The 67809-nt window shown below is 36.2% G+C and overlaps 2 protein-coding genes and 2 non-coding genes across 4 annotated transcripts; 3 read left to right on the top strand and 1 right to left on the bottom strand.

Moving 5' to 3' along the window:
• The first annotated feature begins 31546 nt into the window (after positions 1 to 31546).
• Positions 31547 to 36589, top strand: LOC143602540 (MACPF domain-containing protein At4g24290-like). The gene is made up of 7 exons (XM_077079608.1): positions 31547 to 31998; positions 32879 to 33117; positions 33185 to 33386; positions 34423 to 34491; positions 34785 to 34971; positions 35104 to 35270; positions 35833 to 36589. The coding sequence occupies exons 1-7, from the start codon at positions 31747 to 31749 to the stop codon at positions 36526 to 36528; spliced, it is 1812 nt and encodes a 603-aa protein (XP_076935723.1). The 5' UTR covers positions 31547 to 31746; the 3' UTR covers positions 36529 to 36589.
• Positions 36590 to 37157: 568 nt separating this feature from the next.
• TRNAW-CCA (transfer RNA tryptophan (anticodon CCA)) lies at positions 37158 to 37229 on the top strand. Its single transcript has one exon. It is a non-coding gene; the product is annotated as a tRNA-Trp (tRNA).
• A 22297-nt stretch (positions 37230 to 59526) lies between these two features.
• Positions 59527 to 60084, bottom strand: LOC143602541 (uncharacterized). The gene has a single exon (XM_077079609.1). It carries the CDS (start codon positions 60082 to 60084, stop codon positions 59527 to 59529), a length of 558 nt encoding a protein of 185 aa, XP_076935724.1.
• Positions 60085 to 66121: 6037 nt separating this feature from the next.
• LOC143602542 (small nucleolar RNA R71) lies at positions 66122 to 66228 on the top strand. The gene has a single exon (XR_013147864.1). It is a non-coding gene; the product is annotated as a small nucleolar RNA R71 (small nucleolar RNA).
• The last annotated feature ends 1581 nt before the right edge of the window (positions 66229 to 67809 follow it).

A 67809-nucleotide genomic window follows, 5' to 3' on the forward strand; every position in this document is an offset into this window, starting at 1 on the left:
AGCACATAACTACTTGTCCATCTTTTTACAAGCTTAGAAATAGTTATATGCTTTAGGATGATATAAAAAAAAGAGAGAAAAAAAAAGAAAAAAAAAGTATGTTTTGAAAGTGTATTATGAAAAGTTTGTCCAAAAAGCAAATGACAATGAGAAAGTTATGTATTGAAAAAAGCCAAAGAAGCATTCTCAAAGTTAGTTTAAGAGGCCAAAGTTGCACATATTAGACGGGACTTAGAGTTTACATGTTACCAAGGGGATAGTGACTCTGAGGATACACTATTAAGGTTTCTAGTCAATAAATATTTTTTAGGGAATATATAGGACAAAGTCCAATAATATTTAGGGTATGTTCGTACGGCCTCCACATGACCATTCATCCATCAAATTTCAACGAGTGCATCTACTTAGTACCATCAACGAGTCCTTGGCTTATAGTGATTTGTCAAACCAGTCTGCTTTGACTCTAGTTTTTCTTGCTCTCTTTGTCTGAGATGGGGTAGGTGTAGCCGTGGTTTTTGAACGTAAAGCGCTTAATGCAATAGGGGGCTTGATAGGCTGGTGACTGGGTTTAAGTGGACAACAATATCAGCAATCGCGGTTTTTGCGTTTATCTGTGCTTAAAAGATAACCTAGATGTTTTAAATATCAGTTTCGAATTCTGATTCCATTGCAAATAGTTTTTTCAGGGACGAAAAAGGTTTGAGTGTGGTGATATTTGATATGAGCTAAATTATATATAAATATTATAATTATTTCTCACACTTTTGAGTGGCTTTAAAGTTGTTTCTTATGAAAAGTTCGTTAATTGGTTCATATTTGGTGTTTAAAGAGTTGAAGTGACAACAAACTAAAACTATAAATTTTAAAGGTTATGGAGAAAAAAACACCGTCGCTTTATTGATACAATTAAGTTGGATAATAAAAGATAATATTATATAATGGTGTAGGCAATTCCAACATGAAAGACTTGAAATGATGCTAATCAGCTCAGTATGTAGTTGACATTTGTTTGAAATTTCTAATGATATTAATGAAACTTATTGTTGACTTTCAGTAATGAAAACAAAAATGGAGCCATCAAATTGATTATTGTTATTCGGAAGAGTTATTGGGCTAGCTGGCTCCAAGATTTAAAGGGCCTCCAATCCTGATCATTAGGAAAATAATAATAATAATAAAAATGGTTTTTGGCTACAGTGGAAAAAAAAAGAGACGTGAGAGGGGTGCCACCCACCATAGGTCGGTTTCCAATTAAATTGGAAAACAAGTTTTCAATTCATACCATATATTTTATTATTTTCGGCATATTGGTTGGGGGACGTCAATCAAAAGGGGGCGCCCCTGTTGGGGTTTGATATTAATCGGAAGCCAGGAACAAATAAAGCAATTGAGAAGCAAGCTTGCTGGCTGATCAAAAAGTCACGGCTAACAAAAAGAAGCAAGCTAGTAGGCACGTCAATTAATTAAAGCAACCAGGCTAGTAGCTCAATCATATTTATTTCTTTTTATGATGAACCGCACTATATATTTTATCTTTGTTTCATCGATTATAATTATGATTGGCTAAACTATTAGACTGCCTGGGTTTGGATGAATACTTTTTAGACTCGTTTTATTTTTAGTTTTGGATTATGTATTAATTGGTTCATGTTTTGGTAAAGTTTTATTTTATTTGGTTGTGATGCATATGCGTATTTGGTATTAATTTATTATCATTTTTTGTTCCATATGCGTCTTTGTGAATGTCTTTCATGTATGGATGCATATTAGGTTGTTTACTATGTGTTTACAACTAGTTTATGGTTTATTGTTAACGTATTCCATAGGAACGGTAATTGAGAGTTTAGAGATACCTTATATTCTGTCTCGTGAGAGACTGAGAGGTAATTAAGTGTCGCCTGTTTTGGTCTTTTGCGGGTTTGGGTAGTGATTGCACGGGAGTGAGTTACCCTAGATTCCTTTTAGATTCTTACAGATCCGAATTATAACCAAATTTAATAAGAATACCCCTCTACGCCTTCGGGTGTTTTGTGATTAGAGAGACCGGGAGGTCATTTAGTCCTTGAGTACCTTAGTATAGTTAGGTAAGGTGAGACCGGGAGGTGATCCGAACTAATAAACCGTTGAGCTTTACATGATATTTAGGGTTCTTAGGTATTGTTGGTGAAACCGGGAAGTGATCTAGCTTACTTTAGTTATTCCTTAAATTTCATATTTTTAGAATACGGTACCAATTAATCCAATTTCGAGAGTTTACGAGTTGACTAGTAGGATTCCTTGCCTAGGTAGTTGTTTTCCCTATTTGAGTTTTAAACCGATTTGTCTGTGTCTAGTTTAGTTTAAGTATCTTTTTTTTTATAGTTAATAATTAAAAAAATACAAAAATCAATTAAATCTATTTATTTAAGTTATTAGTCAGAGTCTAGTTTAGGTGTCGCTAGTGTCCTGTGGGTTCGACATCCGGACTTCATTATGCTTTACTACAGTCGATAGGTACACTTGCCTGCCTAGTGGTCTAGCATTAGGATAGTCTAGATTTATAAATTTAAAACTAGTGTGTCTAGGTTAGGTTATATTTTTAATAGACCGTTTTGCACATCATATGTAATGCAAAATCGACCTGTTTCATGTTTTTAACGTGTTCTACTGTAACGTGCGGGTACACATACATGTAATGCAAAAGTGACATGCATCATGTTTTTAACGTGTCCCGACGCAACACGCGGGTACACATACTAGTTTATAGTTAAATGAGCTAAGATCATTGTATACTTAATGGTGGTAGACATTAAAATTAACTGTATCAAACATACATTTATTTATAATCAAATTAGCAAAGATCATTATACACTTACGATGGTTGATACTCAAATCTAATTCACAAATTCATCATAATACTAAATACTAAGTACAAAAAAATGAAACACACGTGAGAACACATTGTGAGATCTTTTGTAGAGAAAACCTATTTGGTATTAGAGATTACCTACAATTTCAATATAAAATTATCTTTAACAATCTCACACAACGAGTACCCAATGTATGCAAGCTATATGAGGATCGTGCCTTTATTGTTTAAATAGTCTAATACAATGGAGAGTATAATCGTGCGATGCGAGTATGGAATATGAACTATTAAAAATTATTCACATCTACGATTGATAACTAATGTGATTCAAATATAATTTCCTGAAATGACTGCATCGTAGAAGATCACATGAACACACTAAACATGTGTTCTCGAGGCGGGAATAAAAGATTTTTAAAGTACGTCTTCAGATTTTAAGCATGGACAAGCTTCAACAATTGCAATACATACTTCAAGTAAGATTGCGGATAGATCTTCAATTTTAAACCACATTCCGACATATGTCTTTAATCTTAGTAGATTTGCATATGCATTTATATGTCACATCTCGGGTTTTTCGTATTTTAATTTGTTTATGTTTACCCGACTTGGAATGTAATTAAGATGTTTCGAATTATTTAAATTTTGTATGTATTAGTATTTAACTTGGTTAAACTTAATTTATATTTTCTTAACTTTCGAGCTCGCCAAACAAGCTAAAAATCGCGTTTACAGAAGTACAAAGACTAATTTTGCCAAATATTTCCTATTTTTGACTAAATTAATGAAACTTAAGCTCCAAGATATGTCAATTAATGTTTCAAAACATCCTAATTCGTTTTCTTGTTGTCCAAGCGGAATTTTGTTAGTTATTATACCCGATTTTCTCATTAATAGCTTATTTCGTTTCCTAATCTAGTGGATTACTTCATAAATGCATTATAACTCTCAATATTTAATCAAAACACATTTCTAAACTCTAAAAACTACTGACTTCCAGCCGTCCTCCCTATATCCCACGAAATTTCCGTTCCCCATCATCAAATTCTTCTAGATTTAATCAATTTCATTCAAGACTAGTTGACTTTAGTGTTCAAGACCTCGTTGACCACAAATTTCTCTTAGTTCCAATCCTCGTTTGGATAAGTTGTCTTCTTCAATATTGTTATATCCTTTACAAAAGCCCTAAATCAATTAATGAGATTAATTGGATTTACCATGTCAATTGGACTCCGACCCGTTTAAGGGCAAAATAGTCAACAAGATTGACTAATCGATTTCTAACACTTCTGGTCGGAAATAGCTTTCGGACCAGAAGACTTTTATGTTTATTTTAAGAATTTGAGTATATTGACCAAAACCTGACTCCCGAATCACTGTTCGGATTCTGGTCAGTAACAACTCGCTTATTTATTAAAAATCTCGTAACCGGAGTTCTATACATCCGTTTGGATTGATTTCAGCGGCTATGTTCTCGGTTTTGACTCCTTTTACTTTGTATAAGTCTCAGGTCTATTTTGATAAAATCACTTGGAAAACTAGTTTCACTCATTTAATCGTAATCTTCGGTTTACTCGCACAACCAATAAGATGAGTAGTAATTGTGACACCAGGCTAAAAATTAGCCTAAACTGCGACTAATATAATCTCGATTAGCAATAAAATTTCGTCATTATGAGAAAAGTATTATTATTAGTGATCTAGACGTTTCAAAGTCAACAAAAAGTGCAAAAATCGCCACGTAATGAGCCTGACGAGGAATAACCTCGGGTAACGAGTCAAAAAGTAAATAAATTCTTAAAGAGGCTAAATAATCTCGAAAAATTAAAATACATATTAAAGTAGTCAAGACAATGTATAAACTTAATTTTAGAAGGCTCGAATCACAAAAATTGCAAAATAAGTAACCAAGTGTCGGTGAACGACCTGGTAAAGACCCAACGTCAACAATTACCAAAAATTAGTTTCTTAGGCTTGTATTATCTAGAATCCAATTTCGTTCAAAGTTTAACAAAAATTATTAGAAACGAGATTCGTTTGATTAGCTAAAATTCGTTAGACGTTAAAACGAAAACTTAATATTATTGTTTAAACACCTACTTACTAAACCAAACCCATGTTCCATCACCCATGGTTTTCTCAAAACCACCACCCCATGACACCACACCCTCTCCACCTCTCTTTCTCCCAATCACAAACCACCACCTCACATTCCCAATGATTACTCCTAATTATGAGGTTGATGTGTTGGATCAATCATCATCACACACTTGTTTAACAACTCACCACACAATCTCATTCTTTCTCTCTTTAAAACCCACGGACAAACACACACACTCAAATTCGAAATCCCTAATCATAAACACACACTTACAATCAAATCTAGATCAAGAACTTTGAAGATTAACAACTAGGAAGAAGATTAGGAGGAAGGATCATCATACTCACACCCATCTCATTCTCATTTTCATTCTTAGATCCTCAAGAACACAAGTAAGTTATGTTTATAAGTTAATTTCTATGGTTAATTTGGTTAGAATATGTGTTCTTGGGTTGAGATTGATCTTAGAGATTAAAAATTTTGGATGCTTATGTGTGTGTGTATGAGCCGTGAGTATGTGTGTATGTGTAAGAGGAGGAATTAAACCCACTTATACATGCATACACTCATCTTGAAGTCTATGCATTGATTGTTAAGATTGATTAGAAGTCTTGTTGGATTACTTGATAGTTTGGTATAATCATAGATAAAATTGTTGTTAGGGTTTGTTGTTAGAATGAAATTGGATTGATTATTGATCAATAGTTTGATAATATGGACATGGATTATTGTGAAATTGTTGTTAGAGATAATCAAAACAAGAGTATGTTCATAAGTGGAAAATTTGGGGATTTTTGGGTTTTGGATTTATTATGGATTTTGGATGGATTGATGAATCAAAAGTAATACGGAATAACTTAATTAAAAGTAAGAGAGGTTATATGCTAGAATTAATAGTTGCAACTTGAAGATTAACAAATATTGTAAAAAATACTAAATAAGGAAACTTTAATTTAAGAAAAGTTGAAATTTGGATTTTGATGTGAATACTTGTGATGAATGTGATCAATATGTGATTAATAACAACTTTAAACTAATATAGGGTGCATGATTAGAAGCATGGATTAGTTAACACCTTGGTTAAAATGGACAACAACTTACTAAAACTAGAAACTTTGTTGTTTAACTAATTGAAAGATCAAAACTTGAATAGAGCATTAGGGTGCATGAAACTATATCAAACAAGTTGGATGATATAAACCTAGATCCATACTTGATCAAATTTGAATGATTGAATTAGATAGAATTATCAAAAAAATAAAAGTTACTATAATAGGAAACGTTATTAGTTAAACACTTAGAAAATTCATAATTTGATTGGTTAATGAACTACTTGAACTTATACATAAATGATATGATTTGAACCTGGACATTTAGGTAGTAATATGATATTGTTCATAAATAAATAACAAGTTAAACTAGTAACATTGTTAAGGTAAACTAAAAGACGAACTAGGAACTGAAAAACTCGATTAACGTGTCTTATGAACATACATGGTCAAAACTGCTATTTATGGTGAATTATATGTTATTATATGTGTGTTTAGTTCATAGGATGATTAGTATAGACTTGTGTAATTTATTTGACTCGTCGGTAACTTAAACAGTCGAAAAATCGGCTTTTTAAGCAAAACCGACACAACTATTAGGGACTGTTTTAGATAGCCCCTAAAGTGTTAAAATACCCATGTATAACATAAGTTAATACATGAGAAAAGGACAAGATGATAAAACCTAGTCCTAAACGGTTCGTGTCGTGCAAACCGACACGAAAACGTTAAAAAGTTGCTATTTTAAGAAAATATTAACAAAAAAATGAAAATAATATATTTTCACGAGTTAACCTATAAAACTTGATTAATATATATGTAACAAGTATTTTTCATAATTTATAAGTTACATTTAAACGCAAAACCGAATTAACGCATTTTAAGCATAAACCGACAAAACCGACGAAACCGTCAAGTTTTGTGAAAAATAAAAGATTAATATTTTCTTGAAAAATTCCAGCAACTGAATCTTAAGTTATTTTCTTATATTTTTTTTAATTGTTTATTAATTGACTCAGTTATTTAATAGTTAACGGGAAACCGAACTATGTGTACTCGTTAACATTATAAGAACTTAATTGCTTATGTGCTTGTGTGGATACTAGATTAAGATTAATAAACTAAAAGGATGTTATAAAAACTAAAACCAAGTTTTTATTAACAAAACGTGTACTAGTATTGGACACGAGATGTTGGAACGAAAAGCTACAAGACAATGAGTTTCTCTATCGAATCCCCTCGATTTTTAACTGGAAATGTTTTTAAAACGATATTTAATTGTGTTTTGGGGCAAAAGCATATTTTTTATTACATATTATTTTCGTTAACATTTTTCTTTAAAAGGTTTTTTGTTTTACAAATTGGTGTATAATGCAGGATGAGTCTAGTTGGCTAAATAACAGTTAACCCTAGAAAGGGGCACAAAAATATTATTAGATCTATTGGGGTGATGCCCCCCACTTCCAATCGCGTTGAGTTAAAAGCGGGAATATTTTGAGTATGGTATGTATCGGGTTATCAACTATGATAGTCATACGTAATGTTGTATTCTTAGCTAGTCTACAACATCTCAATTTGTTTAAGAAATAAAATGCCTATTATTTTGTGATGTAATGGCAGTGGATCATTACACACAGATTTGTGATTATACACGGGTTATTTTGATATAATTCGGGGTGTAGTGACGATTACACACGAATTGATATCGGATTTAAATATTAAATGGATTGTGTTTTCGACTCATATATATTTATATATGGACTATTTTGTTATAAAAGGGAAACTCACCAACACATTGTGTTGATCGATATTTTAATATGCTTTTTCAGGTAGTTAAATGAAGTATGGAAGCTTCGCGAAGAGCGCGGGAAAATAGTGGCATGTGTTTGAATGAAAAATGTTGACTTTATGTTAAACTTGTAATTTGAATAAAAATCGTGTAATAACTCTGATGGTTAAATAAAGTTCAACTTTCGTTGGAAATCTATTGTTAAATGTGATTGGCGGAGACGACGTCTGTCACCACCCGAAAGACTTGGTCAAAGTCTTCCGTTGTTTAAATTATGATTTTCGAGGTGTGACAGTAATCACTCCCCTATTTTACTGCTTTCAAATACTTTTAGGGACTTTTTGCGTTTCTATTCTCATTTTCCATACTACATATTGTTCATACTAGCAAATCATGATTATTGTGTTGTTGATCAATTAAATGTTTATTTGCTAATTGTTTATTTTCTTATATGTTTAATTATAGCATTCGGAGAGGTCCATTATTGATTCTACCATGTATTGATTCTAGCATGTCGTCTTAGTAGCCCGAGACCGATTCGCTAGACAATGGCCAACCGATACCAATTACTTGCTTTCATTTAATCGTTAATACTCACAATATTGGTTTGCAATTTTTATCTTATATTGTATTTAGTGTCGAAAACTGGAAATTTTCTCACTCTAACATATTGTTGACAATATATATATATATATATATATATATTTACGCATATTACAGATTATACTTTCGTTTGAAGCTAAGGCGAATAAACATTCAGAGATACCTAAATTACTTTAATAAAAAGACTATTGTGTTTGATTTTAGTATTTGAGATGTTTGTTTTATTTGGAATTGCTTTGTAATTTGTTTAAAGATGGTGTACTTGATTGAATTTTTGAATTAAATAAATAATAGATATTGTCATATTTATATTGTATGATAGTACATTGTGAGCTGTGAGCAATCAGTTCACCCCCCCCCCCCCCGAAATTTTCGCCATAGGTTGGGGTGTAAAAAATTGGTATCAAAGCCGAAAGTTATAAGATAGGTCATTAGAATTGTCCCAGTAACATGTTTAGAACCATATACATGCCTACTTGATTGCCTTATGTGTTCAAATTTTAATTGTTTACATCTTATTTATTTATTTACTTTATTATTTAATCTTGTACACACACAAGCTCTAAGGATGTGCCTCATTCTCAAAAGATTTTCTTTAATTAGTATATTGCTTTTATTATGGGAAATTCCTTAAGGTAGCGTTTGGTATGCAGGAATGAAGGACGAAATGGAATGACCTATTGTGAGGGAATGGAAAATACTGTGTTTGGTTGACCAAAGGAATGGAATGACCCATTACCTAGTTTATTCCATTCCCTCTAAAATACCTCAATTTCATTCCATCCATACCCCATGTTTTTTTTTCATTCCATTCTTTCCTTCACCCTACATAACCTCCACCACCCTCCCAACAACACCACCACCCAACATCAACACCCACCACCCTCACCAACCACTGCCGCCACTGCCACCAGCCACCACCATCGCCGTCCACTGCCGCCACCAACCATCGCCATCGGTGGCAGCCACTCAGCACCGCCAGCCGCCCGCCGCATATATCAACCATCACCCCACCATCACACATGCCGCCCACCGTCACCGCTGCCCACCACCACCGCCAATCACCACCATCGGCGTCCTCCGCCACCACCACCCACCTCCACAAACCATCGCCATCAGTGCCAGCCACCCACCACCTCCAGCCACCCGCCACATCCATCAATCATCGCCCCACCATCACACACGCCGCCCACCGTCATCACTGCCCACCACCACCTCCACTGTTCCCGCCACCACCACCTCTACCGTTACCGCCACCACTCCTACCACCACCACTCACTACCATTTTAATTTTATTTTTTTTTATTTTTTCTTACCTACCAACAATACAAAGTAATGATTCATTTCATTCCCACGTGGTAACCAAACATTTCATTGGAATGGTAATAACCCATTCCATTCTTTTGAGTCAAGAAATTGACCTAAGGGGGAAATTGTTAAGTCAAAGACTTGTTCTATGGAACATATGGAAGATTGGAATCTTCTCAACCTCCTCAGAATTTGCTAAGTATGGATCCGGGCACACCTTAGACTTCCGAGCAAGCTTTTATTTAGCCGGGTATGATATTTTGTCCATCGGGCAGGGTTATCTTCTTGAAGTCTTCTTTAGTGGAAATCCGGGCAGGGTTTGCAAATTAGTGTATTACCGGGCAAGGTTCACTAGTTTATTGTAACAATTCCGGCAAATTCAGGTATACCCTAGCCGGAATATACTATTTACATGTTATTTAATATTGAATATATGAATTATAATGTGATTATACGAGTATATAAGATTCTCAGTACGAATTATACTCAAATGTATAACTAGTCGTATCGGAATTACGATTAATCGATGAACGGTTATTGAAACCCGAACGAATCGGGAATTACATTGTAGACGAAATATATAATGTTTAGTGATGTTTACGAAGTATTAAAGCTTCGGGATAAGTGAATTATAGCACAGAAAAAGGATTTCGATTTATTTGTACGTCGGTACGATAAACGAAACCTTAAACATCAAACCAAGCAAGAGACGATCGATCAAGCCGAAAAAGATGCACAATTACCGACAATACGATGTGTTAAGTCATTAAATGTCATGGTTTAAGTTTTTAAAGTTTTTAAATCAGTTTTATATAAATTTCATTTTTAAGCCGAAAAACGACCGTTTTGGCCTCGTTTTAAACCGAATTAAGTGTTTAACCGAAAAACGAACTGAACCAGATTATCCACAACATTATCCGGATTACACAATCCAAGTTTGTGGCCAAGAATGAAGATGTGGGTCCCACCCCACACCCTAACTTGGACCGATCGGTCCTATGCACACACTTACACATTTCATTTTTCTTTTTTCTAACTCTCCAACTCCAAAACCCTCTCAACACACTTCAACCTTCATCCAAATCATTGATTTTTAACAAGAATCATAAGGTAAAAACATGGTTTTAATGGTTGATTCTTAGTTTTGATTCTATAATCTTGAGAAAATGAGGTTTCAAATGAAAAATGGGTGAAAACCCGAGATGAAACCGATTCTAGCATGATCAAGTGATGTATACAAGTTATACAAGGGATCTTGGTCCAAGAAAGGAGTTAAAAGAGTCAAAAACGAATTTTTACGGTCAAAATCTTTGTTTTGATGTTTTAATCGAAACCATGAAAGAAATGGCTTGATTGTGGGTATAACTTGCTTGGTGTGGTGTTGTTGTGCTTGTAGGTGTTGTATCTAGTGGCTAGCAAAGGCTAGAAACCAAGATCTTTGCGATCTAACGCTAGAAAACACAAGGTAGTTCGGTTTTCGTATGATTTAGATAATTTGGACAGATTGTGATAGACCTAGAGTTGGGTTACGAAATTTCACAGAGATAATCTACACATGAAAATATGAGATCTGTGAATTTTTGGATAAAGGATGAATATTTGGTGAATTTAATGCTCGGTTTTGGCCAAAAATGGTGAAAATTAGCTAAACATCATGAAAAATTCTGGAAAATTTAAGATAAGCTTTTTATAACATATAAAAGTCACACACAAAATTTCAGGTTCATTGGAGAAGTCTAAGTAGGATTTTCGGTAAAACGAGTTCTAGGGATTTCTAGCTCGGTTTTGGTAAAAATGGCATGAAAAATGAGTTTTTGGTTCTGGAATAATTACAGGGAACTATGTGGGTGACAGGGGTCATCCCAGAAAAATTTGGGATTTTTCGAAGGTCGTTTGGTATTTTCGACATATTTGGTGTTTAAATGACGTTTAAAAATGGTTAAATAAATTTTAGATATAAAAATTAATTCTGGAAAAATTTTATAAAATTCCTTACTGTCAAAATATGGTTTGTACAAAATTTCGAGGTCCGAGGCTAAACGGATATTTATTTGTGCTAAATGGAACTTAAAAACAAACTTTTAAAGCTTAAAACGAGTAAACCGGCAAGGTTCGCCTAAGCGAGCTGACTGGTGTTTGAAAATCTTAAAAATGGATGATTTTTATGAAACTAAGTTAAGCAAGTAAAAATAAATCATCCGAAAATAATTCGGATGATTTGGGTAATTTTACCCGACTTAACCGTTTCAGGTGTATTAAAGGCGGAAACCGGCCCCGCGGCCAAACGGGGTGTCTAACCGAGCTCTAATTTCACCACTTTAATGAAAATATCAAAAACAACTATTTTCGGGTCGTGTGTGGTCAAACTTATTTTTGTAAACATAAAGACGGATACCGTGCTAGGCACGCAAAACGAGAAAACAAACTAACGGTAGTTTTGACTAAAGAACTCTAGGTGATATCACAATCTAAGTCCTGAAAAGTATTTCGGGGTTAACATTGTCCCCGGATCGTGTACGGTATTGGGTTAACAGTGTCCCCAGACGTACCGGTTAACACGAATTTTAGTTATATTGATAGAAATTGTGTAGTAACGATTTGGGGGATCGTGTTACAGATCTGTACCAGTAGCCGTGCACCGTAGTACATCTTGCTCACAAGAAGGTGAGTTTTCACGAGCCCCTTTTTAATGAACTGTTTTATATATTTTCCCGGGGCGGAAAGCATGTTTTTATCAAAGTGTTTAAGTACATGCTGATCGCATGGAAATGAACGTATTTATATAATGTTTATTGTACGGGAATCGTACGGTAATGAATTAAGATGGTAATTGTCTGAGTTGCTAACAGTGTAAGGCCCGAAACAGTGTTCTGGGGTAACCGAGTTCCCAGAGGTTATTAAATGTGTTCTGGGGTAACCGAGTTCCCAGAGGTTATTAAATGTGTTTCTGGGGTAACAGAGTTCCCAGAGGTTATTAAATGTGTTTCTGGGGTAACAGAGTTCCCAGAGGTTATTGGAAGTATTCTGGGGTAACAGAGTTCCAGGAGGTTAATCGATATGTTTCGGGATTAACAGAGTTCTCACTTGTGGGCTCAGCATAATTACATCGCTTATTTATGATTATTATAATGATTTGTTATGGTTTATTTAAATTAGTGAAACTCACCAACTATTCGTAGTTGACCCGTTTTCTTTACATGCTTTCTAGGTGCACTCAAATTGGAATAAGTGATCTGTGTTCGATGCTGTGTGCTATTTTGTGGAAGCTTAGAGAACTATATTTTGCATTAAAAATGTTAATGTACTATCGGTAACACTTATGTGATAACGCTTAGATGGTTATGAAACTCAGAACAATGTAATACGTTTAAATTAATGTAGTGGTGTTTTCTTTATAAACAATGCTGTTGATATCAGATGTGTCTGTTGCATCCCGTGTACGTTTCCGCTGCGGTTACGGGGTGTTACATTTATGCAAGTCCGGGCATGGTGCACTTTATCAAGCAGGTTTGTTCTTCATAGCCAAGTAAAGTTCACTTCCGAGTAAGCTTTAGGCTAACCAAGCTCATGAAGCCAAGTAATTGGAAGACCGGGCAAGGTATTGATTAATAAGTTGGTCCAAGTATGCTTGATATGTTAATGATATATCTCTAAGTATCATCGGGCAAGGTTCAACTCAAGCAAGGAACAGTGCTACCGAGCACACTTTGCTAATAAGTTATTTCTAACAAAGGGTTGAAGGGACCATTGAAGAACAAGGTTGCTCGTAAGGGTTTATCGGGGAAAGTCTGACAAAGTCAAGAAGATTGAAGTCTACCCGGTGATTATTTTACTTGGTAAAATACTCTTCAAGTAAAGTCTACCCGGAAACTGATCCCGAGCACACTTCTATATTACCAAGTCCTAAAGGATGGTAGAGCATACTCGGAAAGACAAGATTGATGCAAAGCCTACCCGGAAGACTTGTTTTACACTTAGGATTATTTCTGAATATGTAACTTGAATATGTCTTATCATTTAGGGTTTCTAGAAGGAATGACAGCTGTCCAAGGGTGTAAGGCCTATAAAAGAAATAATTATGGCACACATGAGGACAGAGACACAACACGGAAAAATAGGCGGCTGAATACGATAATCTTTATTGAGCTACTGCCGTTTTCCTAAAAGAAACCCTAAATCGATTACCTTTTGTATGATGAATATTATATAAATGGAAATCTTTTGAGTGAATCTTGTTTGTGTTTTCTAACTCTGATTATTAATTGCAACTACCCTGTTTGTTATTGATTCCGCCTTTAACAAACAGTAATCTTTCTAAATATAGCAACCCATCATTAACTCTCTTGTTGGCACATTTATTTGTGTGAGTTATGACATGATTTGAGTAAGATCCAGCTGAAATCGGGGACCTGACAAGTGGTATCAGAGCTGATTACTGCTATTTTGGAAAGATTCTTGTTGCTGATTGAAGATTTGAAGAAAGATGATGTAAGCAGACCACTGTTCCATTGATTCGTGATGTCAGCAGCTCTGTTCTTCATTTTTCTTCCAGATCTACATTCTACCGGTGTTTTCTCTTCCTTATTTCAATCAAAGCTTTAATCTTTATATATAAATCTTGCTCTAATCGTATCAGACACATCAGATCTGGACAACCTGTTTTCAGATCTGATTATTTTAAAACTTTGCTTTCTACAAATAAATTGATTTTAAGTCTTTGAACATGTCTGGATATGAGGAACAAGAAGTGTCTACTAACAAGATACCAAGATTTTATGGACAGGAAAACTTTACCAAGTGGAAAGTGCTTTTTGAAACAGCCGTATGCTACAATGATGTTGATATGTGGAACTCCATCAAGAATGGTCCACAAGCTGCAGTTGAGGAAGGTGCAAACACAGCTGGAACTGCTGCTGTAAGAAAAAGAATGAGAAAGGTGGATGACAGGGCCTTAGCTATGATTAAGCTAGGACTGTCTTGGGAGATTTTAACCAAGGTGGCACATCATACAACTGCCAAACAAATGTATGATGCCATACTTGATATGTATGAGGGGAATACTGAGCTGAAGAATATAAAGAAGAAAAGATTGAAGCAACAGTTGGAAAGGTTCAAGTATAAGGAGGGAGAAAGATTGAAATCAATACTAGAACGTTTTCTAGCTATTGTGAATGAGTTGAGGACAACTGATTATGTCATGACTGATTTTTACCTAAATACCAAGTTGCTCAATTCAATGCCCAAAGAATGGTACACTGCCTGCAAATTCATCATTCAAAAGCCCAATTTCAACGAGTTGAAGGTGGATGATGTAGTATGTTTCCTTCAAGCTGCAGAAATAGAAATGATTGAGAATGAAATGATTAAAGAAGAGAAGCCATGTTTTCAAGTAACCAATGCTCTCATTGCACCTATGGGGAACTTGTCAACCAAAAACCAATAACAGATTCCCATCATTGAAGAACCAAATGAGCATGGTGTTGATACACCTAAGGCTTTTGTTGGTGGTAGTTCAAGCAACACACAAAATCAGCAAAGGTTTAATGTCCAACTCCTAGAAGAACATGATTCAGCCTCAATGGTTAATGGACATACACCTTTTGTTGGTGGCAATGGAAGTCATGGATCAGACTATCATGGTTTATTCTCAATGTTCACTGAATCTTATAATGCTTTTGTTGCAAAGAACATGGTTCATACAAGAATTGTTCAAGATGATTTGGAGCAAATTGATGCAGATGATTTGGAGGACATGGATTTGAAATGGCAAGTTGCCATGTTGGCACTCAGAAGCAAGAGACTGTATAACAGAACTGGTAGATCACTTCTATCAGGGCCAAATGAAAGGATTGGGTTTGACAAGTCAAGGGCCATCTGTTACAACTGCCAACAGCCAGGTCATTTTGCTAGAGAATGCAACATGCCAAGGAACTATCAAGTGAACCAATTTCAAAACCAACCAAGAAACCAACAGCATCAGTTTCAACAACAGACTCTGCCAAGGAACAACTTCAATAACAATAACTTCAACAACTATAACCCCAACTTCAACAACTTCCAACAGCCTCCAATGAACAATAATCAACAAGTTGTGCCACCAGAATCAAGGATTTCAAGGAACAACTATCAGAATAATCAAACTGTTCCAAACAATTCAGTTCCATCCAACCAAAGTCAACCAAGAAATCAAGGGAATGTGGTTGTAACATCACAGCATGAGGGTAACTTTGATTGGAGTAATCATGAAGAAGACATTGCAGATGACATCAAGAGGGCAAATGTGGCTTTCATGGCCTTGATTGAAAAAGAAGTTGGTTCATCATCTCAGGTACACTCTGCTCCTACTGTTGATTTAAATGAAATTATCAATGAATTGAAAACAAAAGTAGGCAAGCTGGAAAGTGAGTGTTTTAGGAAACAGAGTATCATCAATGGGTATGAAGACAGTGAGATGATCAATGAAGAAAAGATTAAAAGTCTGGAAGATGACTGCATGATCAGTTACAGAACCCAAACCAGATATATCATTGAGATAGATGGACTAAAGAAGATGTTAGTTGAAGAAAAGGTGAAGAACACAAAACTGCAAGTTGAAGTTGAATTTCTGAAGAACTTGATCTCTACAGGAAACATATGTGGTATACTAAATCAAGTAAAGGACCAAGACAAATACAAAGCAGTTCCACCTCCATTCAACAACAATTTTATGCCCAAAGTTGACAAAGAGAAAAGAGATGCATACCTGCAACAGTTCAGAGATGTCTTTCAAGATAAAGAAGATCTTGTTGATCTATACAAAAATGTTGAAGTAAATGAAGAAGGTGAATTTGTTGTGAAAGAAAAAATGAAAGAAGATAAGTCAATTGGAGTTCTAGTCTCTGAGGATGACTATGATTCTAATGATCTCAATCAAGATGATTTGAGTGATTTGAGTGATCAGATCACAGATGAACAGATCAAAGAAGCTGAAAGAGGAAGAAGATACAAGAAACCAGAATCCATTGACAAACTTCCTAAGTATCCACTTGTAACACCTAGAATGAAGAAGCAGAATGTGAAAATCAGAAGAGAGCATGTGTATTATGACAGTTATGAAAAGAGAAAGGTAAGCTACAATGCAGTCAAGCCACCAAGCAAGGCTGTGTTGGAAAGGATAAAACAAAATAAAAAGAAGAGAGTAACTGAAGAAGTTGATTCAGAAAATTTTAACCCTGTTTATCCAATCTTTTCCAGTAATGAAGTACTTGATGTTGGAGAAGTGGAAACCATGGAAGAATATGAGAAAAGACAGTCAAGACACAGAGAAAGCAGTGATGAGGAACCTATGAAAATGGAGAAAGTTGTCTTTGTTAAAAGCAAAGTTAAAAGACAAAACATCAAAATTGAAGAATTTGTGCCTTTCTCTATTGATTTTGATGGTCTGAAGACTCAGAAGACTCTTGGAGTCAAGACACCTAAACCAAGTGAAATGTTCAAGAAACCAAAAGAACATGAAATTTTCAAAGGAAAGGTTTGGTGCAGAAAGTGTGATGAGTATGGTCATCACACAGACTCCTGTAATGAAAGACTCAAATTCAAGCGTTTTCATGTCCCTGATGAAACAAAGTATGGACAAGACTTTGTTTTGTACAAGCAAAAGTATGACGAATACCTGGGAAAGGGAAAAGTTTGTGAAAAGGGAGTACTGAAGAAAGAAACCAAAAAGGATCAAATGAAATCAAAGAAACCTGTGGATAAGCATGCTCAAAGGAGTAAATCTCCTGTGAAGAATGAAAGGAAGGATAAACAGAACACTCAATCCTTAAGAATCATTCCTGATAAGCATACTCAATCTGTTAAATCTGATGATTCTCAGGAATCATCAAGCAGTGAGAAGATAAGAAATAGAGGAGCATTTCCTAGAAAGAAACCAACCAAACTCACTGGTGATGAAAAGTTTCTGATGAAACATGGATTTGAACCTAAAGGATTCCTTTGGAAACCTAAGGTTGAAACCAAGGTTGAGACAGTCCTTGATATGAGAGACTACTCTGAAAAGAAAGACTATGTAGTAAAAGAGAGTGAAATAGCATCAGAAGATTGTCTAGGTTCAACCTCATTTGTTAAATCTCCAAGAGAATGTGGGTATGAAACAGACAACTCAGACAATATAGAAGTTACACATGAAGATCCTGAACCAACAACACTCACTTCCCAAGCTGCCTCTGAAACTGAATCTGATGAGTTGCAAGTTGATACAGCTTGCACTTCATCACTCAACTAATCAAATTTTCTTTTGTGCAGGAACAGTCCACTCCACTGAATGACATATGGTATATGGATAGTGGTTGTTCTAGGCACATTACTTGTGACAAAAGATCACTTGTCAATTATGAAGAAAAGTATGAAGGTCCTGTAGCATTTGGAAGTGATGAGAATGGTGGAAAGATTGTGGGGAAATGAATTTTAACAAATGGAAAAGTCTCATTTGATAATGTATTTCATGTTGAAGGTCTTCAATATAATCTACTAAGCATATCACAAATGTGTGATAAGGGTTACAAAGTCAGTTTTGATGATTCTCACTGTTTCATCTTAAAACCTGAGTTTGTGATTCCACCTGAAATGATTATGATGATGGCGCCAAGAAATGGTAATTTGTATGAACTGAATATGAAAGAAGCTGTTTCAAGGGGAGGTACATGTTTTGTCTCTAAAGCCACTGAAAATGAGTCAAAATTGTGGCATAAGAAACTGTGTCATGTGAACTTGAAGAACATGAACAGACTTGTGAAAGGTGAGCATGTGATTGGATTACCTACAAGAGAATTCAAATTGGAAGATCATTGTAATTCATGTCAGAAAGGAAAACAACACAAATCTTCTCATTAGTCAAAGCTCATCAATTCAATTGATCACATACTTGAATTACTTCACATGGATCTTTTTGGTCTTGTGAGTGTGCCAAGTATAGGAAAGAAAAGATACTGTCTTGTGATCATTGATGACTATTCAAGATATACTTGGGTTTATTTCCTAAGTACCAAAGATGAGACTGCAGAATTGATTAAGGGTTGTGTAACAATGATTGAGAACAAGTTGAATAAGAAGGTTAAAATGATGAGAAGTGACAATGGTACTGAGTTCAAGAATGGAGTTATGCAAGAATTTTGTGCAGAAAAGGGAATACTTCAACAATTCTCAGCTCCTAGAACTCCTGAACAAAATGGTGTTGCAGAAAGAAGAAATAGAACTTTAATTGAAGCTGCAAGAACCATGTTAGCAGATGCTAACTTGCCTGTAACTTTTTGGGCTGAAGCCATAAATACAGCCTGCTATGTTCAGAACAGGGTACTTGTCAACAAAAGGCATAACAGAACTCCATATGAAATATTCCACAACAGAAAGCCTTATATCAAGTTCTTCAAGCCCTTTAGATGCAAATGTTCTCTTCTAAACACAAGGGATTATTTGAATAAGTTTCAAACAAAATCTCTAGATTGTTTCTTTGTTGGATATTCTACACACTCAACGGCATACAAGGTATATGTGAAAGACCATCTGAGTGTCATAGAATCATCTGACATCATCTTTAATGAGAATCAATTCAACACAGTTGATGGTGCAACATGGCTGTTTGATCATGAAAAGTTAATAAGGTCTTTCAATATTTACCCTGAAGACTTTGATGACTCATTCTACAAGACCAGTGTAATTGAAGAGAAAAGGAAGGAACCACTGGACTTAGAAAAATTGTGGAAAAAGGTTGCTAGAAAAGAAAAAGAATATACTTTTGTGAAGAATTCCTCAAGTGATATTATTGATCAAGATCAAGAACATGATCAAGAAAACAATTACAGGTCTGAGATTGATCATGCAGAGGTTAATCAAGACAATAAAGAAGTAGAGAATGACCAGGTTCAGACTGAAGAGAATCCAAGCAACCAAACAACTGAAGAAGATGTAACTACTGCAAGATTTCAGCATTTGTTTGAAAGCTTGAATATTGGAAACAATGGTGCTTCTACTTCAGGACAACATAATGAAGAAGCACCAGAATTTCATGATGCAGAGACTGATTTGATCATTGAAGAACCAGAATTGAATGAGTCAAATCTTGACACAATTGTGTCTACAGATATGATTGTTCAAACACCTTATGTGGAAAAGAATCATCCTTCTGAAAACATCATTGGAGATTTACATGAAAGAGTCACAAGTAGTCATTCAGAAATTGCTAACATCTGTCTTTATTCCTGCTTTCTATCCCAAATAGAGCCTAAGAACATTGCTTAAGCACTAAAAGACAATAGTTGGGTAGAAGCAATGCAGGAAGTACTGGCACAATTCAGAGATCTACATGTGTGGGATCTTGTTGATAGACCAATTGACAGATATGCAATAGGAACCAAATGGGTTTTCAGAAACAAAAGGGATGAGAGGGGTTTGGTGATTAAGAATAAAGCTAGGCTTGTGGCACTGGGATGCCTTCAAGAGGAAGGAATAGACTTTGAGGAAGTTTTTGCTCATGTGGCAAGACTTGAAGCTATCATGATTTTTCTTGCATATGCTGCCTCAAAGAACATTAGAGTATTCCAGCTTGATGTCAAGTCTGCATTTCTAAATGGAAAGATTGATGAAGAGGTGTATGTTGCTCAACCTCCAAGTTTTGAGGATCCTATGTATCCAAACAGGGTATATAAGCTAAACAAAGCCCTTTATGGATTGCATCAGGCTCCTAGAGCATGGTATGATGAGCTGTCAAATCATCTTATTGAAAATGGTTTCAGAGGGGAGCCATTGACAAGACACTCTTCTACAAAAGAAAGGGATCAGACTTGCTGCTGTTACAAGTCTATGTTGATGATATCATCTTTGGTTCAACAAATGAACAAATGTGTTTGGAGTTTGAAGGGGTGATGAAATCCAAATATAGCATGAGCTCTATGGGAGAAATGAATTTCTTTCTGGGACTGCAACTTCAGCAAAAAGATGAGGGGATCTTCATTCACCAAACTAAATATGTGCAGGACATCTTGAACAAGTTCAACTGTCATGAATACAAAACTGCTTAATGGACATCAAGGAAAAGATGATTGCAGATGAAAAGGGGGAGCCTGTAGATGAACATGAATATAGAGCCAAAATTGGATCTCTGATGTACCTGACTGCTACAAGACCTGACATTATGTTTGTTGTGTGTGTCTGTGCAAGATTCCAAGCAAGTCCAAAAGTCTCCCACATGAATGCTATCAAAAGAATTTTTAGATATTTGAAGGGAAGACCATATTTGGGGATTTGGTATCCAAAGAATCAATCATTTGATCTAATTGCCTACACAGACAGTGACTATGATGGCTGCAACATGAGCAGGAAGTCAACCTCAGGAGGATGTCAATTCCTGGGAGAAAGGCTAGTGTCATGGCAATGCAAGAAGCAAACAACTGTCTCAATCTCAACTGCAGAAGCTGAATATGTTGCTGCATCTGCCTGCTGTGCACAAGTTATATGGATTCAGAACCAGATGCTGGATTATGGTTTGAATTTTCTGAATACCCCTATTTTCATTGATAATACTGCTGCATACTTTACTGTAAAGAATCCAGTCCAACACTCAAAGACTAAGCATATTGAAATCAGACATCACTTCATTAGAGACTGTAATGAAAAAGGTTTGATTGAAATGTAGAGAGTTGACACAAGTGACAACTTGGCTGACCTATTCACCAAGCCACTTGACAGAACCAGATTTAACTTTCTTCTGAAAGCTCTGTGTATGATCAACTCAGATGAGGTCTGATTGAGGATGTGTGCTTAGTGTGTGTCTCAATATGCTAATTGACTATTCTTACTTGAGATCACATACTTTGAATGTTGAATGAATATGTTATAAATGTGTTACTTGTTTACTGTTAACTGTTTTGTGCTTAACTGGTTATCTGTGCTATTTATGTGTCATTGATGCTAATGATTGTTGGTCAATTAACTATTTTGACATTATGATAAGTAGTTTGAATTGATTAAACTGATTAAATGCTTATCTGATGTCATGAGTAATCACTTGATTATGATTGTTTGTACATGTGTGTTATCTGATCATCTTGATGTTATTAGGATAGGATAGACTATGAATGTTAGAAATGTCTGCTTGTTCTGATGATGTTAAGAATGATTAAGATTTGGATATGTTACAACTGTTTGTGTCAAAATATGTCTTTATGTCAAATTTAAAGGTTTCAAATGAATTTTGTGCATAATCACAAATTTTGGTCAAAACATGAGCAAGTTGTTAATGGTTTAGAGACATGATAATACTATTCGGTTCAAGCTTTAAAGAAGCTTAAAAGAAGGATTTTTCAATGAAAAGTCTCAGGTAGTTATCTTTGTTGAAAATTATGTCATTTGCCCAGTTGGAAGGACATACACCTGTGTATGTTTGGTCCTGCAATCTGAAAAGATTAAAAGGATAGCCATTAAACAGAAAACTGAAAGCATTTGGGGCAATTATAACTTGTTTTCTATTCCTTCACTTAAAACTATGTCAATAGCTCTGACTTTGAAAGGACATATATTCATAATGTATGTTTGGTCCTTTTGACCACCTGTGGTCAAACAGAACAACCATTTACCTACCAATTAAGAGACATTGGGGTGATTGAATATTAAATTGAATATAATGGGAAATGATAGTAAATTGACTACTTAGCCAATCATATGGATTTATTAGGCTAAAAGGACTCTTGGTACAGTCATTAACATGTATGGTTGCTTTCTCATGATATGTAAAATCTAAGGTGATATAAACATAAAGAAAATGCTAAGATTTATGTGGAGTTACATTGTTGTCTATGCATGTTCCTAGATAAATCTTTTCAAATGATAAGCAGAAAAGTGATTATCCAGTCATACACAAGCCTGTTGGTCTTTGGTTACCCAAAATGAAACATCTTTTAAAGAATGACAAAGAACAGTTGTGAACTACTTTAATTTCAAAATTTTATCAACCAAAAGTTGATACTTGTTCACAAATTTTATTAAGAAAATACAAACATGAGGGTTAATTCCAGAACTACAAGGGTGGAGGCAATCATATAAGTCCTTTAAACATCCTGAATGAAAGGCCTGTAAGTCCGACTTGCGTGGCATGTAAGTCTAACGTTCAGCCTCACATATGTTTGTAAACTTGAAAAGAAATATTTTTTAAATTTTCAAAATGTGTTCTGTCATTAAAGTTTTTAACCAAAACCAGGGGGTCAAAGTCAAATTGGGGTGATCTGGGAAAGCCAAATAAGCCTTGTGGATAGATAAGGAGCATCAGAACACAACATGTGTTATCCATTAAATTTTCTGCAACTTAATTGAAACTTAATCATATCAACAAAGAAATGAAAATCATGTTAAGTCTAGACCTGCTGTTGACCTGTCTTTGTAGTCATAATAATGCTGAGAATGAAGTATTGAGAAAGCTACTTAGTCAATATGATCCCATTCCTGAGATCTTTTCAGTTTACAAAAGAAATTGTTTTGAAGAGAAACATAACTGAAATTTGATCTCTAAATGCACCATTTGCTCTAAAACTATGATCTGAAATGATACATATCTTAGAAATGTCCCTTACAAATTGGTATAAGCCAAACAGTGTTGCATTTTGCCTAAAATAGGTTGAATATGTAAGTTCGGGTAAGGTTTGATGTTCTCAAATCTTTCCGGGCACAAAAACAGTTGAATATGGTTTAATATGTATTTTCGGGTAAGGTTTAATGTTTTATAATCTTTCCAAGTACACTTAGATGTTTTTATCTAAGTTTACTATTTTCGGGCATGCTTTGAAGTATTTGATACTTTTCGAGTAGAGATACTATTTTAGTTACTTTCCGGGCAAGCCTGATTGTTTATTATTAAATAAGTTTTTCGGGTAAGGTTTTATGGTGTATAACCTTTCCGGGCACACTTAGTTGGTTTTATCTAAGTTTGTCTTTTTCGGGTATGATTTGATGATTTGAATTTTCTCGGGTAGACTATCCTGTTTAGTTTAGTTCCCAAGCATACCTGATGTGTGAATATGTATTGTCGGGCAAGCTCTTTGAAGTTTTAGACTATAGTACACATAGGTGTTTTATATTTAATTTCATTTCGGGCATGCTATGTATTACTTGTGATTATGATTGCTTTGAAATTACAAGTGTTTTCGGGCAGACTTTGTCTTCCGGGCACACTTTATATTCCGGGTACACTATTGTTCCCTCAATATAATTGGTAATTTCAAAATTTGACTTTCCGAGTACACTGTCTGCAAGATATTATTTCGGGCACACTTTATACTCTATGAAAGTTGTTCGAGTATACTTTGTAAAGAAGGTTGTTCGGGCATACTATCTTATGAAGGTTGCTCAGGCACACTGTTCATCAAAGTATATTTGATTGAATGTGTTTCTGATTTTGATAGGGTTTATGCTAGATTGAGTTACTTGATTTATATTTGAGAAATTTATTTGGGTATCTTAATTGATTCCTAGCAAGAATGCTTATTTGATATTTTATACTTGATTATTTATCTTGTGATTAAGTTCTCAAGAAATCTTGTATTTCGAGCAAGCTTTCTTCATATTTACTTGACTTTAAATTATCTAGCTTGACCAAGCAATGTTTGTGAGTAACAAGGAATCGGGTAAACCTTATAAGATTAAAGAAAATGTTATCAAGCAAGGTTTAATATTTTATCGGGTAAGCTTTGTGTAAGTGGAAGTATACCGAGTAGACTTTGAAAAGGTTTACTTTTCCGAGTAAGGTTTGCTAAGCCTAGAATGATAAAGAGTTATATGTTTTAAAACATCAAGTGGATAATGTTACTATTTGACAGCTAATAATTCACAAAATGACAAAAAAACATTTAAAACCCACTTTCAAAAGGTATATAAGAGGGAGTTAGGCAAAATTTTCAACATTACATTTCCCTCTCTCTCATTCCACTGCAACTGCTTACTCGCAAAGAAACCCAAACCGACCTATCGCATTCATTCTTAATCCAAACCCTAATTTGAATCAGCCCTCTAATTCCGACTCGGTAAGCATTAATAATGTGTTTTCCGATCACGATTAGACTATTATGGGCTTTGATTATGTATTTGATTACTAATATTTTGTTTATGTGTTTAGGTTATAAACTTGTCGAAGAACAGGTTCTTGATGATTTTTTTTTCTCTCTTTCTTCTTCATTTTTATACCTTGAAATTACTTAAAGTACTGAACTTTATGACTAATTTCACTTTGAATGTGTTTGATTGTGTTGTTCAGATATGGCAGAAGAAGAACAGCCAAAGTACTTCTTTGAAAAGAAGCATAACATGTGTGCACTTTTGCAAGTCACACCTGACAACGAGCCAGTGGAGAGAATGATTACATGGATGGCTCGATCGAATGTCAGCTTTGCTTTCAATGAATGTCCTGTCATCTACAAAAATCATTCACTGGATTTCTGGAGATCTGCAGAACTTGTTGAAGATATCAATGGAAAGAGAATCGAAGCAACTGTTGCAAGACAAGAAATACACATAACTAAAAGGATGATAAGAAGATGCTTGCGGTTGAATGATGATGACCATAATCCAATAAACTTCAATACAGCACACCTGATGAAAATATTTGAAGAGACGATGGGTTATCAGGGAACAGTCCATGATGGACAATTTCAAAAGGGAATGTTACCTATGTTGTATAGATTTCTCATTCACCATGTGATACAGGGATTTGCTCCACGAAAGGTATCAAGGACTCTGATGAGTCGTGATCTAGCAAATGCCACTGTGGGGATAATATATGATTTACCATTCAACTTCTCAAATATGATTTATGATGGATTGGTATCAAACTTAAAGAAGGATGAGGTAGATAGATTTCTACAGTACCCAAGATTCCTACAGATAATCTTCAACCGCGAATTACAAAATCTACCCACTATTGGCATTACACACCTACTGCAGAATCCTGACACTTGCAGAAGAATCAGAAATCCGGGTGTGGCCAATAGATTTGACTCAAACATTCCATTTGAGATATTGCCAAGGTTGTTGGACCATGACTTGAATGTGATGCCTGTGCCTGAGCTGAGCTCAGAGGAGGAAGATGAGGTTGATGAGTTGGAGGATGAAGATGATGATAATGATGATGGAGATGAAGGAGGGGCTGGAGGAGCCATGATTGTTGATGTACCTGATCAGGGGGAGCAACCTGAGGAGCCAGTACAAACTCCACAACATTCACCATTACCTATTGACCAACCCATTATACCATCACCACCACAAACTCCACCACATCAAATCACTCAATCCCCACCCCAAACCCTAAGCCAATCTCAACCTGAAATATCAACACATATATCCCCAACACCACAAACACCACCAACATCTAGCCAAATTCATTCTGATCCATTAATTCCAAGCCCACCTCATACACAATCACCATCACAATCCATTTTCCAAACTCACACCACAACCCAAGAACAAACTGAAAATGAACCTTTTTCTACATCACCACCCACAATACCACCCACTGACACTAACTTATTAACCTTGTTAAAAGAAAATGCTGATCTGAAGAGAAGGAATGAGGAGGTGACAATGGAGAATGTTATGTTGCTTGAGAAGTTGGTACAAGCTAAAATGAGAATTGAATCCCTGGAGCAGGAGGTTGAGAAGACCTCAGCTGCCCCAAAACAGGGGGAGAATGAAATAATACCAACTGACTCTGGTGTGAATGTTGAAACTATAACTGGAACAGGTGTAGAGACTGTAGACAGTTTGAAACTAATTATGAATGCATATGATGATAGAGAGGAGAGTAGTGAGGAGAGGAGAGCTGAAGATGATGAGTATGAAGGTGATAAATCAGATGTTGGAGAACAAGATTATGATTACAATGATGAAATAGTGAATGTGGAAAGAGATATGATGTTGAAGAGAATGTTGAGACAGTGGATGAAAGTGAAAAGATAAATGATGAAGAAATAGTGACTACCACTGATATGGTCACTGATGTGCTGAAAGAAACTCAAACTGATGAAATTATTCAAGGGATGACTGCTACTGAGGAGCCAATCATTACTGAAGGTGAACAACCTGAAAGCTCCAAGAGGGTAGAGTATGACCCTGAATTAGAAGCACTTGAGAAGGAGATTGATGGCTATAGACAATCCGATGATGAGGAGGAAGTAGTGCCTAAAAGGATGGATAAAGACAAAGAAAAAGTCACAGAAGAAGAGTCTGTTAAGGCCTATCCTGAAAAAGATGTTTTGTTTACAGAAGATGCTGAAGCTGCTGCTGCTGCTTTAAGGGAACAAGAAAATATTTTAAGAGAAACAAGGGACAGAGAGATACTGGCCCAAACCATGGACCCTGTAGAGTTGGCAGAGCAGGAAACCTTAATCAACCAAGCCAAGTTTTCAAAAGAAGTTATTGAAGAAGTGGTTGATCAAGAGGTGATTGAGGCCTTGATTAAGTTAAAAAGAGATGAGGTAGTTGACAATTCCTTAGCTATAGTGGTTAGCATGTTTCAATCTCAAAGTAAATCAATAGAAACTGCTGAACCTACAAATCTGAATACTGAAATGATGAATGAAGAGGAAATTGGTGAGTCCATTGCCTCAATGGCTGCAAAGAAATGGGCCCAACAGATTAAAGATGACATTAGACAAAATCCTGATGAATGGGAATATATGGATGATCCCAAGTATGGAAAGAAATATTCAAGAAAAAGGGATAGACCAGAAACATTTATGCCGACTGAAGGTACTGAGTCTGCAAAGAAAGGGAGATGGGATGAAAGAAATAAATGCTATATTGAGACTCCTGATGATGATGATAATGATGCTAGTCCAATCAGGGAAATTCCACTACAGACACTGCAACCAGGTCAAAGAATTCCAGGTGTTCCAAATGTTCCTGATGTGCCCATTAGAACTGAACCAAATACAGAGCATCCACCCTCTGATGAACCCATGATTGATGCTGTAAATGATTTAACTGAAGAGGAGGATGAATCTGAGGATTCAGATGATGATGATAATCCTGATGATGATCAAGGAAAGAGTGCCAAGACTGCAACAGTGAAAGAGAAAAGGTGATTGAGAAATGTGTAAAGGAGAATGAGAAGATTGAAAAGTTGGAAACTTTGAAAGAGAAGTTTGGAGGGATGTGTGGATACCTGCTGGAGAAAGGTTTGAAGCCTGAAATAGTTGAGAACCTATCTAGAGAATCAGTATCGGACCAATACAATAAACTGAAAAGAAAAGAAAAACTGAAGAGGGTCCAAACTGAGAGCTCTGCTAAACAATCTGAAACATTTGTTGATCCTCCAATAAAGAAAAGAAAGATAATGACTCTGAGGGAGAAACATAAGACTCAGAGTGAAAAGGAAAAGTCAAAGGAGGTACCTGTTGTTGAAACCCCAACTCCTCAAGAAGATAAGCCTGATCATGAAGATGAACTAATTTTTCCTTGGGAGAATGAAGAAATGATAAATATTCTAAGGGGGATAATGATAAACCAAAGGGGAATGAATGAAGCCTCTTTTGATGCATTAGAAAAGGAAGATTTGAAAAATCTTTTCTACATTCAAAAGGCTGATTGGGAGAAAGCTCTAAGGGAAGGAGAAAACCCTAGAAGCTTTGTGGATGGAAAATTTGTACCTGCTGGTCTGTCAAACAGACCTGGTATGGCAAAAATGCTGCTCACTCTTAAAGAACAAGCTGGACAAGATGTAGTTGAACTGGCTAACCTTCCACCTGAGATGGTAGAGGCAATCTACATCAAAACTTTCAATCTGGGGCCAAGAAAACCCATGAAGTCTATTCCATTTAGACCTTCAATCTCAAGAAGACATCCACAAGGTGGAAGAGTTGAAGGTGGAAGAGGTGAATCAAGTAGGTCTGTACTACAAAAAACATCAAGACCACAATCAGATGTGGATCTTCCCAAAGAACTCTACTACGATTCTGTATCTGAATGCTTAAGAGTGATTATGGAAAGCAGAAAGCTAAGAGAGATAGTTGTGAGAAGTGATTTTATGAGTATACTCAAGAACAACTAGAAAGAATGGCCACACTTGACCTGTATGATTATAGAGACAGAAACAAGATGGTAGGAAGCCAAATGAATGATCTCTCAAAGTTTTCGAAGAAAGAAGCTGACCAGGGATTCCGGTTCTTAAAAGAAAAGAGAAGTTGGAGAATGATTCAACTTCACAGATCAAAAAGGTCAGAGAAGTTATTGAAAATGGACAAAGCTGAACTGTACTACCAAATGAATGTTAGAGACAGGAATCCAGTGTCAAACTTGAATGCATGCTTAAGCCTTGGAAGAAGAATGACACGCCCCAACTACACAGTCCAAAGAAATGACATCATTACTGAAGTTGAATACAAAGAAAATGTTGACCATTACTTGCTGAAAAACTCTGATAGAAAAGTACTGGGGATAATCAAGAAGGATGAAGACTTGAATTGCTTGCATAATGAAGATCTAATGGATATAAGGGAGTTAGTCATACCAGAAGGTCATACTCATTACCGAGTCCTTGATATCTTTAAAATGAGAGCTGCATCAGTGATAACAAACAGAAGACAAGCTGCCTACAATGAAAGAAGGAGACAAGATTCATAGAGTAGGATTTGATTTGTAATGTCGTTTGACAGCTTTTGAATATATAACTGTTTATGTAATTTTATTATGTAACTTTGACTTTAATTTGATGTGTATTTTAATCATGTGTAAGTAACTATAGATGTGTTTTGGGTCAGCTGAGGTGTTCCAATCTAGGGGGAGATTGTTGAGTCAAGAAATTGACCTAAGGGGGAGATTGTTAAGTCAAAGACTTGTTCTATGGAACATATGGAAGATTGGAATCTTCTCAACCTCCTCAGAATTTGCTAAGTATGGATCCGGGCACACCTTAGACTTCCGAGCAAGCTTTTTTATTTAGCCGGGTATGATATTTTGTCCATCGGGCAGGGTTATCTTCTTGAAGTCTTCTTTAGTGGAAATCCGGGCAGAGTTTGCAAATTAGTGTATTACCGGGCAAGGTTCACTAGTTTATGCAAGTCCGGGCATGGTGCACTTTATCAAGCAGGTTTGTTCTTCATAGCCAAGTAAAGTTCACTTCCGAGTAAGCTTTAGGCTAACCAAGCTCATGAAGCCAAGTAATTGGAAGACCGGGCAAGGTATTGATTAATAAGTTGGTCCAAGTATGCTTGATATGTTAATGATATATCTCTAAGTATCATCGGGCAAGGTTCAACTCAAGCAAGGAACAGTGCTACCGAGCACACTTTGCTAATAAGTTATTTTCTAACAAAGGGTTGAAGGGACCATTGAAGAACAAGGTTGCTCGTAAGGGTTTGTCGGGCAAAGTTTGACAAAGTCAAGAAGATTGAAGTCTACCCGGTGATTATTTTACTTGGTAAAATACTCTTCAAGTAAAGTCTACCCGGAAACTGATCCCGAGCACACTTCTATATTACCAAGTCCTAAAGGATGGCAGAGCATACTCGGAAAGACAAGATTGATGCAAAGCCTACCTGGAAGACTTGTTTTACACTTAGGATTATTTCTGAATATGTAACTTGAATATGTCTTATCATTTAGGGTTTCTAGAAGGAATGACAGCTATCCAAGGGTGTCAGGCTTATAAAAGGAATAATTAGGGCACACCTGAGGACAGAGACACAACACGGAAAAATAGGCGACTGAATACGATAATCTTTATTGAGCTACTGCCGTTTTCCTAAAAGAAACCCTAAATCGATTACCTTTTGTATGATGAATATTATATAAATGGAAATCTTTTGAGTGAATCTTGTTTGTGTTTTCTAACTCTGATTATTAATTGCAACTACCCTGTTTGTTATTGATTCCGCCTTTAACTAATAGTAATCTTTCTAAATATAGCAACCCGTCATTAACTCTCTTGTTGGCACATTTATTTGTGTGAGTTATGACATGATTTGAGTAAGATCCAGCTGAAATCGGGGACCTGACACATTCCTTTGTCCTTTCCATTACCACGTCCATTTCATTCCGTCATCCATTCCATTACCTTATACCAAGCAGACCCTAAGAATTCCCTTATTTTTGTTTTTACTCCTTTTTCTTAAAGCGAGGGAGTATGGCTTCGTTACTACTCTGTATAACCAGATACTTCAACTTACTTCCGTCAAAGTTGAATCATAAGATTAGAACCCTGAAAGACGTTACGCTCAACTTCATGATACTAAACCGAAGACTTCTCATTCTAATTTAACTGCTCCACACCATTTAAAACGATTGGCATTTATAATTGAAAACTAACGTGATTCGGATAATCCTTTTTAATAACACTGTATCGTAGAAGATCATGAGAACACATGAACCATGTGCTCTCGACGATGTAATAACGTCTAAAGACCTATAAAGTAAGTATTCAGATCTTAAGCATGAACAAGCAAAATCAACTGAATATATACTTATAGTAATACTGTAGAGTGTACATAGATTCTTCATTTTAAAACCAGTCTCCGACATACGTCCTTTAATCTTACCAAATCTCCATTACGCGCTAAAATCTTGAAGAATTAATGAACAACTAGTCATTCGACAGCTCTCTACGCTAAATAAACTCTAGAAACGTAGTTTCTGTTACTACTCTGTTTCACCTAAGAATTTAACTTACTTCCGTCAAAGCTGAATCTCCGACACACATTACACTCAACAAGTTCATGATACTAGTTACGAAACCAAAGACTTCACATTTCCTAATATAACTACTCCAATAACTTAGTTTTACACAAACATATACACATATATCTTAAAAAGGATAACTTGTTGTCTCCATAAATGATAAATCTTATGATGTATGTATACCCTTTTGTCCTCCCAACACCTTCTTCAATACCCACAATCAATGTTCAAATCACCACCCACTCGTGTCGAATCCACCACCAAATTCCTTAAATAATATTACTATTAAACCTGCTCAAAACCCACCTAGGGTTCATCATGCATCTGTGAATTTTACAATTTCTAACAATTTGAAGGTGAAATGGCGTTGAAGCTTCCAGCTTTAGAAGCTGCAAACGCTGCGATTCATTCAATTGGATGTGGGTATGATATCTCCTTAGATCTGAGGCTTAAGTACCGGAAGTCAGAGTACAGGTTGATTGAGATTGATGAGAGTGAAGGTAGAGACATTGTGCTTCCTGGTGGGATTGTAATCCCGAATGTTTCGAAATCGATTAAGTGCGATAAAGGCGAACGGACTCGGTTTCGGTCTGATGTTATTCCCTTTCAGCAGGTAGTATGACCATGAATTTTATGATGATTTTACTGACTTTGGTCCCATAGGGGTGAGCAAATGGGTCCGGCTATTATAATATAACCGGGAATGATCGGTTAGGGTCTCGCGGACCCCTAATTATTTTATGATGTTTGAATTTTGTTTATGTGATGATTATTTGTTTGTTACTTGAAATGGATAATTTTGTTGTTTTTGTTTGTGAATCTTCATATAATTGCTTTGACATTATTATTGTTGTAAATGCTGGGCATGTGGAGATATGATCTTGTTAACTGTTTGTAGGCTTATTTTTTTTATTTGTTTCTTTTGGTTTATGTTGAAATGTTTTGTTTTTTATTTTTAGTGTTTAGATTATGTTAATAGAGGGTGTTCATGATTCGGTTTAAAGCTGGGAACCGATGTGTTCGTATAGTTAATCAAACACTGTTTTTTATATCATTAATTTTAATTATCATAGAAACAACCAAGTTTTCCAAATGTTCCGCTAAAGCGACTCAAAGTTGTTGTGTTCCTCTAAAGTCACTCAAATTTCATTTTTTGATTTTTTCATATATGTTTAAATAGTTTCTAAAGATAAGTGAGGCAAATAAACATATATGAATCATGGTTACCATTTAATATTTATTGTTTTCCAGTTTTACTTAAGTTGAACAATTATGAAACTAGGCTATTATTTAGTGAATCCTTTTTCTTCACTATTATTGCTCACTTCAAGTTAGTCTGAAAGAAACAATCACTAATTTTAACAAGGATTCATATATGTTTATTTTAGATCACTTCATTTAAAAAAAAGAAAGTTTATATTAGTTTTGGTTACATTGCCACATTGGTTCCGTATAACCAATGTATATAAGTATTTGAACTTGTTAATGTGCAGATGTCAGAGCAGTTCAACCAAGAAATATCATTAACTGGAAAAATTCCTTCAGGTCTCTTTAATTCAATGTTTGAATTTTCGGGAAGTTGGCAAAAAGATGCAAGTAATACTAAAACCCTAGCTTTTGATGGCGTTTTCATTTCATTGTACACCGTGGCCTTAGAAAAATCCCAAATGGTACTTTGTGATCATGCCAAGAAAGCAGTCCCGTCCACATGGGAGCCTGCATCGTTAGCAAGGTGCGCTTCAAAGCTATTTTGACCCATTTAGTTGACCCGTTTTTATTCTGTTGTATTGTTTTCGTAGGTTTATTGAGAATTTTGGGACTCATGTGATTGTGGGTGTGAAGATGGGTGGTAAAGATGTGATATATATGAAACAACAGCACGCATCATCTTTACAACCTGCTGATGTGCAGAAGAAGTTGAAGGCAATGGCGGATACAAGATTTTTGGACTCTGATGAACAATATGTTATTGATTCTGAACATGCTTCTCACAATGACAAGGTATGTTTGTGTGTATATATGTATGTGTGTGTATATATTTATTTATGTATGTGTGTATTAACATCTTTTGGTGAATTGTATAACTGCCCGATACTTGGTTTAACTACTCTATAGAATATCACTCGATTTCTCTTCATAAATAGTACAGTTTAATATAAATACTATATATGATATTGACTCGACCCAGTTTTGACTTACACTCACGTAAACTCACGTCACTGCTTATTCAGCATGCACGTGTATTATATGATATATATATCAAATATGGTAGACCCTTAGATTTTTTGCATGTTTTTTCAGAGGTTGGGTTGACATTTTCAGTTTTGTTCTTTTTTCATATTGTTTTCTTAATACTTCCAAATTAAGGTGCAGATTAGTAGTAATATTAAACTAGTATGGCCTGCTAGTGTCTAAATAAACTAACTTTATTCTTTATTTTACCTTTCATGAAGCTTTAAACTAATTTTGTAGGCCGGGTTGGCTCAACCCATTTTAGAGCTTTATAAACAATTAATGTGTCAAATAAAAGGGGGTGGCGGTGCAGCTTGTTGCCCGCTTATCCACCTCTCTATTGTAATTGGATCCTTTTATATGCATTTAACCGGCTATTATATGTTTTTAAATGTGTCAAATATAACAATAACTATATATAACTATATCATTACAGTAACAATCTAACCCGTTTTATGAAAAGACAATTTAGGAGGTTATTCTAATCCACTTTCTATACATGTTTTAAAACCTTTTGAATCATCATCATCATCATCATCGTACTCAGTATATCCCACCAATAGCAATGCTATGGTAGGGTCTGAGGAGGGTAAGATGTAGACAGCCTTTTTGAATATGGATGTAATTTTCACTCTTTGTGCACTGTTAAATCTTTTACGAGTTAAAAATTGTTCTGCGTGTAATGTCAATGTAATCTATAAATATACTGGGTATGATTGTTGTATCTATAAATATAATTCAAATAAGTTTCTTCACTTCCTTAAGTAAATGGTTTATAACCACTATATGTTTAATTTTGTTTCAGTATGAGATAAGAGAGCAACGGCTAAGGTTTGCAGATGCTGACCCCTCGAGCTCTTATTCTTATAAGGAGGTATTTGGTTATAATCTTTGGATCTGTGAGATGACGGAATTAGGGCTGCTAAACGGGTCGTGTTCGCTGGTTGGTGGGTCGTACCCAACATGAACACGACATGGACCTGAAAGTCGCGTCACACACATGAACCTAAAACCATGACCCGTTTGTTTATGGGTTGACCCGAACCCGAACCCGTTTAGACTAAACTCAGAATTATTTAGTGGTTATGCGCTTCTTGCGTCTCTCTACTTCAAATTGTTAGTGTGTGTGTAGGGAAGCAATAATTTGGTGATCTCAATTGATTGCAGGATCTTGTAAGCATTTGCAAAAGGAGAGGCGGGAGTGACGACCCGACCCTAAACCATAACGAGTGGTTGCATAGTGTACAATTAGAGCCTGATGTCATCACAATGTCCTTCATTCCAATAACCTCATTGCTCAACGGCGTTTCAGGAAGTGGATACTTGAGTCATGCCATAAATCTCTATTTACGCTGTAAGCATTTGTACGGGCTGGGCTGGGTTGGGCTGGGCTGGGTTGGGTTGACTAAAACACTTCTAATTATACTCATTTAGAGAGAAAACATAACCCAAAATGGGTCATTCATAAGTCAACGGTTTGATACAGATAAACCGCCAATCGAAGAACTACATCAGTTTTTGGAATTTCAGTTACCGAGACAGTGGGCACCGGTGTTCAGTGATTTGCCCCTTGGCCCACAACGTAAGCAGAGAACTACGGCTTCTTTGCAGTTCAGTTTTTTCGGGCCCAAGCTCTATGTGAACACCAATCCGGTAATACTAAAGCTTTTGGATTAACATTAGGGTTGTAAACAAGCGGACCCCGAACTCGTTTAAGCTCAAGCTCAGCTCATTTGACTTATGAGGGCTCGAGCTTGGCTTGTTTCGAGCTATATTTCTATAGCTCAAGCTCAGCTCACGAGTAGTTTCTCACGGTCGAGCTCGTCTCGTTTATTTTACTTCAGTTATTAACATACATATTTATTTATTTTTTAATAGAATTTAGTTATTTTTATTATGTATTTTATATGTAATAATAATTATTATGTGTGTGTGTGTGTGTGTGTAAGTGTATATATGTTTAATATAATAAATAAACATTATATAAGAACGGCTTGTTTAGGTTCGTGAGTCGGCTCAAGCTCGATAAGTGAAGTTCCGGCTCGGCCTCGTTTATTAAACAAATTTTTATACGCACATTTAAGCTTGGCTCGGTTTGATCTTTTAGTGAGCCGATCTCGAGTAGCTCGTGAGCGGTTTGATTCGTTTACACCCTTTAATTAACATACTCTACTTGATTTACCCGGTTGACTTTTTTCCAATTTGTGCAAAACAGGTGGATGTGGGTAAGAGACCGGTGATGGGTCTCCGACTTTACCTCGAAGGTAAACGAAGCAACCACTTAGCAATTCATTTACAACATCTCTCCTCTCTCCCGGCCGTCTTCCACCTACAAGACGAAACCCGACACTTTAACGAGGAACCATACGACCACAGATACTACGAGAAAGTCCAATGGAAACACTTCTCGCATGTCTGCACGGCCCCAGTCGAATCCGATGACGAGCTATCAATCGTCACCGGGGCCCACTTACAAGTCGGCTACCATGGGTTTAAAAAAGTCCTCTTTTTACGCCTCCAGTTCTCAACAGTAGTCGGTGCAGCAGCAATCAAGAATCCCGAGTGGGACGGGTCTCCCGGGTTGGCCCGGAAATCAGGGCTGATATCGACTCTAATAAGTCACCATTTCACAGCGGTCCTGAAACCGCCACCTCAGCCTGCCGAGGTTAATATAAACTCTGCCGTGTACCCAGGAGGCCCGCCCACGCCCGTTCAAGCACCGAAGCTGTTGAAGTTTGTGGACACTACGGAAATGACGCGGGGCCCACAAGATACACCCGGGTATTGGGTGGTCTCGGGGGCTCGGCTTGTGGTGGATAAAGGGAAAATCTCGCTTAGAGTTAAGTATTCTCTGCTGACTGTAATAGTATCAGATGATGATGAAGAAACAGGGGTGGGACTCTTTTGTTAGAATGTTGAAGTTAGATTGATTGTATTTGGTAGGTTGTTTTGAGTTTGATGTTTTGAGATGGCATGGTAATATAATATAATGTTGTTGTTTGTTTAATGTTGGTTATTTGTCTCTATCTTGGTTGGTTTGATGACACGGTGCAGTGGCGGATTCAAATTTTTTTTTTTAACGTGTCTCCATAAATCTTTTTCAATGGGTCTAAAAATTTTGAGGGTCGGAAGTTTTTGTTATCGAGTGGTGTCACATAGATATAAACACAAGTTTTATGTTTCAACTTATACCTAAATACCTAACTTTAAACTAAAAGCACACATTAATATAAACTATAGTAATTTGCAAATCCACTATATAATCTTCTACCGTATGATCATCTAGATAAGACGATAATAATCAAATAAGTAAGAAAACAATCGATTACCAAATCGAATTTTCAATAAATAATATACATAAAAACCAAATATTAAGTAAAACAAATCTGAAATGTTAGGTACACTGTATAACCTTAAACATTTATCATATAACCGGAAAACTAGTCAAAATTGATCAGTTATGATGTAATTTAAAACATAATTTCCGTAAACGAAATTAAATAGCAATTATATAAATTAGTTAAGACTGAGTACTCAAAGGGATCCGTGGCGCAATGGTAGCGCGTCTGACTCCAGATCAGAAGGTTGCGTGTTCGATTCACGTCGGGTTCAAACCCCTGTTATTAACATCCCTAGTTTTTTTGTTTCACAAACCCCCCTTAACACTGTTTTTTAATCACAGCTCTCTATCCACAAAGTTATATTTCTTTCATCTGAATTTTGATTTTCTCATTTTATATTGAGTAAATGACATTATATGTCTCAATTGTTTGATCAAATTGAAACATATTCATTAAGATGGTCAGTTTTAATTTTTCAAAACGGGTTGGTTATAACAAGACAATCGTACTCCTGACAATTAAAATTTCATGTTAAGAATAATTATATGGCGTCATATTGTAAGTTAAAGTTACTTGTGGAATGAAAAAGAAATTACATATAAACTGAAAAAAACCATAGTCTGTCTATGTGTATTGTGTAACATGTATGTAGATAGCCTTTTTGTTGTATACAAACACTCCAAAGAAGCTAGATATGGAAACAACTTTACTTCATATTTTTCATTGACTTCAATTCTAATTGAACAAACCTTTTATAGACTAAACAAAGAACTACCCAACTATCCTTATATTAAGACAAGTTACCTAGAATTGGAAAATAATTTAAACAAACAAAACAAATTGAAATTAACACTAATGGTGCATGGGTTGAGTTCCTCTATGAATTATGAACGTGAGTATAACCATATCAAGAGACCTTCATATTTTAAACTTAGATTTATATAATACAATACAAGGTTGAGTGGGGTCTGGGACAGAGGCGGACCTACGTTGACGCTACGGGGTCGGCCGACTCCTTTAAAGAAAATATTTAGTATTATATATGTGTTAGAATCCCGGCCGACCCTGTGAAATTTTAACACCGACCCCTGTATGACCCGTGAGAATGCAAGATGAAAATAGCAGATTGAATTTGGACTCAACCTGAAAATTTTCCGGTGACAGGAAGATGGTCGGAGGTAGGTTAAGATATGAAGAAGATAATAGTAACATTTAAATATTTAATATTTAATGATGGGAATTAAATAGAATTATACAAAAAGGGAGTCTAGTCAAAAGTGAATGTGAGAGTAAGATAAAAGACGTCAATTTTGTTACTATTTTAAAAAAAAAAAACATTTGTATCAAATTTTGTTAGTAATTTTTTTTTGAAAAACATTTGTGTTAAACAGCAAACATATCATCAAAATTTATTGTTTATTTATTTTTTTATTTACTTATTTAGGCTGAAAAACAATTTTTCGTTTGTGTTGCTATAACAAAGATAAGACCAATGATAGTGAATGGACTGGTTATGCTAACAAGCTTCAAGGTTTCAGGTTAACCTAACGCAGGTCGTGGTGTCCCTCTACGTTTGCAAAACGTAGAAGGAGGTTCACTAGTTTGTTGTTGATTGTTTGTAGTTCACCGAGGATCCAGAACCGTGATGTTTGGAACCGGTTTTTGGATAAAGTTCTTGGTGAAGCTATGATGTTTGTGAAGTAAGAAAGAAATAAGCAAAGACCATATTTCTCAAGGAAGAAGAGAAGATCAGGGAGTGTGTGTTATCTGCCCAGATCTTGGTGTGTTCTTGTTTATGGCTAAGTTCTCATTTTATAGAAGGAGAGACCAAGCCTTTCGTCCAGTGTACAAACTAATTTACCTCCAGTTTGCATAGAGAGTTGACCTTTGTGGGCGGGAAGCTTTGGACCGTTGGTCCGTGATTAAAATAATAATACTTTATCTGAGCATGTCCCTTGCTCAGAGGGAACAGTGATGTGAGTCTTGGGTTGACATCGTACTGTAGCATGTGGGTACTTGTTTTCATAAGTTTGGGCGGGAAATGAAGCTTTTAACCTTTTTAGCGTTAATGTATTCCAGCCATTTTATTATTTCCTTGGGCTACCCCCGTCATCAGCCCCCCAAGTCAGAGGTGTTTGAGAGGTAAGCTCAAGGGCTTCTGACTTTTGCACACATTTTGTTTATTGCTTAAAGGCTTCAAGGCTTGAAGGTTTCGAGGCTTTGTTCAGTTTTGGTTATTTTTTGAATTTCTGACATGACTGTTGATGTGATAGTAACTGTCAGATTGCGGTTCCCAATAACTGCTTTTTCATTAATAGTTATCAATAGGATAACTACTCATTTTCTTCCAGTTTTTTCTTTAAAGTTTCATCATATTCAAGTTCCTTTCATTCTTCTATCAGGTTAGTTTCGATCCTTCATCTTTCCTTCAAAATTATGGTTGCCAAAAAGGATCTTTCGGTTAGTTTTTCTCGGTTAACTCAAGAAGAGGTTGAATCGTTTTGTATTGAGTGGGGAATAGGGTTAAAGTATAAACCGATTGCTCCGCCGGTCGATTCTTCAATCGATTGTTGTCCGGCAGGCTTCATTGCCCTTTATTTCCGTCACTTTGAGTTTTCGAATCTCCGACATCCGTTTTCAATCTTTGTCTTGAATGTTTTGGAATATTATCGTGTGTCGTTCGGTCAGATTCATCCGTTAGGGCTTGCTAGAGTCATACACTTTGAAGTTTTATGTAAAGCCCTAGGTTATGACTCTTCATTGTTGAGTTTTCGCCGTTTCTTTCGCTTAGCGAAAAACGGTGATTGGTACACGTTTGAATACACTAAAGTCGATACGTGTTTGGTGTCCTCGGCGGTTACAACCCTCAGTTCTTGGAAGGACCGTTTTTTCTTTGTTTCCGATTCTATCATTCCATTTAAATCCGTTTGGAGGAAACCCGAGGCTGTTTTAAACGAACCGGAGCCGACTGAATCCAAGTTGAATGAAGCCTTTTTGAAATCGATTAGGGAATGTCCATCGCGTCTTCGTCCTTTTCCCGAACATCTTCTTGTGTTATTAGGAATTAGCAAACTATGGGATAAGCCTAATCGGGATCCCATGCTTATGAGGGATGATAAGGGTATGCTCTCGTCTATCCCGTATTTGCTTTACTTTGTTGACATATTTGTTAATGGGTTTCTTTTGTATTTGCAGTCATGTCGGCTTTGGACTTCTTAAAAAGTGATGACACTTCAGACGTTGTTTTTACGGATGCTGCGGCTGTTGGTGACGATGCTACGGTTCGGGGGAAAGAAGGTAGGTTCGAAGATTCAGGGTATGTTGGGGTTCCAAACGTTAAAGGGTTTACCAAGGCTACTGCTCCTAAGACTTCTACTCGTCGTTCTACACAACGTTTGTTGAAGTCCCCTGGCCCATCATCTTCTCACGAACCTGTTGAAGTTAGTGATGACGTTCACGTTGTTGAAGATCATGGTCTAGGTTTGGAACGTTTGTTGAAGTCCCCTGGCCCATCATCTATTACATATTTTTTTTTTACTATGTAATCTTTTATTTAGCATTCATCTTTTTGTTTTTTAACAATCTCTTTTAATATTTAGTGTAAATATATATTTAAATGATACTTGTATTTATTTCTTGGAGAAAAACTTATTTAGGAATACCAAATTTGATAGTTTATGTTTAAATTTTAAAAAATGAATGATCGTAGAGAACGACTTTAAATTTATTGTATTTTAGTTATGTTCTTTGAATGACGTTTCATGCAACCTTTTTTTTAATGATGTTTTGTTTAATTATTATTTTATATTACCCACCCGATTTGACCTAATCGAAACAACCAAACCGAACCAGGGAAAAAATTATATGTGGATTTAACCCGACCCGAATGACCGAATCGGACCAAAAAAAACTTAACTATCGATAGTCAACTGAGTATCGATCCAAAAAATTTCCGACCCTTGCGAAAAAATTTTCTGAATCCGCCACCGGTCTGGGATGCGTGTGAATTCGTAGCACCTTTGGTCTCTGGATTAGATGACCGTTATGACATTGATCCAAGAATTAGTTTTGAAACTGGTCTCGTTTGGTGTTTGATTTTACAATAAACATTAAATCATTTTTCCTAACTTTGTTGTATGTGAAAATTAACCAACTCATTCACAACCGTGACGGCTTAATCGTACCTGTAACTCTAATTAACTGCAAATGTTTTGAATAACAATATTATTCATGGAGTAAACTTGCTATATAGAACACACTTGCTATTAATGTAAATCACACTATCCAATATATCAAGTCAAAATTAAAACATATACTCAACTCTTATAAATATTTCAATACTATAACGAGTTAAACGGCCATTTCCAATACATATCCGTTCTCTTGTCATAACTGTGAGAATTGGTATTCGATGATTCACATTAACAAAATACAAGTATATAAATATAAGGTGATATCCACTAATCATGGAGAATGTAACTGATTCCTAAATTACATGATTGACAATATTAATAGCTAATATTACTTGCTAAAACCCACCTTCAAGCGGATAGGTGGTGGACCAACACGAAGTAGTACACGGAAGCGTTCAAACAAAGGTATCGGAAGGCTTTTGGTGAATATTTTTGCCACTTGTAGCTTGGTAGGAATAAATTTTGTATGTAGACGACCTGAAGTAACAAGTTAACGAACAAAATGATAGTCATGTCTATATGTTTTGCTCGTTTATGAGAAACAGGATTCTGGGAGAGCATGAAGTACTTATAAAAGATGTGTGAGCCATATGATTTCAGCTGCCGTATTTTCCATGGCTCTATATTCGGATTCACAACTTGAACGAGAAACCGTCGGTTGCTTTTTTGCACTCCAAGACACTAGATTTCCACCTAAGTAAATGGAATAACCATACGTAGATCAACGAGTCTCGATACATCTTTCCCAATCCGCATCGGAGTAACCAATTAACCGAGTAACAAATTGAACACAAGTAAACAAATATATTGTTCGTTTTACTAATATCCTAATAGTCTTGGTAACGTTTTTCGTCAAGTCCTCAAGTCGATAAAAGTCAAACCTGTAATAATGCATAAAATAATATTTTGTCAACACGTATGTTGGTGAGCAATTTCATAGTTTGAGTATATATAATATGAGCGAAATCCACAAACGTATATGAGACTATAAATAAAAGCATCAATCGTGGTATATAAAAACATATGTAATGAGGATCCTTTTTACTCGGTAACAACCGACATACTCTGATAATGAGGCCCTATTCTACTAGCACAAGGCTAAGTAGTTAGGGGAGCGTATGATCATACTTAATAAGGCTCAACAACAACATAAAAATAAACACTCGTGCACGTAAAGCATATGAGGCATATAACACACAAAAGAGCAAGTATTCCAAGTATCATATACCCTAAAGTTTGTGGTTTGAGAAAAGTGTATAATAAATCATTCTTGTTTTGAATAAGTATGCATGTTACCCCCAAAACATAAAAGGGAAAACGGGGGATGAAATGTACTCACCTCAATTGACCAATCGAGAAATAATAAATGATCGAAATGTAGAAAACTTGCGAACGAAACGAACGAATCCAACTTGAAAGCTAAATGAAAACGAACAAATAAAATATATTAAGGAATTTAAACTTTAGTTGAAACTACATTTGTAACATTAGACGAGAAGGTTCGGTTGTTAATCGGGTTACCTGTAAATTTATTAACAATTAGAGACTCGTACTTAATTAATAATTTAAAATAAAATAATATTATTTATTGGGCTTTTAAATGACTAAACCAATATTAAATAGAAATAGATGAGTTTAAATCAAGAGTTCGGTTTTATAAAAATGAATTGATAATAAAGTTTATAATAATTTTATTAATGATAATGATAGTAATGATAATAATGATTTTAGAATATGTTATATATATATATATAAGATAATAGTGATAATAACACATAATAATACTACCAATAATTGTAGTTAAAACTAATAATAGTAGTAGTAATAATAAATATAATAATTATTTCTGTATTGTTGAAAACGTTATTAATAGATTTATAAGTTTTAATAATAATAATTACTATTATTATAATAATTATATGTGCCATATTAATAATAACTAATACTTATTTCATTTTAATAATAATAGTATTAGTGATAAAAAGATATAACTCGAGTGATGATGACGTTAAATGGTAACTACGCCCGACGTGGGTTTCGGTTGAATAAAACAAGTGGATAATATTAAAAATGATAGGTTTTAATAATATTACCTAATAATCATAATGATAACTATCTTATTAATGATAATAATAATAATAATGTGTTTTATAAGGATTTATGTTATTAATAATAATGATACCAAAAATACACTCCAATGTCGGTTTAAGGGGGAATCGAACTCGTGACTCAATTACCGATTATGAGTTAGACACCAAGATAAACAAACTCTAAATCTCATTACCTATAAACAATGCTTGACCGAGAACAATTGTCGGAGCCGAACAAAGGTCGTCGGAGAAACCCTTTCCTCCAGAGAGGGAGAGAGAGAGAGAGAGTGAGAGAGTAAGGCAGAGAGAGAGAGGGAGACGGTGAGAGAGAGAGAGAGAGAGAGAGGCAGAGAGAGAGAGAGAGACGCGGAGAGAGAAGAGAGGCGGAGAAAGAGAAGAGAGAGAGCAACGGAGTGAGCAGAGAGAGAGAGGTACCGGTGGCCGTTTTTCCGGTCGCCGGAAAAACGAGCCGGAGGGGAAAGGGGGCTGCCGGAATTACGAGGGAAAGGAAGGAGAGGGGTGGTTGCGTCGGGTGATGGTTTGTGGACCAGAGGGGAAGAAAGGGGAGGCCGGAGGTCGGAATATGGTGGCTGCCGGAAAAACAGCATGGGGGTGGCGGGCAGCAAGAAATCGGCGCCGGAAATGTGAGAGAGGTGGAGGGGGCGGATGGGATAATATGCATTAGGGTTAGGTCTTTTTCTATTTATATGTATTTTACATATTTACCGAATGGCCCTCCAAATTCTAATGATTTTATGAAAAGGTATTAAACTTAAGAAATATTAATGTAGATTCGAAAATGGCAAGTATACCCCTTACAATTTATAAACTAATTTTATGTTTATTGAACAACGATTATTACACGCCTACATGACGGGTTCGAAGCATAACTTATTAAAATAAAGCGTGAAAGAAAATCGAAATCCAAATTTGACGGATGTCACAGTATCCCCAACTTTTTGGAAATTTCGTCCCGAAATTAAAATAAACTCAAAGAAAAAGTAATTATTAACGAACATTTTCTTTAGTAAGATACTTGCATGAACAAAATTTTAAGCAAAAGAATAACGTCAAATCCTAGCATGACTCGAAAAACGCTACAAATGAGAAACATGATAAAGGCACTTATATATAGGAAGTACCAGCGGCGTATCCACCATGCCCTTATCATAACTCGCGTTTCTACCGTCTTTCCGCTATCATCCTCGGACCTGAGTTATCGCACACAAGTGTACTTACTATGGCTTCCATACGGGGATTTCGATAATTAAGTGTGCACCCAAAATTATTTAGATCGTCGTATGGTCCACATGGTTCGTCCATTGTGTGCTTTAAGAGACATATTTATTTTGAAATATTTAACATAGATGTGTAAATAAATTTGTTGAATTTTACCAATCTTGACAAAACAATACTAGCGGTTGAGAATTTCGGGATTGACTTTTTAATAAGTAGGAAAATGGGTACATAATTGAAGCAACAAAATCCGACGGTATAAATCGAGGTGATAATAACAATTCGGTTGAAATAAGTAAGGATGATCGATTAAATAACTAAAAAAAAATTTATTTAAGGGTAACAATGTGAAATGAGTTTTTGAAGTCAAAAGTCATCAAGATAATTGTCAAGTATATACATCGAGGCACAAAATATCGCCGATAATGAAATCCGATAAGTAAAGAATGAGAAGTCCAATAAATGAACCCATAAAGTTGGGGTAAACGACGATACAATTAATAATAACATCGTTCGGTGTGTTTCACACGTGAACAAACTTGAGGTTAAAAGTAATTGAGAATTCGATTGCGTAGAATGTAATAACATGATAAATGAGGTGAGTTTCTTTGGGGTGACGCATACTTGTATCAATATAAATAAAATAGTATTTGATTAACAACCAAAACAATCGATGAAATGTGATAAAACATGAATACGACCACTATTGTGAAACCATTTATATAATCGTCATTATAATAACGGTTTCTAATAGCGCCAAAATTTGTAGACAACCACACATAGGCCGTTACTAGGTTAGATGAAATGATATAGATTAATGTATAGAATCGTGTTTACATAAATGCTCAAATATAAATAACATAGTCATGGAAATATTGTTTAAAAGATAAACAAAATTTGTAGCGAAATTGAGGCTATGAAAATATTACACAAATTGTTATTGAATAGTTTGAATTCGGTCATGAATAATCAAAAACATCAAAATGAGATCTCATGTGCATAATATTGTCATCGAACCATCGCATCAAATGAAAGAAAAATCGCAATAATCGTGAGACTCGAATAAATGTCGAAATAGGTAAATCGCGTAGCGTATAATAGAATAAAATTTGAACTAAGGTCTTAAGTAAGGCCGTTTTATTGTTTCTAAGAAATGTACGTAACAACAAAGCATCGCGGTAACGCATTTCCAGGGAAAATATTTAAATCATTACTGAATGTAAATCTTGTAATCCAAATTGTTAAAGGAGTTTGTATACATAAAGCGGTTGTGATGAAAAATATTTATAAAATAATGCTTGCGATGATAAGAAGTAATAGTTTGCGTTAATCGTTATTGAACGAAAATTTGTTACTAAATAAATCTGCATTCAACATTCAAAATGAAATCTCGTATTTATAAAGTCTTTATGAGATTTATCACATTAGGTGACAATATTTAAAATCTTAAAATCATACATATAATCGTTTAATAACCTTTGAAAACAAATCCTCATAATAGAATTTTGTTGTCATGACAGTACCATATATATATATATATAGAGTTTATAATTTAAAAGTGATTATTTGAATACATAAGGTTGTTATAAATACACTAGTTGTATATATTTAAATAAATAAATAAAAATTTAGGGAAAAACGAAGCTTGCATGTGTAGGGAGTGGCTTTAGGCTACGTACGGTGAATGGTTTGGAAATTTAGTGGTAAGTGAGAGTGTTTAGGTTGGCTTGGATTGTTGAATGCTCTTGAGTTGAATCGATGGGGTTTGTTGAGTTTAGGTCTTTTGAGTGGGTTAGGCTTGGATGATTTGTGTGAGTAGCGGTTGGGCTAACAGGTGAGGTTTGGCTTATTTGAGCTCGGTTAAGTTGATGGGTTAGATAATTTTGATCTTGGCTAGTTTGGGTTGAGATTTGGTTTATACATGTATTTTGTAAGGAGTGTGTTTGGGTTGCTATTTTGATATCAAACTCTATGGTTGGATGAGAACGATGTGGCGATATGGTTTGGTGAATTGACATAGCATGGGTCGAAGGATTTGAGTCATAGCCGGGTAAGCTTTGGTTATTATATGTTCAACGCATTTTATGGGTGTGTTTGTCGGTGTCTTTGAAGTATTTGGGTAGTGAGTTTGATAGGATTTTTCTTTTTTTTATGGCGTAAAAGTGTCGGTATTTAAGGCTTTTCGTTGGGTTAATGTTGTACATCTTGGATTTTGCATGGGGCTTGAGTTGGTGAGGATATAACGTTGATGTGTTAGGTTTCGTTCATATTGAGGAAAAATTTGAGTGCTCGGGAAACTTTCGAGGTGGAAGGGTGGTTTGATTCAAGGCGGTAGTTTGAGATGGATTACGGGTGTTTGGAAACTTTGTTGCGTCTAGGGAGTTTTTTTTTTGTTTTTTTGTTTTTTTTTAACTAATAATAGGTATTAATTGAAAATATCATATTTTATAAATAATGTTTGAAGCATCCATGAGGATTTTGATAATAAAAATTATAAGTTAATATATATATATATATATATATATATATATATATGAATATATATTATATAAATAGGATTTTTGAGATCCGAGCATGTGAATCACACAATTTTTTTTATAAAGATTGTAATATATATTTTTTTTTGCTAAAAGTTTTCCACTAAAATGAGAGTTGTTATGATACGTCGGGTCGACTTAAGTTGCAAAATAGTTTATGAGAAAATTCGGAATAAGTCAACCCGCATAACGTAAAGTCGTTCTTGAAATGCTTAAAAGTGGAAAATATTATGGGATACTAAGTTAATAAAGTTTGCTTAATTCAAAGTTTATTGCCAAAAATAAAAGTTGATTGTCATGAGGAAGCAAAATAAATTTTTATAAAGATTAAAATAAATTTTGCTTATGAGGAAATTTAAAATAAGTAAATTGAATGTTAAAATTTGTTATGAGGTCTCGATATTGAATGATAAATGTCGTTTTGGGAAAACAAAGTTGGGTAAATTTTTTTTTACCAAGTTCGTTACTTAATATCGTGTAACGAAAATATCGTGATAAGTTAAAATGTCCGGCATTGCAAATCGAGAGATCACAAGTAACGATTTTGGTCTTTAAAATAAAATTTCTATGAAGATTTGCATGAGAGTTTCAAGAAGATTACAAGCTTTAAGTTTGTGACTTTCTTGAGAAATCATGGCAAAACTATCATAAAAATTTTAAAACGCGGAAAATCGTGTGATGTAAATTTCTTTATTTGCGAAAAATTATAATGAACCAAGGATTGCATGATGAAAGTTATGAAAATAAATTTGGGTAACGAAAATTCTACCATGTATATTATATGATATAGTGTAATTAAAATGTCATGGGAAAAATTTAAATAATCAATATTGTCACATGATAGTTCCAAAATGAACGAGATCGTTATAAAAATGAAATTTTGTGAAATCTTGTATGAAAACTTTAAAGACAATTTAAGATTTATATAATGAGAATTTACTTGAAAATTTAGAGTAAAATTTATCATAAGAACCTTTTTAATATGATGAAATTTATATGATAAGATTTTTTTGTATGTAAATAGACTTAATGAAAATAAATGACATTTTAAAATTATTACGAACAGATCGAACTAGCTATATATATACATATATTTTTTTTAACTTATATCGAAGAGGTCATAATGAACGAAACTTGTAATAAAATCATTGTGAAATCAAAATGAGTAAATTGGTGTAAAACTTTACCATATAAAATCGAGATATAAAGAATTATCAATATAAAAAAATATAACATTTATAAATGAGAACTTGTGATAAGAATTTATAACAAAATAAAGGGAAAATGGTTTAAATTCTTGAAATATAATAATAATGTTTTAAGATTTTAAGGCGGAAAAATCGTGCATGAACCACCATGACTTGATATTTCGACACTAAAAACCTTTATTACAAAAATACCATGTTGGAGTCTAAACATGTTCACGTACCACCGCGTCTTTTTCATGTCTTCGACTCAAATAACGATTGTAACAAAAATGATAAATCAGAATACAACGTCATGTCAAAACGCTAGTCCACGTGCCACCGCAGGACTATTGTTTTGACACCGAAAATTAGGATGGCGAACGGAACGCTCACATTCGACTACTTAAAGTGGTAATCTCATAAGAGACAATCTTTAAGGAGATTTGAAACAACAGGATCCAAGTTAAGCTCGTGATCCAAAACACACAATAAAAATTAATGTTTTTGCGTTTTAAGGCAATGATACCTTGGAGTACTATTAAGTGTGTTTATGTGTATATATAAAATTAAACAAAAGTAAGGTAAGGATACCGTAGTATGTTTCGAGTATTTGTGTATATATACGATTTAATGAAATAAATAAGTGTATAAATAACAAGTGTATAGAACAATCAAGTAGGGTAAACACGTAAAGGCAACACGTATAAGGACCCTAAAGTAAAGACTATAATAGGTTGTTACGCCTAACCACCTATCCTATACTCTTGTGGCTTTGATACCAATCTGTCACACATCGACCAAAGGCGGAACATGCCGGGATGCAACCGATTGCCCAAAACACAAGACACTATTAAAGTGACAATATTTAAACAACTCATTTATTTCACAAATCAATAAACAACACATCTTGGTCATACAAACAAATTGAACACAAGTAAACAAATATATTGTTCGTTTTACTAATATCCTAATAGTCTTGGTAACGTTTTTCGTCAAGTCGATAAAAGTCAAAACTGTAACAATGCATAAAATAATATTTTTTCAACACGTATGTTGGTGAGCAATTTCATAGTTTGAGTATATATAATATGAGCGAAATCCACAAACGTATACGAGACTATAAATAAAAGCATCAATCGTGGTATATAAAAACATATGTAATGAGGATCCTTTCTACTCGGTAACAACCGACATACTCGGATAATGAGGCCCTATTTTACTAGCACAAGGCTAAGTAGTTAGGGGAGCGTATGATCATACTTAATGAGACTTAACAACAACATAAAAATAAACACTCGTGCACGTAAAGCATATGAGGCATATAACACACAAAAGAGCAAGTATTCCAAGTATCATATACCCTAAAGTTTGTGGTTTGAGAAAAGTGTATAATAAATCATTCTTGTTTTGAATAAGTATGCATGTTACCCCCAAAACATAAAAGGGAAAACGGGGGATGAAATGTACTCACCTCAATTGACGAATCTAGAAATAATAAATGATCGAAATGTAGAAAGCTCGCGAACGAAACGAACGGATCCAACTTGAAAGCTAAATGAAAACGAACAAATAAAATATATTAGTGAACTTGAACTTTAGTTGAAACTACATTTGAAACATTAGACGAGAAGGTTCGGTTGTTAATTGGGTTACCTGTAAATTTGTTAACGATTAGGGACTCGTACTTAATTAATAATTTAAAATAAAATAATATTATTTATTGGGCTTTTAAATGACTAAACCAATATTAAATAGAAATAGACGAGTTTAAATCAAGAGTTCGGTTTTATAAAAATGAACTGATAATAAAGTTTATAATAATTTTATTAATGATAATGATAGTAATGATAATAATGATTTTAGAATATGTTATATATATATATATATATATATATATATATATATAAGATAATAATGATAATAACACATAATAATACTACCAATTGAGAATTGTAGTTAAAACTAATAATAGTAGTAGTAATAATAAATATAATAATTATTTCTGTATTGTTGAAAACGTTATTAATAGATTTATAAGTTTTAATAATAATAATTACTATTATTATAATAATTATATGTGCCATATTAATAATAACTAATACTTATATCATTTTAATAATAGTAGTATTAGAGATAAAAAGATATAACTCGAGTGATGATGACGTTAAATAGTAACTAGGCCCAACATGGGTTTCGGTTGAATAAAACAAGTGGATAATATTAAAAATGATAGGTTTTAATAATATTACCTAATAATCATAATGATAACTATCTTATTAATGATCATAATAATAATAATAATAATAATAATAATAATAATAATAATAATGTGTTTTATAAGGATTTATGTTATTAATAATAATGATACCAAAAATACACTCCAATGTCGGTTTAAGGGGGAATTGAACTCGTGACTCAATTACCGATTATGAGTTAGACACCAAGATAAACAAACTCTAAATCTCATTACCTATGAACGATGCTTGACCGAGAACAATTGTCGGAGCCGAACAAAGGTCGTCGGAGAAACCGTTTCCACCAGAGAGAGAGAGAGAGTCCGTGTGAGAGAGAGAGAGAGATGGTGAGAGAGAGTAAGGCAGAGAGAGAGAGAGGGAGACGGAGAGAGAGAGAGAGACGCGGAGAGAGAAGAGAGGCGTAGAAAGAGAAGAGAGGTGGAGAAAGAGAAGAGAGAGAGAGAGAAATTGAGCGAGCAGAGAGAGAGAGAGAGAGAGAGGTACCAGTGGCCGTTTTTCCGGTCGCCGAAAAAACGAGCCAGAGGGGAAAGGGGGCTGCCGGAGTTACGAGGGAAGGGAAGGAGAGGGGTGGTTGCGTCGGGTGATGGTTTGCGGACCAGAGGGGAAGAAAGGGGCGACCGGAGGTCGGAATATGGTGGCTGCGGGAAAAATGGCAAGGGGTGGCGGCGGCCGGAAATCGGCGCCGGAAATGTGAGAGAGGTGGAGGGGGCGGCTGGGATAATATGCATTAGGGTTAGGTCTTTTTCTATTTATATGTATTTTACATATTTACCGAATTGCCCTCCAAGTTCTAATGATTTTACGAAAAGGTATTAAACTTAAGAAATATTAATGTAGATTCAAAAATGGCAAGTATACCCCTTACAATTTATAAACTAATTTTATGTTTATTGAACAACGATTATTACACGCCTACATGACGGGTTCGAAGGATAACTTATTAAAATAAAGCGTGAAAGAAAATCGAAATCCGAATTTGACGGATGTCACGGTAAACGAGAAGATAGATGATGATATAATCTTTCTTAAACATGAATAGAGATGGATCTGACTTGCTGCAGTGAAATCCGAGTTGGTCAAGAAATGTGCTGAGACGTTTAAACCAAGCACGCGATGCTTGTTTGAGACCAGATAGAGCCTTTTTTAATCGACACACATGATTTGGAGCTGTAGGATTTATAAAACCTGGTGGTTGTTCCATGTAAACCGTTTCGGTGAGAATGCCATTCAAAAACGCATTTTTACATCGAGTTGGTGCAGAACCCAATTGTGTATTGTAGCAAGAGCAAGAACGACTCGAACGGTAGATGCTTTAATGACTGGGCTGAAGGTAAGCGAGTAATCAAGCCCGGGAACTTGGGTAAAACCTTGTGCCACAAGACGGGCCTTTTAGCGATCAATGGAGCCATCCGATTTATATTTAGTGCGATATACCCATTTTTATCCAACAACATTTAAGTTTTTCGGACGTGGTACAAGTTCCCAAGTATCATTAGAATGCAATGCATGCATCTCTTCATGCATTGATTTGATCCAGAGAGAGTGTTTTGAGGCAGTTTTGTAACCTCGAGGGTCTGTGGTGGCAAGTAAGGCTTGTGTAAAGGAATGGATGAGAAAACTGCAAGATCAACTAAGTGTCTTGGTTTAAAAATTTCGGCTTTTAAACGATTAGTCATGGAGTGACCCGGAACGGGTGCCACGGTGGCCGGTTTTTAGAGGTGAAATCGGTTGATGGTGAAGGGGAAGCCGGTTGGGGTGGTTGGGATATAGTAGACGATGGTAGTGAAGTAGGATTGGTTTCTGACGGGGTTGGCACTTGAGACACAGTGGGTATGGAACATAATGTACAAACTGAGGAACATTGGTTTGTCCACTTATGAGTGGATATGGGTGGTGGGTTTGATAGAATGGGCTTGTGTGGGGTTTTAGATGCACTAAGGGTGTCATTAAAGTCAGAGAAGATGAGCTTGGCTTCATCTAACGGTGGAACAATGCCACTAAAAGGAAAAGTATCCTCATCGAAGGTGGCATGACGTGTAGTACAGACACGTTTAGTTAACGGGTCAAGGCACCGATAGCCTTTGTATTTAGGACTATACCAGATGAAGATGCAAGAGGTACTTCTTGGCATGAGTTTGTGTCGGGCATAGTCTCTAAGATAAGGGAAAACCCGGCATCCAAATACCCGAAGATTTTCATAGGATGGAATTTGATCATATAGAAGCTCAAAAGGAGCTTTATTATTGAGAACGAGTGTTGGGAGACGGTTGATGATGTATGTGGTTGAAACAAAAGCATCTATCCATAATGACGCTTGAGCATGTGAATTAAACAACATCTCTAGACCCGTTTCTGTGATATGCCTATACTTACGTTCGACACGCCCGTTTTGTGGAGACGTGTAAGGACATGAGATACGGTGATGGATGCCATTTTGTTGAAACAATTGTTGGACCCGGTTATTTATAAATTTGGTTCCCCCATCGCTTTGGAAGGTTTTAGCTTTTCTTGAAAATTGGGTGTGCACAAACGGTAAGAAATAGCTAAAACAATATAAAAGTCCGATTTAGCTTTAAGGGGGAAAACAACGTGAAGCGGGAGAAATCATCAATAAACACGACATAATATAAGAAGCCATCGGTTGATTGAACGGGAGCCGGTCCCCACAAATCACAATGAATTAAATCCAAAACATTATGGGCACGCTTATGATTTTTAACATAAGGTAAACGATGACTCTTAGATAACTGACACGGGGAACAAACACCCGGTTTGGGTAATAATGAAGTTACATGTAAATAACCAAATTTATTTAATAAAGAAACGACATCAAACGAAACATGACCAAGCCGACTGCCATCTTTCGAACGAGGCTCGAAGGCGATGAGATGATCCGACATCAAAGAAGACTTGTGGACCATTTTGAAGAATGTAAAGACCTTTACGACATGTTACCCGTGCAAGAACTTCTTTAGTGTGTCGATCCTAAACGTGAAAAAAAGTGTTAAAGAACAAAATGTCAACCGGCAAATCAGAGGTGAGTTTACTGATTGAAAGGAGATTCTTGGTTAAATTGGGAACTACAAGAACATCCTTCAAGGTAATACGATTATTAATTAGTGAGGTACCAATATGTGAGACCGGCAATATGTTACCATTACCAAAAGTAATATAATCATTACCGGAATGAGCAGATGACGAGTCAAGACCATCCGTAGACGGTGTCATATGCGCGGTTGCTCCTGAATCAGCACACCAATCTGGAGTGTTATTGGTAACATGACACTTCGCATGAAAAGCCTGAGCGAGGTTTGCATCAAGAGAATGTGAATGTTTTCAACAGTGGAAAAACGAGGACATGCGTTCGCATAATGACCCTTGATACGATACAGTTGGCAATGAGGAGGCCGACGGGCACAACCATGACCATGACCCGAATAGCTGGAGCCACCACGGGTACGGCCACCATGTTAGTCGTGTTTAACATGAGCTGTGAAGGCTGCCTGTGGTACAGGAGATCCATGAGTCGACTTCATAAAAAGTTCGTGACTTTCGGCTTTGGGAACGATATCACGAAATAGTGTAGGTTGGATGGCCCGTTGAGTAATTGAAAACCTTTTAAAAGAGGGCCCTAAACCACACACGAACCAGTGGCATTTTTCCATTTCATTAACTGGATGACCGATAGAAGTCAATTGTTCACAAATAGATTTAAACTTACGAGCGTATTCTGAGACTGAAGATGAACCTTTTTGCATCTGATGAAGGGAGTCACGCAGAGCATGTTTGCGTTCAATTGAGTCATGTTGGTAGGCGTTTTCTAGGGCACACCAGACCTAACAAGATGTGGTAAGCCCAATAACCTCTGCCATAGCCTCTTCCTATAAGGAGGACTGAAGAAGAAGAAGCAGGCGCTGGTCGGTATCTTGCCAGATAGTGAAAGCAGGATTCAGAATGATCTTCTCATTCTCAATGATGGTTTTCGCCGGCGGCTCGAGGGTTCCATTGACGTGTCCTGTTAAGCGTTGAAAAGATAACAGGGGCATAACCTGATTTTTCCAAGGTAAGTAATTGGTAGAGGTTAATTTGATGGTGAATAGGTGCAAAAGCTTGGAGAGAGAAACAATGGTGGGATCATTACTGGCAGCGGTGGAAGTAATTTGGTCACCGGCCATTGAGAGTGACGTGTGTGAATATATATATAAAAATTTAAGTAAAAGTTTCACACAAATCGGGTTTTAAAATAGGTTTTCACCTACAACTAAACAACACACGAAAGGCAAGTGTACCTATCGTTTGTAATAAAGTGTCGGTAAGAACCGAGTATCAATCCATGGACACGAAAAATTTCTAGTACTAAATCTTTGTAAATGACCAACCGAACAAGTAAATCTTAAGTTGAATTTTTAATTAACTAAATTTGCATACAATGAAAATAAGCAAGTAAAAACACAAGAATATAATCAATCCAACAAACTACCTGTCGGTCCCTCAACACTCAGCTAGATCTTAATCAATCAAGTCATAACTCACACAGATTAATCGTGTCGACAAGAGAGTTAATGACGGGTTGCTATATTTAGAAAGATATCCGTTTGTTAAAGGCGGAATCAATAACAAACATACGGTTGCAATGAATAATCAAAGATAGAGAGGCACACTCAGGATTCACTCAAAAGATTTCCATTTATATCATATTAAAATCATACAAACGGATAATCGATTTAGGGTTTTCTAGGAATCCTAAGACAGCCGTCACACAATATTCTCTCAATAAATGAGTCAGTCTTATCCTTATTGTGTGTTCTGCCTCTCCTTTCGTTTTTTTTTGGCGGTGTGCCCTAAGTATTCTATTTATAGGCCTGCCAACCTAGGACAGCTGTCATTCCTTCTAGAAACCCTATCCGATAATACATATTCAAATTACATATTCAAAAATAAACTAAGTGTAAAACAAGTCTTCCGGGTAGGCTTTTCATTAATCTTCAGTCTCCGAGTACGCAGTGTACTCGGCCTTCCTTCAGACTTGGTAAACATAGAAGTGTACTCGGGATCAGTTTCCGGGTAGACTTTACTTAAAGAATATTTTACCAAGTAAAATACTCACCGAGTAGACTTCAATCTTCTTGAATTTATCAGACTTTGCCCGACAACTCCTTACGAGCAACCCTGTTCTTCTATGATCCTGTTCGGCTCTTTGTCATTGAATAACTTATTAGCAAAGTGTACTCGGGAATCACTGTACCTTGCTTGAGCTGAACCTTACTCGATATAACTTAGAAATATTCCCTTAACTCATCAAGTATACTCGGACCATACTTATTGATAAATACCTTGCCCGGTCTTCCAATTACTTGGCTTCTTGGACTTGGTTGACCAAACCTTACTCGGAAGAGTAAAATACTTGGTCTTGAAGAACAAACCTGCTTGACAAAGTGAACCTTGCTCGGAGATACCAAATCAGTGATCCTTACTCGGGAATGCACTAAATAGCATTCCTTGCCCGGATATCCACTAAAGAAGACTATTTGAAGTAAACCTTGCCCGGGAGGCAAAATCTCGTACTCGGCTAAGTAAAAGCTTGCTCGGAACCCAAGGTGTGCTCGGATTCAATACTTAGCAGTTTCTGAGGAGGTTGAGAAGATTCCAATCTTCCATAATCTTCATTTAGGTCAAATCTCCTCATTTGGGTCAAACTCTTGACCCAACACTACCTAGACCTGAATCCACTCTACTAATATGATAAAATAGCAATAACATGGTAAAACATCATGAATCTAAACAAAAATACTAGATTACAATAAAGCAACCTAATACTAGCAAATAATCATCATGATGGGTTTTCAATCAAGAGATAAACATAGACTAACTTGTTTGTCAAAACAACAAAGTCTCATAATCAAAGGAAAGCTAGCATGAACAACATTCTAACCACCTAAGATTACACTAATGTAGCCAAATTCATGAAATTAATATAAACTTATGAAACTTTAACTAGCAAGTCATCACCAAGTCAAGAATCATTACAACACTCATAAATTTTCCAATATTAAGTGTAGGGTTTCATACTCATCAATAATTATATAACCAAGTTAATTTTTACTAGTCATTCCTAACTTAGTAATGTAAACAAACATTTCATGAACATTCAAAGTTTACAAACAAACATCCAGAACATAGTTTCCCAACATGAATGCCTAAACATTTTCAAAACTAACAAGGTTATGTAACATAACAAGCATGAACACCATCAATATCAACTTATAAATTCAACCATATTCTTGAAAGAAAACCACTTTACCAAAATCATGCATAGATAATATATCACATTAATAAGAGTTTCAACATTGTCTGGATAGCAAAAGTAATTAGCCCATAAGGCTTAATACAACTACAATCAAACTAGAAATAAGCTTACAAAACATGTTCAACAACAAAGGAATGAAAACTAAGATTAAGCAAGGATTGAAGAATGGAATGATGGATCTTGAGGATGGTGGAAGCCTTCAAACTCTTAAGGAACACAAAACATAATTTTCAAGAGTTGAGAGAGAATCCCCAAGGCTCCACACACCAAAATGAAGTGAAAATAAGTGTTTATAAGCTTCTGGACAAAGTGCACGGTCATGCACAAAAAGTGCATGGTCGTGCACTATTTTGGGTAAGTCAAACTTTCACTTTCTGATGCTCAGAGTTGCAGGTTCCAAAAAGGTGCATGGTCATGCACAAAAAGGGCATGGTCGTGCATTTCCGGCACTAGGGTAGTGCACTTTCAAAGTTGATGTGTCTTGTCCTCGGCATCGGATAGTGCACGGGCTCGTGCCCTCTGGAGTGCACGGTGGTGCACAAAAAGTGCATGATGGTGCATTTTCAGTTTTGGCATGATAGTAGATGTGCACGGGTTCCAATAAAGGTGCACCATCATGCACATTAGGTGCATGATGGTGCATTTTCATAGCATGGTCATGCACTTTCCTAGCATGGTCATGCACTTTTGGCACGGTATCAGATGTGCATGGGTTCCAATAATTGTGTATGGTGGTGCACTAAAAGCAGTTTGGTCAGCATGGTCATACACTTCCTTAGCATGGTCATGCACCGGCTCAGCATGGTCATGCACTTTCTTAGCATGGTCATGCACTTTTGACAGATTCTTGATTTTTGTCCGAAAAGCGCCATTTTTTTCGTCGTTTCTTCGTCGGGCGGGCGCCCGGACCTGCAAATTCATAAATAACTCAAATAAGTACCGAATACAACGAATTTGCATGGAGTTTTACCAAAATAAGAGGATAATTTGATACTAAAAGGTGTACACTTTGTGTTACATCAAATATCCCCACACTTGAACATCGCTTGTCCTCAAGCAAATGAAACAAACTTCACAAAAATAAGAATAACCTGCAAGCAATAATCATTCAAAGTTTTTAAAAGATTTACAAGCAAACACTATTGATGTTTCCAAACAAGCCTATTAAAAATGAAGACATAGTCTAAAGAACATTACATTTGTTTCCATCACATTCCCACCTTGCAAACCTCACAATGTTCACTCATACACTCTGCTATATTTAGTGATCATACGTGTAATATTGTGTGTTGAGAACACTCGATGCCAAGACGATGACCAAATAAAGCATAGGCTTGTTCAAGGCTCAAATCTAACCGACACATACATAGCATAAAACACGAGTACTTGAGGGTTGTAATTTGGCTTAGGGTTAGGGTGAGGAATTTTTGGGAAAAGTGACTAAAAGGCTAGAAAATCCGGAACTAAGCTAGCTATAAATTAAAACTAACTAACTAAACCAAGTGGTCTAAACGAACCGAGAGCTAATGAACCAAAAATTGCTCTTTGAAATCAAACTTCATCAATATGGGATGAACCAAATTTCTTTTCTTGCAACATTTTTTTTTCTTTATTTTTGTTTTTTGCTTTTTTTTTCTTTTTTTTTTTTTGATAAAAACTATAAAAATGAATACAAACTAATAAAACACTTTGGGAGATAGCATTGTGCTTCTAATATTCTCAAGTGATAAAATACATGAAAATGAAATGAAAAACAAACTAACTTAGCCGAACCGGATTTCTAACCAAAACTGGGTGAAAAATAAAAAGGCTTTATGGCTAAGTGGGCGATCAATAATAGGGCGAAAAAGAAAAACACGGGAAAAGGCTAAACATGGGCTACTAGGGGAATAATGTGGGTAAGGGAAATATAAGTGAAAAATGGCTAGACATGGGTTTATCCTAAATTCCTCAAATGGTTTATACTATGTATGTGTATATGGTTTAAAATGCATGCCAATAACAAGTTCTACTTTGCAATAATCACCCGGCTCACTCAATTGCCCGCAAAAACATGAGCAAAAACAACTGACGAGGCTAACTCACGGAAACGGGTGGAATGGGTAATTTTTGCAAAGTAAGAATGTGAATCTTTTTGTTTGTCATGTTTAAAGGTATGTCTTTTTATAGATTTTCGGCTTGAATGTCTTAATGATTTGTGCTTCAGGACAATGCAATTAAAGTTTGAATTAAAAATTGCTTAATGGTTATTATTTGTTACAAAAATTTATTTAGGAGTTTTGCAAAAATTTTAATTTTAGACAAACAAAGTTCAAATTCCCTCCCCACAATTAAATTGTACAACGCCCTCGATGTACAACAAAAAACTATAAAAGTAAAGTGCAAAAGAGAGAACAGAAAAACTCCCCTGAAATCCAGAAAGCTGCCAGAAGGTGACTCCCAAGACTCGGCAATGTGACAATCCAAAGACCCGACCATGTGACCGTGAGCATCCAACACCCAACTTGGTAAAGCAACCAAAGCAAAACAAAACTAACCAAAATATGTCCATGACAAGCTCGGTAAACACAACAATTTCAAATCCATAACATAACAAAAGAACCAAATCCATAAACAATCCATAAGATAAAGTCTACATACCAACAAAGTACTACACAAATAAACATAAACATAAAGAAACACAAAACACATAAAAAAAACTACGAAATTCCTAAACATGCTAAATTTTGAAGGAGTCGATAGCTAGACTCACACTCCCCACACTTATTTCATGGGGTGGAGGGAGAGAACCTCCAGTGCAACCTCGACCGGCTCACCCAAATTGTGTTTCAAACGATGACCGTTCACCTTGAAGATGCGTCCATCCTCATGGCCAATCTCAATGGTACCGTAGTCGAATACTTGCCTCACACTAAAGGGGTCGGACCTTCGGGATTTCAACTTCCCGGGGAATAAACAAAGGCGAGAATTGTAAAGCAAAACACGATCGCCCACTTGGAATTGTTTGTGGTCCTTCAAGCGGGCATCATGAAGCCTTTTGGTCCTCTCCTTGTAAATTTTCGAGTTTTCATAAGCTTGGCCTATCAATTCCTCAAGCTCATGAATCTGACCAAACCTGTTTTTGCCCGCACATGCAAGATCAAGATTAAGACTTTTCAAAGCCCAATAGGCTTTATGATCTAGCTCAACAGGGAGATGACACGCTTTCCCGTACACCAATGTAAATGGTGTTGTACCAATCGGTGTCTTGTAGGCGGTACGGAAAGCCCACAATGCGTCATCCAGCTTCTCGGACCAATTCTTACGGTTTTGACTAACCATCTTTTCAAGGACTCTTTTGATACCCCTATTGGTGACCTCGACCTGCCCGCTCGTCTGCGGGTGATATGGTGTAGAGAAGCTATGATGAACACCATATCGGGTGATATGAGCTAAAATATACACATTATTATATAAATATTTCATACACTTTGAAGTACTTTTGAGCCGGGTTTTTATTGAATAGTATTCTTAGTTGGCTCATATGTGGGTTTTTAAGATTCTAAGAGATAATGAGTTAAAACAAGATACTTTAGTGAACTTAAGACATCGAGCTAAAAAGAAGTATTTATTTTACTTGAGACCGACAATTAAAACTTTAAACACAAATTATTTGAATGATTGGTTTTCTTTCAATTTAAGTTTATATGAAATAATTTATTAAATATGATTTAAGTTATATATAGAATCATTTAAAAATAATAATTAAATGTACTACTTGAATTTTTATGTTGCTATGATAATAATGTCAGATCATCACTTGGGAAAATCCAAGTCAACATCGACCAAGTTGAACAAGAGGGAAAGACATGATCATGTATTACTTGGTTTAGTAATTTGTTATGTGGCCCACTAAAAAGATAACACGACCCACAACTCAAGAGATCGGCCCACGTGAGTTTTGTAATTTGTTTCAAATATAAAAGGTATTGTTAATCTATTGATTGAAAAAAAAAAACGAACAGAGAGGGTGTTGACGGCTGATTGGAGTTCGACTAGGGAGCCTCAAGAAGAATATTATATAGAAAGAAAGCACGTTGGTTAGAGCCGAGATCGTTTGGGTTCAACACTTACTCAACCAAGCATCATCATAGTTCGGTTTGAATTTATTATTTTAATTATGAGCTTGGTTGTTGAACTTAATTATTTAGGTTTCTTTGACTTTAAGATGTTAGGCTAAACTTATTAGACTGCCTAGGCTTGTGATGAACCTTTGTTTGGTTTGATTTTATTTGGGATTTCTTTTCGATATGGATTTTATGTTCTAAGTAAACTATTAAGTTTGAATTGATTGATGCGTATGATTGCTTGGTTTTATTTACTTAGATTTATTGTTTCACATTGCCCTTGGTGATTGTTTCATTGGATAGGGTTTTGTTAGGTCATTTACTGTGTGTTCTTGACTAGTTTATGATTGATATGCATTAAGATCATAGAAACAATAAAACTAATTAAATAGATAAAAGTGAGCTGTTAGCCTAGAAAGCTGTAAGGTGATAGGTTATTGATAGATCTTTGTTGGTCAGGATTGCTAGATTTAGTTCTTCGTTAGGAGTCCGTCTAGGTTTGATTGTCAACTTAGTCTATTAAGTCAATTGAGTCTTCTTAACTATCTTTGATTTCCGTGCTGTAAGGTAGGATTTCGTCATAAAGATACTTAGACATAAATTATTAAATAACCGTAAGGAAGTTTAATTCAATAAACTGGTGAGTCTTAAAACTTGTTAGAAATCCATAGGCGTCTTCTTGGAGTTCAAGGGTCTTGTTCGGGTTTTCTATCAAGAGTCTATTTTATGATCCCAGTTCCATAACGTGAGTTTTCCATTTAATTAATAACCGTAACTTTGGGGATTCTAGCCTAGGTGGTTTTTCATCGTCATCTTATATAAATCAATTAAAATTGTCTTTTGTTTATTTTACTTATTTTTCGTAATTAATTTAAATTTAGTTTTTAAGTAAAACCCCCTTTAATAATAATAATAATAATAATACTTAAATAGTCGTGTCAATAGTTAAGTCTAAGTTAGCTAGTTAACGTAATTTAAAGAGTCTCGTGGGTTCGATATCCGGACATACTTAGCTGTACTAGAGTCGACTAGTTCACTTGCCGGTTAGTAGTTTTAGTTAAGTTAAGAGTCTAGAATTATTACTTAGTGTATAGATTAGCTTATTTTTAGTTAATAATATTATAACTACTTTTAGCACATCATCGGGAAAATACCTTTTCCAACTGGGTATTACAGAAATGAGTTCCAGGGTCACTGATCAATGATTTGGGGGAACCAAAACGAGATAACAACTTTTTCAAGAATTTCACCACCGACCTAGCGTCATTAATGGGCAAGGATTGTGCCTCGGCCCACTTTGAAACATAGTCAACGGCTACTAGGATGTAACGGTGGCTGAAAGAAGTCGGGAAAGGTCCCATGAAATCGATGCCCCACACATCAAAAACCTCGCAAACCTGAATCGGTCGCTGGGGCATCACGTCTCGTGATGAGATGTTGCTTGCCCTTTGGCAAGCATCACAAGACTGCACCATGTCATGAGCATCACGGAAGATGGTTGGCCAAAAGAAACTGGCGTCAAAGACCTTCTTCGCGGTGGATGTGGCTCCATGGTGTCCTCCGGTTGGGCCCTCATGGCAGTGACTCAGGATTTTGTGTGCTTTATCACCATACATGCACCTACGCACGAGCTGATCGGCTCCGACACGAAACAAATAGGGATCCTCCCAAAAATAATGCTTAACATCAGAAAAGAATTTCTTCTTTTGCTGGTGAGTAAGGCCCTTCAAAACGATCCCACTCTCGAGAAAATTCACAATGTCTGCGAACCAAGGATGATCATCATCTCGCGTCTCGATATGCATGAGGAACTCATGGAGGAAATTGTCATTTATTGGAGCCCCACTTGTTCCGATGAAGCTGAGAACTCAAGACGAGAGAGATGATCGGCCGCGACATTCTCAGCCCCCTTTTTGTCACGGATCTCAATGTCAAACTCCTGCAGCAATAAAATCCAACGAATGAGTCTCGGCTTCGCCTCTTGTTTACTGAAAAGATAACGAAGTGGTGCATGATCCGCGAACACGCTGGTCTTAGAAAGGACAAGATAAGACCGAAATTTATCGAATGCAAAGTCGACCGCAAGGAGCTTTTTCTCGGTAGTCGTGTAATGCTCCTGCGCGTCATTCAGAGTCCTGTTCGCATAGTAAATCGGGTGAAAATGCTTATCCCGTCTTTGACCTAAAACCAACCCGACTGCAAAATCACTAGCATCACACATCAACTCAAAAGGAAGAGTCCACTCGGGGGCTACCATGATAGGAGCATTTACCAATTTCTCCTTCAACAACTCAAATGCACGAAGGCACTCGAAGGAGAAAATGAACGGGGCATCCTTCTCGAGGAGCTTAGTCATTGGGCGGGCGATTTGGGAAAAGTCCTTTATGAATCGCTGATAAAAACCCGAGGTGACCAAGAAAACTCCTAATAGACTTCACCAAATTCGGTGGCGGAAGCTTAGAAATGGTATCAATTTTGGCTCGATCAACCTCAAGCCCCGCCTGTGAAATATTATGCCCTAATACAATGCCCTCCTTCACCATGAAGTGGCATTTCTCCCAATTAAGAACAAGGTTGGCCTCTTCACACCTGGTCAACATTTTTTCCAAATTTCTCAAACAATGATCAAAAGAACTCCCAAAAACAGAAAAGTCATCAATGAAAACCTCCATGGAGTCCTCGATCATATCATGAAAAATCGCCACCATACATCTTTGAAACATGGCAGGGGCATTACACAATCCAAAAGGCATCCACCGGTAGGCGAATGTGCCATAGGGACATGTGAATGTCGTCTTCTCCTGATCCCCATGAGATGGGGATCTGAAAGTATCCCGAGAAGCCGTCGAGAAAACAATAGAACATTTTTCCCAACAGTCGTTCTAACATCTGATCGATAAAGGGGAGGGGAAAATTATCCTTTCTCGTGGCGTCATTGAGTTTGCGGTAATCAATGCAAACTCTCCATCCCGTGATGGTACGAGTAGGAATTAATTCGTTTTTCTTATTCATCACAACTGTCATACCGCCCTTTTTCGGGACAACTTGCACAGGGCTCACCCATGGGGAATCAGAGATCGGATAAATCAATCCAACATCGAGTAGCTTGATGACCTCTTTCTTCACAACGTCTTGCATATTAGGGTTAAGACGCCTTTGATGCTGCACCACAGGTTTGTACTCCTACTCCATCAAGATCTTATGGGTACAAAAGGATGGATTAATCCCTTTTATATCCATGATCTTCCAAGCGATCGCATGCTTGTGCCTTTTGAGAACTGTAAGCAATTTAACCTTCTCCTCACTCGACAAACTCGAAGAAATGATAACAGGCAAGCAGGACCCATCCTCCAAAAAGGCATACTCCAAATGGGATGGAAGTTCCTTAATATAAATGGATGGTGGGTCCTCAACAGAAGGTTGCCTTAGGCTCGGCAACGCGATCAACATCCTCAATTTTCTGCAAACACTCAGGAGGCTCGTGGTCTACACCATAAACCAACTCCTCAAGTAGAGGCTCAATGACAAGGTCAGAACCAACTCCATTAATCAACTGAGTATCTAGAGAACTCTCCTTACACGTGTCCTGAAGGTGTTCACACACACAAGAATCAATGGTATCAATGTAAAGTACGTCATCATGATCCTGTGGGTGTCGCATGGAATTCCCAATATCAAAGGTCACCTCCTCGTCTCCAACTCTAAGAGTGAGTCTGCCGGTGCAAACATCAATGAGAGCTCTAGCAGTGGCTAGGAAAGGACGACCTAGGATAAGTGGTACATTTTTATCCTCATCCATGTCTAAGATCACAAAATCGACAGGAAACACGAATTTATCGATTTTCACAAGCATATTCTCAACTATACCGTGAGGATATTTCAAAGAGCGAGTAGGCTTAGGCTCACCTAGGTCTAGTTTGGAAAAAACGGAATAAGGCATCAAGTTTATGCTAGCACCTAGGTCGGCTAAAGCATTACTAACCGACAAACTACCGATCAAACAAGGAATGGTGAAACTGCCCGGATCAGTCATTTTTTTGGGCAAATTATTCTGAAGTACCGCGGAACACTCCTCATTCAAAGTAACACAAGAAAGCTCCTCCAACTTCTTCTTATTCGAGAGGACCTCTTTAAAGAATTTAGCATACTTTGGCATTTCTTTCAAGGCATCAAGGAACGGAAGATTAATGTGTAACTGCTTAAAAAGCTCTAAGAATTTCCCATAATGCTCTTCCATCTTCTGCTTCTTCAAGCGGTCTGGGTATGGAATGGGAGGAACATAAGTCCTAACTGGCTCACTGGGTTGTGCGGTACTCGCTGGGTCTAGCCTCGAGTGCTCCTCACTAGGAGTCCTAGTCACGATCTCATCGGCAATCGATTTTGGTGTGGAAACCGATGCATCAACAGGAATGGTAGTCACCATTCCTCAGGGTAATAGCCTTAGCCTCAGCATTTGGATTCCTTTCGGTGTTACTAGGAAGGCTACCCTGATGTCTCTCAGAGAGGAGTTGAGCAATCTATCCAACTTGATTTCGATGGTGCATGGACGCTTTCTGATTCCTCAACTCAAGATCGTGCCTCTGGAGAGTCTCATCAATTTTCAGGTTCCTTTGCTCAGCCAATTTGTTTGAGGTCTCGGTCTTAGCCAAAAGTTGGGACAAAAGGCTTTCAACGCTAGTCCCCCCACCTGACTGATTACCACTGCTGGAACCCTGAAATTGAGGCTTTTGCTGGTAAGATTGATTTTGGGTTTGACTTTGACAATTTGGCTTTCTGTCAAAACCCGGTGGCATTTGATTTTGATTGCTGCCACCATCTTTCCAGCTGAAATTGGGGTGGTTTCTCCATCCCGGGTTATAGGTGTTGTCATAGGCATTGTTTTGGCGGCCCACAAAGTCAACATCCTCCACCACCATGGCCTGCTGGCACTGACTGGTCTGGTGTTTTCCGTCACATACACCACAACGAGAACTAGATTTGACAAGATCGGATTGCATTTGGTAAAATCTTTTAGTACGAGCTTCTAACAGGGCGGAGACAAGGGTGTTTGAATCAACGTGATGAACACCCTTAGAGGAAGGAATACTACGAGGCGGATTATACGCGAAACTCTTCTTAGCGGCTTTCTCCAAGATATCAAGCGCCTCATTTGGGGTACACCTACCGAAATCTCCTCCCGCAACCTGATCAACGGCCTGCTTTTGTGCCCGGATAAAGCGTCAAAGAATGTACGACATTGAAGCCCGCGACTCAAACCGTGATGAGGGCATTTTCTCAGCATGCCCTTGAACCTCTCCCATGCGGCATGAAGTGACTCGTCATCATCGACACGAAAACTAGTGATGTTTGCTCGGAATTTAGCAGTTTTATCGGGTGGGAAATATTGAAGAAGAAACTGCTCAACTAATTGATTCCAAGTGGTGATGGAACCGGAAGGGAGTGCCTCTAACCACTCCAGAGCAGACCCGCGAAGTGAGAACGGAAAAAGTCTAAGTCTCACGGCATCATCAGAACAATTATTAATTTTGAATGTCGCACATAATCGAAGGAAATGTGAAACGTGAGCATGAGGGTCCTCGTTCTGGAGACCATGAAAAGAAACGGAATTTTCAACCATATGAATGATGCTCGACTTGATCTCGAAACTCACTGCAATCTCGGGCTGCGTGACGCTACTGCCATAACCTTCAAGCAATGGTGTGGCAAAGTCGTCCATGTGACCTTGATCGTTCAGGTCCGCCATCTCTTCTTCTTCTTCTACCTCGGGGGGTGTCAGTATCCTCCACTTCTTCGTTTTCAATGACCTCGGCAACCTCACGTGCTCTCCTCCTCAAACCTTCTCGAAGATGTCGCTCGAGCTCAGAAAGAGGTGAAACAAGCTCTGGACCGGGTGTGGTGGACATTCATCACCCGGAAGAACGCTGAACGGAAAACGAACAAAGACACGAAAACTAACTAGAAACTAAACTAAAATAAAAAAATAAGATGAATAAAAATGAAATAAAATAAAATAACATAGATGAAAAATATTAACAAAGCTGATCAAAGACTCGGATCGTTCCATAAAAATCACCGTGTCCCCGGTAACGGCGCCAAAAACTTGACGTGTGTGAATATATATATATATATATATATATATATATATATATATATATATATATATATATATATATATATATATATAAATTTAAGTAAAAGTTCCACACAAATCGGGTTTTAAAATAGGTTTTCACCTACAACTAAACCACACACGAAAGGCAAGTGTACCTATCGTTTGTAATAAAGTGTCGGTAAGAACTGAGTATCAATCCATGGACACGACAAATTTTTAGTACTAAATCTCTGTAAATGACCAACCGAACAAGTAAATCTTAAGTTGAATTTTTAATTAACTAAATTTGCATACAATGAAAATAAGCAAGTAAAAACACAAGAATATAATCAATCCAACAAACTACCTAGACATGAATCCACTCTACTAATATGATAAAATAGCAATAATATGGTAAAACATCATGAATCTAAACAAAAATACTAGATTACAATAAAGCAACCTAATACTAGCAAATAATCATCATGATGGGTTTTCAATCAAGAGATAAACATAGACTAACTTGTTTGTCAAAACAACAAAGTCTCATAATCAAAGGAAAGCTAGCATGAACAACATTCTAACCACCTAAGATTACACTAAAGTAGCCAAATTCATGAAATTAATATAAACTAATGAAACTTTAACTAGCAAGTCATCACCAAGTCAAGAATCATAACAACACTCATCAATTTTCCAATATTAAGTGTAGGGTTTCATACTCATCAATAATTATATAACCAAGTTAATTTTTACTAGTCATTCCTAACTTAGTCATGTAAACAAACATTTCATGAACATTCAAAGTTTACAAACAAACATCTAGAACATAGTTTTCCAACATGAATG

The sequence above is a fragment of the Bidens hawaiensis genome, unplaced genomic scaffold, assembly GCF_021521415.1.
Source record: "Bidens hawaiensis isolate Kalapana, Puna unplaced genomic scaffold, B.hawaiensis_p1.1 tig00059133_1, whole genome shotgun sequence".
NCBI lineage: Eukaryota > Viridiplantae > Streptophyta > Magnoliopsida > Asterales > Asteraceae > Bidens > Bidens hawaiensis.

What these genes read in the sequence shown, in the direction of transcription:
- LOC143602540 (XM_077079608.1), top strand. Translation starts at nt 31,747, where the DNA reads ATGGCGTTGAAGCTTCCAGCTTTAGAAGCTGCAAACGCTGCGATTCAT. An exon ending in ATGTTATTCCCTTTCAGCAG is followed by an intron (nt 31,999 to 32,878) that starts GTAGTATGACCA and finishes GTTAATGTGCAG; the next exon opens with ATGTCAGAGCAGTTCAACCA. An exon ending in TCTATGTGAACACCAATCCG is followed by an intron (nt 35,271 to 35,832) that starts GTAATACTAAAG and finishes TGTGCAAAACAG; the next exon opens with GTGGATGTGGGTAAGAGACC.
- LOC143602541 (XM_077079609.1), bottom strand. Translation starts at nt 60,084, where the DNA reads ATGGTTAGTCAAAACCGTAAGAATTGGTCCGAGAAGCTGGATGACGCA.